The sequence below is a fragment of the Tiliqua scincoides genome, chromosome 8 (assembly GCF_035046505.1).
Source record: "Tiliqua scincoides isolate rTilSci1 chromosome 8, rTilSci1.hap2, whole genome shotgun sequence".
Classification (NCBI taxonomy): domain Eukaryota; kingdom Metazoa; phylum Chordata; class Lepidosauria; order Squamata; family Scincidae; genus Tiliqua; species Tiliqua scincoides.
This window is the reverse complement of record NC_089828.1, coordinates 58458585-58519344: the sequence shown is the minus strand read 5'-3', so window position 1 is coordinate 58519344 and position 60760 is coordinate 58458585. Positions and strand designations below refer to the sequence as shown.

General features: G+C 50.8%; 3 protein-coding genes and 2 pseudogenes across 3 annotated transcripts; 3 read left to right on the top strand and 2 right to left on the bottom strand.

Moving 5' to 3' along the window:
• Positions 1–7731: 7731 nt before the first annotated feature.
• RASL10B (RAS like family 10 member B) lies at positions 7732–15188 on the top strand. The gene is made up of 3 exons (XM_066636508.1): positions 7732–7947; positions 12952–13076; positions 14918–15188. The coding sequence occupies exons 1-3, from the start codon at positions 7732–7734 to the stop codon at positions 15186–15188; spliced, it is 612 nt and encodes a 203-aa protein (XP_066492605.1).
• Positions 9063–9179, top strand: LOC136659739 (5S ribosomal RNA; annotated as a pseudogene).
• Positions 15189–22633: 7445 nt separating the features above from the next.
• Positions 22634–30956, bottom strand: GAS2L2 (growth arrest specific 2 like 2). The gene is made up of 6 exons (XM_066636479.1): positions 30623–30956; positions 29737–29975; positions 28979–29086; positions 27950–28046; positions 25990–26290; positions 22634–24365 (listed from the first exon to the last, which is right to left on the bottom strand). Exons 1-6 carry the CDS (start codon positions 30954–30956, stop codon positions 22634–22636), a joined length of 2811 nt encoding a protein of 936 aa, XP_066492576.1.
• Positions 27373–27491, top strand: LOC136659572 (5S ribosomal RNA; annotated as a pseudogene).
• Positions 30957–35332: 4376 nt separating the features above from the next.
• On the bottom strand, positions 35333–54792 carry MMP28 (matrix metallopeptidase 28). Its single transcript, XM_066635917.1, has 8 exons — positions 54649–54792; positions 50155–50231; positions 48013–48200; positions 43870–44091; positions 43204–43449; positions 42545–42694; positions 41487–41654; positions 35333–39526 (listed from the first exon to the last, which is right to left on the bottom strand). Exons 1-8 carry the CDS (start codon positions 54760–54762, stop codon positions 39129–39131), a joined length of 1563 nt encoding a protein of 520 aa, XP_066492014.1. The 5' UTR covers positions 54763–54792; the 3' UTR covers positions 35333–39128.
• Positions 54793–60760: the final 5968 nt, after the last annotated feature.

Here is a 60760-nt window from a genome sequence, read left to right as displayed (position 1 = left end):
TACTAACAGATATAGGGCCAAATCCTATCCAACTTCCCAGCCCTGGTGTTGCTGTGCCAATGGGGTGCACACTGCATTCTGTGGTAGGAGGGTAGTTAGGGAGGCCTCCACAAGTTTGGGGAATGTTTGTTCCCTTGCCTCAGGGCTGCATGGCAGCTGCACTGGTGCTGGAAATTTGGATAGGATTGGGCCCATAGTGGGCAAGAATGTCAAGTTAATTTTATCCTCACAACAACCCTCGGAGGTAGGTGCAAATGGGTGACAGGCCCAAGGTCACCTGCTGACTTTTACAGCTAGGTGGGGATATGCCTCTAAGGCTGCAATCCTGTACACACTTAAGTGGGAGTAATCCCCACTGCATCCAGTGGGCCGTACCTCCAAGAAGATGTACATAGGAGTGCTCTATAAGTTGCCCCCGCTGTGCTGTCCAGCGCTTCAAGCTGTCTCTTTAAACAGACCAGCACTTTCAGCCTCTAAGCATCATTTTGACTCCAGGCAGCAGGAGGGAAAGAGCTCACTGAGCACCCTGCACATACCAGAACACCCGCAGCTGGTCTGGCAACATGAATGTGACACATTTTGGAGCATCTGCAGCTCATTCAAAAACACAGTGACACACCAGAGCACTCCGGGCTGGCCCAGCTCCATCCTGGGTCTTACTGTATCTCCAAGTTCCTGCAGCGATCAACAAACCCACCAAGATGGTGAACCTGCTGGTGCCCAGCTGCCTTCTCCCTCGAAAATGGAACATGGCAGGCTTTGTGACCCTGTGGCTCTCCTGCAATCAGTGGCAGGAGATTTCCTAACCCCCTCCCCTTTTTCTCCCTAACACACACACACACACACACACACATACACATGTCTCATCTTTCTGAGGGTGCCCACTTCTCTGCATTGCAAGAGGAAGACAAGAAAATACTGGGGGGGACAAGGCCAGAGAAAAGACAGTGGAATTATTTTAAGCATTCCAGAGGAGAGATGAGATGAAAGTCACATTATTTTAGCCTATTAAAGCATCCTCTTCTCTTCCCCCCCCCCCCCATTTCCCTTACCAGAAGCAGCTGCAGCTCCCAGGCTTTTTTTTTTTCTTTCTGCAAAAACACAGATTGGAGCTTCACCCCCCCCCCCATCTGGGTGGGATTGCTGAATGGAAGATCTCCCCCACTCTGCAACCAGCTGGCACCCCCATTGTTTCCAAGGATTTGGGGTCTGTTGCAGGAGACATTTTGCCTTGGGGAGAGACTGTCCTTGGCGTCATTGCAAGGTAAGGAAAGGGCTTTGGAGAGGGAGAGGGATTGCTTGGGGGTGACCTGGTAAGAGGTGTGGGGACTTGGTAGACCTTCTCACCTTCCAGTGCACACTGGCCAAGGGGTATGGGGGGCTAATAGGGGGTGCTGCACAGGGGAGCTGACCCGTCCTCTAACTGCCCCTTGGACTGTGTGCAATGAGGTGCGAAGGGGCATACGATTCCTGTTGTGGGTCCAAGTTAAATGTTGTGCAGCCGAGAGGACAAGATTGCAGGCCAAATGCATTTGGGAAAGGGGGGATCTGTGCAAGAATACCGGGGGGGGCTGTCCCTCCCCCCTCCTGTAAAAACAACTCAAATGGCCCTCTCTGCGGTTTGACAGCTGACTTGAGGCCCCAGGGAGAGAAGACAGGTGAGGTTTGGAAGCTGTGGATGAAGCAGGGAGGCCGTGTGGGTCCTGTGACAGGTGACGAGTCCAGGAGTAGTGTGGCAAACAGACCTGGAAGCTTGAGCTGCCCCTACAGATGTCCCCCCTTCCCTCTGAAATCTGCATGTTCCCCCATGCCTGGCCCCACTTTTGCCAGGGGACCCTCTATTTCCTGACCCTGCAATTGAGGCAGCCTGCAGATCTCAGCCGATTAGTGGCTTCAGGCCTTGGGGCTGACCCAGGCAGTGCAGAGAGGGGCATTTAGTCTCCCAACTCAGCTGAGGCCTCCTCTTGCTCATCTGTAAAGTCATAACCTTCTTCTCTCCAGGCCCCAGTGATGCACTGCAAAGCCACTCTGGAACCACCAACTGTGGGCAAGTTTGTCCTCACACAAGAGCCTCTGGGGGAGAGGTCCTGCCACACCAGGCCCTCTCTCCCACCTATGGCACTGTCTGCTGGAACAGCCCGCTCCCTTACAGTGCTACTGGGCAAGTCCACCTGCCCACAAGAAGATGATGTATGTGGAAGGTGCATTCTTCTGTGCATCAGTGTGTATCATCCCAATTTGACATGCACATCCCTATGCCTTAAGTGAGCATGGATGCAAATGTGGAGAGATGTTCACTGCCTGTATATTGGAGGACTAGATCCCTGATGCCACAAGAACATTACCAAATATGTCTTTGTTTATGTTTTGGGTTTGGCTTTGACTGTTTGGTGAGCCAAAGTTCTGCTTTGCTCACTGACCTGAGTAATCAGGAACTGTTTGTAATGCAGAAGTTTTTTCTTGGTGGTGTAGTTCTTTTCTGTCTGTGGCCCACTGCAGGTAGGTTAGCCTGTTTCTGAATACCAGTTGCAGGGGAGAGATGGCAGAAGAAGCCCACCACGAAGCATGATGGGTACAGACTTCCTGGAAGTCTTTGTGGGCACCGGGATGCTGGACCAGACAGGCTTTGGAGCCTGTCTTGATCCTATCCAGTTTATGGTGTTCAGGCCCCCAGGCTGCCATGTATGTATTTTCACATGTGCCTACACCTGCCATAGATCAGCAGCCTCCATTAGTGAACATTCATGTGCTCCTAGTGTACATGGATGGGCCAGTGTGTCAGCTGCCAGGCACGTGCTGATCTTGTGTGCGCACACAGAGGAATGGTGCTCTCACTACATTGCAACCTGTGGCGGTCAGGACATGGAGGAAGGGGAGTTATGACTGGCTCATACATGCATGCAATTGCTTGTTTCTTCACCCTGGATAACTCACAGCTGTCACAATGTGAACTGGCGCAGTTGGAAAGTATCAAAGAAAGCAGGAGCATTGTATCTGTGGTGTTACACTCCTGGGTGGCGCCTTCACACACGTGCAAGTGGTCATCAAATGCAGACCCACAAGTAGTAGTTGGCAACCTTCAGTCTCGAAAGACTATGGTATCGCGCTCTGAAAGGTGGCTCTGGAACAGCGTCTAGTGTGGCTGAAAAGGCCGATTCGGGAGTGACAATCCCTTCCACACTGGGAGCGAGTGCAGTCTGTCCCTGGTCTGTCTCCCTGGCTATGGGCCTTTCTTCTTTGCCTCTTTGCCTCAGACTGTTGGCCAAGTGTCTCTTCAAACTGGGAAAGGCCATGTTGCACAGCCTGCCTCCAAGCGGGCTGCTCAGAGGTTAGGGTTTCCCACTTGTTGAGGTCCACTCCTAAGGCCTTCAGATCCCTCTTGCACATGTCCCTCTTGCACAAGTAGGCCTTCAGATCCTACTTCTATTCTAAGGCCTTCAGATCCCTCTTGCACAAGTAGGCAAGACCCTCTTGCAGACCCACAAGTAGGCAACGTCGTGTGTGGTGGTTCTGGGAGTGGAGAGCCAGCCTCTATTCTTGCACTCTGAGGTCCAAGGCAACGTGTCTCCAGGTAGTTGAGATAACTGTGGCCACCTTCTGCTAATTCCCCAACTTCAAGAATACTCCAGCATTTTTAACTAGCTACCTCTTCCATCTATTTTTGTGTGTGCAAATTACACCTCTGTCTGGCCAGTGACTGAAGTCCCATTAACAGGGAACCTGCTGAAATATTTGGGTGGTGGAAAAGAGCACCCAAAATGTTCATAAGGCAAGCGCTTATTCCTTGGAGAACAGGGTGAGTGTGGGGAGCTTTATGGTCCAGGAACAAATGTGACGAAAGGAGACATGATAAGAGGTTTATGGCATTTATGCCCGGTGTGGAGAAAGTGGCCAGGGAGATGTTCTTCTCTCACCCAGTCAAGCCAATTGACAAAATTCCTCATTCAATTACTTGTGAAACTCACTGCCACGGGATGATGGTCATTGGCTTAGGTGACTTTCAAAGGGAATTAGACCAATTCACAGAGGTTGAGAGGACCGAGGCCTGATTGCCTAATGTAACCTCCAGTGTCAGAGGCAGTCTACCTCGTAACAGCAGTTGCTGGTGAGTGTCAAAGGGAGAGGGCTCTTGTCTTCATGCCCTGCCTGTGGTCTTCCTGACAACCTCTAAACAGTGGGTCTCATTTCCCACTGCCCGCCATCACCTTGAGCCTGTCATTTTCAGATGGCTCACTTGGTTTCCAGAACACTTGCCCTGGGCACAGCTTGGGTGGATCTGTCTCCGAGGTCCATGTGGGGCCTTGTTGTGCCCCGACTGCAGAAGAGCCCCAGGCAAGCTTTGCATTTTGTGACTTGCACGACCCCCACGCAAGACCACTTTCTTGGCTGGACTGTCTCAGCCTGACTGGCAGGCAGCCGCCCGGTTTCCTCCCCACTCTGCGACTCTGCCCCCTAAACAGGACTGAGGATGTGTGAAGACCTGTGTTGGACAACCGTCTCAGCAAATCGAATGCAGCTCAAGAAGGAGATGACACTACGTAGACCTCCCGAGATCAACTCCAAATCCTTGTCTTTGGGCAAGCAGCCTCTCTCTCTGCAATTCACCCTGAAATGGGCCTTTTTTCTGAGATAACACAAAGCCCTGCCCAGGCAGCAGAGGGCCAACCGCGGAGAAGCTGTAGAGACTTATTAACATGGTGGTGGTTTGACGGAAGGCAGGGGGTGGCACAGTTTTGTGGGGGCTCTGCCAAGGAGCTGCTCAGCGCCAGCATCTCTTGTGCAGAGCCTTCTTGCAAATGTGTGCTTCCCAGGGTTCCTTGGGCAGGGATGTGGGGGCAGGGGGAAGGAAGCTCCATTTATGGTTGCAGAATAGAAAGGACTTAAGATGCTGTGCAGGAAAAAGAGGGTATCGTGCATGCGTGGGCAGCTGTGTGTATAAAAACTGTGGCACCCTCAGTGTGGCTAGCACTTTGCAAAGTACATGAAGGCAGGTCTCTGCCCCGAGGGGCTTACAATCTCATATTCGACATGGTAAAAATAACAGAGGAAAAGAGGCTGGGAGATATGAGGGGAAGGATTTGACTCTGCTTCAGTACAAAAAGGACAGGTCTCTGCCCTGAGGGGCTTACAATCTAAATCTAGGAAGGAAGGCAGAGGAGGCAACGGGTGGGGGGGGGGGCAGAAGATGGAGGCAAGAATAGGTGAGGAAGTGCAGGTGTGCTTCTTTCAGTGACTTGCACTTAGGCTTAGTGAAAATCAAGGATAGGGCTTAAGGTGTACAACGTTAGGAATCGCAGGCGTTCTGGCTGGTCAGAGGTGGCCAGCCAGAGGCACATCTTCTCTCTGGTCAGCCGTTGCTTTTCAGGGAGAGGCTGTAGGGCCATGGAAGAGCCTCCAGATCTGCGGGGAGGGCTGGAAAAGACCCTTCTCTGTTGCTGCTAGTCAGTGCGGGCGATGCTGGCTTTGGGGGGGGGGACCAAGTGTCCCCCGCAAGGTGATGCAGGCCCAGATATTCCTGGAAGGCTGGCCTGGGTGTCAGAGGTGGCAGGCCAGCCTCGCTCCATCTCCCAGGCTTCTGCTACACCTGTTCTGTTCTTCATCCACACTGTGGTTGGCAGCTGCAGGGGCAAAGGGCTCTCCTTGGCGCAGGGGTGAGTGGATTTGGCCCCAGAGCCTTCAGTGGCTTGCCATTTTCCAAACCAGTGCCAATTAAAACAAAAAACAAAAAAAACCTTGTTCTGAAGCTGACGGTGAGAGTGTGGGTGTCGGGCCCAAGATCTCACCCAATGAGCTTCATGGCACAGCGAGGATTTGAAACTGGTTCCTCCTGGCCTGTCCTCTTAGCACTTCTTCCAGGTTCACTTTTGCTAAAAGTGCAAAGCAAGTCTGGAGCTAGGGGGGGGGAGGGAGAGTGTCTGCCCTGCTGGAAGATTTACACTCTCCTTGGAGGGGCTTCTGGCACCTGGCTGTGTCTCAGTGTCTAATATACACAATTTATCTCAATAACTGTGGTGGAGCTTGCCCCCCTGTTGAAGTGAGTAGCTGAGACTCCCTAGCAGTCCCTGGGAACTGGAATAGTGTCCCAGGGAACTGGAACTGGAGCAGTCCCTGGGAACTGGAATAGTATCACAGACTCCCTAGCAGTCCCTGGGAACTGGAATAGTGTGATGGGGGCCAGTGGTGGAGTTTGCTCAGAAAGAATTCGCACCTCCACTGAACTACAGTTCCCAACATCCTTTGAGGGCATCCAAAGTGGTACCAAACTGCCAAACATTTGTAGCCTGAGAGGTGGTGGGATTCGAACCTACAATCTCATGCTCACAGTTCAGTCTTTTAATCAGTTAGTACCCTTGTTTCATTCACAAGCACCCATTGTAAAGGGAAGGGCAAAGCAAGTGCCCCTCTTACCCTGAGAGGACGGCTAGTGGGATGGGAAAGGGTCTGGAAAGGGGTCCAGGATCTGCCTTGAGTGATCTGGCTTTGAGCTCTTTTGGGCGCTGCTGAGGTGAGGGAGTGCCGCAGATTTATGGCAAGGCAGGAGAGGTGAGACATTTCAGCCGCCTCCTAAATTAACGCATCACTGAGTTGATTACATTGGAAAGATCCACACAAGCCAATTGCATTAGACCTCTGCCACGGTGATCTAGCCAGCAGTTTAATTAAGTTCTGCCTGTCTTGTGTGTGTATTTAAAGTCGGCTGTCTCAAGGCGTAATAGAGTTGTGAGGAAGAGAGTCTGGGGGTTGCTTTCCCCCTGTGACTTTAATGCTTGCACTGTCAGGCAGATGTTCCACAGGTGATGCTTATCCTAGAGATGCAACCAAGGGGGTGTGACCAGCTAAATTTCTGCCTGTTCAGCTAAGGAACTGTACAAGAAAGAATCCTGGGAGGGTTGCTACGTTGGCTTCCTATAGAGTTTTGCATGAAACCTTTTTAAGAAGTAACAACCTGTTCCAACTGTTTTCAAAATACCGGTTTGGCCTGTGTGCCAGGCTGCCTGGCAGCTTGGGTTTAGCAAAGCACTATACACAGAGGTGATGGCAAAATATGCCCCTGCTTCATCTCATGTGTCAGTTGCCTTGTGGTTGAGGTTCAGCAAAGTTCTTGGCACTTGTCTAGTACAACTAGAATAGATCCATCTCCGTCTCGGAGAGGCCTTCAGAGCCCTGATGGATCAGACCATTTGGACCAGCATTTGACCTTCAGCAGAGGAACACCCCGATCCCTCCAAGAGGCCTGCAAGCAGGGTACAAAAGTTGCAGCCCCCCCTGTAATGACCCAAGCAACTGAGGCACAGTGTCTCTGAACATGGAAGTTCTATGCAGCTACTGTGACTACCAGCTGTTAACAAACCCATTCTCTCTATGAATGTGTGTTATCCCTTCTGACACATCTGTAAGCGTCCTCTCTGGGTCAAGCCACGGTGGATCTAGCACCCTGCCTCCCACAATGGCCCACCAGATGCCTGCCCCTGGGAAGCCCCCAAGCTTTGTCCTGCCTTTCCACTTCCTGGGAGCGCCAGGTGTTCTCACGTTCAGGCCTTGCGTATGACACGATTTCTCTTGGTCTCTCAGTGACAGGCCAAGCCGTCAAGGAAATGGTTCCTGATTGTGGCTGACACAGCAGCTGCTGGAATATGCAGCCCAGGGGCCTTCCTGGCAGCAGCGCAAAGGCAGCGGACTGCGCCCGGGAGCCGATCGCCGCGTTGCTCGGGGGGGCCACGGCCGGGAGGCATGGTGACAACGTTCAAGGTTGCCGTGCTGGGTGCTCAGGGAGTCGGGAAGAGCGCCATTGTCCGCCAATTCCTCTACAACGAGTTCAGCGAGGTCTGTGTGCCCACCAAGGCCCGCCGCATCTACCTGCCCGCCGTGGTCATGAATGGCCACGTTCACGACCTACAGATCATGGACTTCCCGCCCATCACCTCGTTCCCAGTAAACACCCTGCAGGTAGGTCCTCTTGTGTGTGCCGCTGATGACCAGAAAGGGCAATTCTGCTGGGTGGCAGCTGCGAACCACAGATTCTGGGGGCTCCCACATCCCTCCTGTTTGAAACGGGTCTATATGCTCCCTGCTCCTATTTAACCAGGGTCCAGCCCTGTCTTCTGGTTCCTGATAAATCACTGGGTCTGTTTTCTCACATCAGAAAGAGTTTCACAGGCTGGGTGCATTTCTTCCTGGTTCTAGATTTCACATGCAACATGTCCAAGCCAGGTGAACATTCTTCTCGAGACCTGGTGCACCGCACCACTGCCCCGTTCCCCGAAGGGCTTCTGCAGTCTCAGTCTGTGATAATAGTTTTAAGGAAACATGCCGTTGCCTTGCCTCTCCAATCAAAGAACAAGGTTGGTGGGTGAGCTGGTGCACAGGAACACTGCCTTTGCCCCCAGCCCAATAGTGTAGCTACAGGTGCCTCTGTGTGCCATGTAAGGCAGACCCTTCCGCTCACTATCAGAGCCACTCCAATGGTGAGTAGTTGAGGCTATTTACACGTTGCACTGCAGCACCTGCAAGACATACTGAGCCACCCCCCCCCCCCAGCCTCACTATCGCCTGGCCCACTTTTAGTAGATTCAGGACAGACTAAAGAAGGGACCTCTGCACACAAGCTCCTAACAAAGTCGTGGAACTCATTGCCACAAGATGGGGGGGGGGGATGATGGCTAACAGCCTTAGATGACTTTAGAGAGGTCAGACACATTTCTGGAAGAGACGTCTCCTGTTGGCTTTGGACTTTGAGAGCTGAATTGATCCTCTGTGTTAGGAGGCCTGGCAAATACAGGCACGAGAGCCTTTGCTTGTGCAGTCTACATGGGACCTTCCTGGAGGGCCTTGGCTCATTGGGTTGCTGGATTCAATGGGTCCACTTTGTTCTGATCCAGAAGGGCTCTTAGTATTTTTTTAAAAATGTGTATTTCATCTTTTCCTTGAAATGCATTTTTAAAAGCAGAATCCAGCTCGAAAAGGCTGATACTGTGAAAGGACAACCCCCTGCCCTGGGCTGCGGTGTATCAAGGGGCTGGGGGGGGCACAGAAGGGGAGCCGCCGCTTTCTCTCTCCAAACATCCTGGAACTGTCACCCTGCACATGCCCGATCTCGTCTGATCTCGGAAGCTAAGCAGGGTCAGGCCTGGTTAGTACTTGGATGGGAGACTGCCTGGGAATACTGGGTGCTGTAGGCTGATACCATAGCCTTTCGAGACTGAAGGTTGCCAACCATCCTGGAAGGAGAGAAGGAAGCCTTGCCTTCTGGAGTGCCAGAGGATGACAAGCTGAGCCTTGCATGCAGCAAAGAGAAAGGTCAGTGCATGAAGCAGGCGGAAATGGCAGGGGATAAATGATCAACAGAAGCAGAAGGCAGTGACATACTCAGCTGGGTACACGCCTTGAAACGCGGGGTGGGGGGAGGGAGCAGGAGCAGATGGAGGCTTCTGAAGAAGGGAGAAACATCCCTGGAGACGGGGAGGATCCTGAAGGCGCCCATCTTTCCCACCAGCAGGCTCCAGTGCTGTAGTGCACTCTGTGTGGCCAGTGGTGTAGCTAGAGGGAGTGTAAAGCACTCTGTTTGGTAGGGAGCCTCATTGCAGCCTGCAAGTGGCCCCTCCCCCTCTCCTTCAGAGCCTTTCCAGGAGGTGGGAGCAAAACAGAGGCAAATGCCTTCTGGGAGCATTTCAGGGGGGGCTTTTGGTCAAAAGCCCCCATTTTGCTCCCCCCCCCACACCTGTAATGGTTTCAAAGGGGAGGGGGATGAGTCGCTTGCATGCAAAACGTCATGCTGTGCACCCCCTTAGCTACACCACTGCTCCTGTCCTCTGACCAGGCGACTGCAAGGACTGCTTCTTGCCCAAGCAGCAAAACCCTCCATCTGCATCTGATGCAAGGGGCGAGGAGCGTGGGCCTTGTACAGGGTTGGGTCCTTGGTCCAGCTGGCCCAGTCTGGTCTACTCTAACTGGCAGGAGCTTGAGCACAGATAGCCTGGTCCATCAAAACATCCCCGGTTTCTAAAGCAATGAACACAAATTACTCTTCACCAGTCTTCTGGGAAATGGGCCAAGCTGGGAGAGCTGGAGCCTGCAAGGGTCAGTAGCAGGAATCACTCCAGACTAGTCACAGAAGTGAAGTCAGGGGCATAGAGTATTCTGTTTTTGTCTGTCTCTCATACTGGATCCAAAGGGATGCTGTCTTACTGGGGAGGAAGTGTGATGTTCTATGGTTCCCATTAACTTCTATAGCACAACTTTCACGTTAGGAAAACTGTTGGAGAAAGGGCAACAACCTTCCCATTCTACCCCCTCAAAACTGGGGTGAGATACTGGGGCAACTTCAGTTCCTTTCTGAATGCTGTCCCTCAGCGCATCTAGTTACTTTCTCCCATAGAAGTGAATGGGCTGTCTTTAACTCCACTGAGAAAATGGTCATGCTGTGCATTTGGGGATACTGTTGCAGAGGGGTTGAATCCTGCCCCCCCCCCTGCACTTTGCGGCCTGTCCTCCAGTGAGAGGGCCTCCATGCTGGGAGGAAAGAGTTTCTCTATGTGTGGAATACAGTCATCCCTGCAATGTAGAGGTGCTGATCCCCCCTTTACTAGTAATGATGGACATTTTGCTAGTGAAGCAATAATAGGAACTACTTCTGTGCATGTGCAGAGGGCATTTCCCTTACCAAGTAAACATGACTGATACAGATGAGGAGGAAGAATTGAGAGATAGCACCACCTGACAGCAGTTGACAGAGCTGGTTTGCTCTGATGTCACAGCAGTTCTGTGCAGGCACACAGTTTGCAAAAAAAGCAGGCAATATGATCAGGGGATCAGTGCACCTCCCTGAGGAAGAAGAGCAAAATATTTTGCGACTTTTCAGCTTAGAAAGATGGTAACTATTTATTTATTTTATTTTTCACATTTTTGTACCGCCCTTCCTCCAAAGAGCTCAGGGCGGTTTACAGAGCTGCTCCTCCCCTCTTTCTTGTCCTCACAACAACCCTGTGAGGTCGGTGGGGCTGAGAGAAAGTGACTGGCCCAAGGTCACCCAGGAAGCTTTGTGGCTGAGGGGGGATTTGAACCTGGATCATCCAGGTCTAAGTCCACTTCCCAAACCACTACACCACCCTGGCTCTCAAAGGGAGGGGTGGAGAGGTGGAGGCAGTGGTGTAGCTAGAGGGGGTGCAAAGCACTAAGTTCTGCGGGGAACCTCACCACAGCATGCAGGTGGCCCTTCCCCTCCCCTTCAGAGCCATTCTGGGAGATGGGAGCAAAACAGAGGCGAATGCCAGAGAAGACCCAGAGAAGAGGTGAATGCCTCTGTTTTGCTCCCCCCAACTGGAATGTCTCTGAGGGGAGGGGCCTCTTGCACACTGTGGTGAAGCTCGCTGCCAAACTTGGTGCTTTGCCCCCCCTCGAACTCCGCCACTGGATGGAGGTTTTGCATGGTGTAGGAATTGTGGCTGGAGAGACATTTTTCTCCGCCCCCTATGGGACAAATGGCACATTACGCTAAAAGTGTGACATGGCTCAATGGGACTTGGTTTCGTTTATAAATAGTACGTGGGGCGTTGGCTGTGATGCATGGTGAACCCGTGGTGGAGATTGCAGCCTTTAACGCTCTGAGCACACTGCAGCCTCGATCCATGACATGAATCTCCCTGCTAACTATTTTTAGGAAGGAAAAGCTTCAATGCAAAGTCTATGGATGTTTTTTCCGACTAAAAATAGAGCAGAAAGTGGGGCAAATCAGAATCAAAAGTGTGACAGGTGAAAATTACTAAAATCCCCTCCCCCTGCTGTGGTTGAACCACATTTCAACTCCTCCCCCAAGCAATTTATAAATAAAACCAGACCCCCCAAGTCTGGTCCCAACTGGCATTTAGTATAAGATGCAGTTTGATCCAGTGACTCTCAAGTGTCGCTCCTTCAGGACCATGGACAGGTCGCGATCGCTCCTCTCTCTGAAATTGGTGCCTCAAACACAGGAAAGGACCTTATATGGCCACGAATGGGATTTTTCGCCAGGAGAATCTGGGTTCTGCAGCCTGCATAAGTTCTGCACACCTGCACGGCTCATCAGTTCTGCAGTGTCCTTTGTGTGTCATCATTGAATCTGCCCTAATCAGAGCAGAACTTAAGAAGGGACCTGTTGGATCAGACCAAAGACTTATTTAGTCCAGCAGCCAGTTTCTCACAGTGGTCCGGGCCAGTTTGTTAGGGACCTTGAGACAAAGGTCTGTATTGGGTCCACCATGGAATCTCCCACCTGCTTCCTGTGCCTCTGGTTCTGGCAGGTCAGCCTGGACAAGTAGACCTTCTTAGAGTCTGGCCTGACCAACTCTGCCCTTTATAGTGGCCAACCGGATGCATGTGGGAAGCCCCAACCAGAAGCTGACAGTCACAGCTCTCTCCCTGCGGGTTATTCCCCTGAAACTGGTATTCTGAGGCAGACTGCCCCTGAGACTGGAGGTACTGCATAGCCCTCATGAGTAGCAGCTTTTGATAAGGTGCTCCTCCGGGACTTTGCCCAATGTGCTCTGAGAGCCATCTAGGCCACTGCCACATCTTGGGGAAGTGAATTTCACTGGTTAATTGTGTCCTGCCTGCAGAAGTCCCTCCTTGCTTCCCTCCTCAGCCTCCCACCAATTAGCATCATTGATGTCTCCTGGTCTAGTATGGCGGGAGAGGGAGGAAAATGGCTCTGCCTCCACTGTTTCCCTGAGGGTCCCTCCATCTGCTGAGCCCACCCCATAATTCCACCTGGTTGAAAATTCTAATGGAAAAGGGGGCACTTCATCCTGTTGTGAGCACCCAAATGCTTACTTGTGCAATCAAACCTACGGAACGGGTGTGGACCTCTTTCTTTGGGCCAAGCTGTTGACGGGTGGGTGGTACCGCCTTAGAGCCGCTCTGTGTTCCCTGATCCATCCCTCCCTCACTCTCTCCCCCCCGTCCCTCCCTGTCTTGCAGGAGTGGGCGGACGTCTGCTGCCGAGGCCTCCGGAGCGTTCATGCCTACATCTTGGTCTATGACATCTGTTGCTTCGACAGCTTTGAGTATGTCAAAACCATAAGGCAGCAGATTCTAGAAACCAGGTAAAAATGTGACTCTTCCCTGGATCCTATCACTGGTTCTGGCAGGAGAAAGGGAGCAGACAAGGGGTCCAGTTGTCCACTGCAAGCATTCTTGTGAACAGCACAGGAATCCTGTGGGTAGAGCACACAGTCTGGGTGTATTTTTAAGAATTATTATTATTTGATATGGTGGAAGAGGGAGCAATGCCTAGTGCTTAGTGCCAGAAGCTCACCTTTGCTTCATGTTCCCCACAAGCTGCCCACCATAACCTGCAGAATTCTTTCCCAGTTTGTCACTGACAGCTCAGTTCCCATCAGTGAATTCATGAAGCTAGGATTTTTTTTTTTTTTTGCCCCAGTCTCCATTGCTTTCCGCTTGTTGACACTGAGCCACATTTGCTGTTTCACTGTTTGCTCACTCAGTTTGGAGAGGTCCTTTTGGGCCTCCTGGCTACCCACTTTAGTCTTCATCACCTGGAATACTTTGGCGCCCTCTGCAAACCCAACTACTTTGCTGTTTACCCCCCAACTCCAGATCATAGATGAACAAATGAAGTAAAACCAAACATAAGAAGAGCCTTGCTAGATCTAGTCCAGCTTGCTGTATCTCACCAGTGGCCAACCAGAGAAGCCTGTAACCCAGCCCATAACCCAGCCATTTTCCTCCACTGTGCTGTTGCACACTGGTGTGCCACAGATGGTCTGCAGGTGTGCCCTGTGAGTTTGGAGGAGAATCATTTGTTAGTAGGGCCACTGGGGGATGTGAGCCTCTGCTGTCAGTGCAGTGTGCCTTGTCAATTGTCAAAAAAAACAGATGGTGTGCCTTGACAATTGTTGTGCCTTGTCACTGTGCCATGAGATGAAAAAGATTGAAAATCGCTGCTGTAACCTGTGGCCACTCCCTGGCACCTGGCATGTTGGAAATTGCCCACTTCTAGAACCAGGACGCTGCATATACCCATCAAGGCTTGTAAGGCATGATGAACTTTTCCTCCTTCAATCCCATCTTGAAGGCATCTAGGCCATACGCCATCACCACATCTGGTGGCAAGGAGTTCAACAGATTAATCACATGCTAATCCTTGAGAGAACGCTTTCCACATGCGCTGCCTCTGATGCATTCTTGGCATCACCTGGCAGGACAAAGTTGCAAACAACACAGTCCTGGAACGTGTTGGAATCCCTAGCATGTATGCACTGCTGAAACAGAGACACCTGTGTTGGCTCGGTCATGTCGTGAGAATGGATGATGGCCGGATCCCAGAGGATCTCCTCTGTGGGTGCAAGGAAAGCGCCCTACAGGTAGACCACAGCTGCAATACAAGGACATCTGCAAGAGGGATCTGAAGGCCTTAGGAGTGGACCTCAACAAGTGGGAAACCCTGGCCTCTGAGCAGCCCGCTTGGAGGCAGGCTGTGCAGCATGGCCTTTCCCAGTTTGAGGAGACACTTGGCCAACAGTCTGAGGCAAAGAGGCAAAGAAGGAAGGCCCATAACCAGGGGGACAGACCAGGGACAGACTGCACTTGTTCATGGTGTGGAAGGGATTGTCACTCCCGAATCAGCCTTTTCAGCCACACTAGAGGCCTTTCCAGAATCACCACTCAGAGCGCGATACCAGTCTTTCGAGACTGAAGGTTGCCAACAAACAAATCCTTGAGAGACACCACTTCTCACTTCCCTCCGCTAGACAGACTGAGATTGGTCTGATCCAGGCAGGCTTTCAGGGTTTCTTATTGATGGAGTCAACAGGGCTATCATCTTGAAAGGGTAAACTAACACCTTGGTCCTTTCCTCTTTAATTTCTCCCCCCCCCCCCACCAGAAAAATGCGTTACTTACTCCCCTCTGCTTCTCTGCGCAGGGTCATTGGCACCTCGGACACACCCATCATTATTGTGGGGAACAAGCGGGACCTCCAGAGAGGCCGGGTCATCCCTCGCTGGAATGTCTCCAACCTGGTGAAGAAGACCTGGAAGTGTGGCTACATTGAATGCTCGGCCAAGTACAACTGGCACATCCTCCTGCTTTTCAGTGAACTCCTCAAGAGTGTGGGTTGTGCGCGTTGCAAGCATGTCCACACCACCATCCGCTTCCAGGGGGCTTTGCGAAGGAACCGCTGCACCATTATGTGAGACTCTGCAGGACAGCCCATATGGCCCTGTCCGGCTCCTAAAGGGACCTCCCCCCCCCCCCAACATTCATAGGAACGCTCTTTCCTTGTGGAGGGGCAGGAGATGGAGCTTGCAAATAACTTGGTTCCCAAATGAAGCCGCTGCCTGTTCCAGAGAAGGTCCAGAGCGGCAGCCGAGGTTTTCATTTTTGCTTCTTGTTTGGTCTCCAAGGGGGTCTCTTCCTGAATCCTTGGAACCAGCAATTCCAAGAGGAGATTTTGTGTCCAACACAATAGGCCTTCCCTGGGCTTGGATTGTGAACCAGAAGGCGCCATTTGCTGATGGAGCAGAGGCTTCTGGGAGTTCTCCAAGATGGAAGCGGCAAGAGGCGGTTAGTTGCCTCTCATGTGGCTGGGTCACAAACCTGGCAATTGTGGAATTAGCAAATAAGAGAAAGGTTGGATGAAGGGAGGCCCTTGACACGCTGGAGGGAAATCTTGCTGGATCAGGGCATCCCTGCGGAAGGCAGTGGTTTGTGTCTTGCATTCCCTGGCTCAAGGTCATCTCATGGGTGTCGGAGAGGGAGAAAAAATATAGCAAGAGATGGGATGGAAATGAGAGGAGCTAAGAGGTAAAATGAAGATGACCGTGGAGGAGTTTGGCCGGAGCCAGAAAGTCAAGGATATGGTGGAGGGGGAAGAGCTCACGAGGGCAATTGGGAAGAGTGATACCTCAGGTCACAAGAGCACAGAGGTGGTGAGAGATTCTGAACCTGCTTTGCTGTACTTTCCAATACATACGCATGGAGGCTTGGCACCAGTTCACACATTACGTGTAGAAAACCCAGGTTTGCTTCTTGGCCTAAACGCGACAGGGAAGCCTGGTCCAACAGGACTCCGTGTTTCGTCTATTTGTGTGAGATATGTTGGCTGCCTAGGCATGCATCAGTGGCATAGCTAGAGGGGGTGCAAAGCACTAAGTTTTGCAGGGAGCTGCACCCCAGCAAGCAAGCGACCCCTCCCCCTCCCCTCCGGAGCCATTTCAGACAGTGAGAGCAAAGTGGAGGTGAATGCAGGGAGGCAAATGCCTCCGTTTTGCTCTCGCAGCCCAGAATGGCTCTGAAGGGGAGGGGCTGCCACAGTGGGCTCCCTACAAGACTTAGTGCTTTGCACCCCCTCTACCTACGCTGCTGACGCATGCTGCATTTTTGGGTATATGCAACACCCCTTTGGTGTATACTTCAAAACGGTTGTGTGCAAAGTAATCTCAGTGCTAGGATACCACCCAGCTTGACCCTCCAAACCAGGGAATCAGTGCTATGTAGCTTACATGACCACGTCTTGCCCAGAGGGGACAAGAAGGCCGATGCATGCCGTTTGTTCCAGTGGCTTCTTGCTCAGCCTCCATTCAGCGGCTGACTTGGGTGGCTGTCACGTAATGTGTGAAAGGAACGCCTTCTCCACTGTCATTGAACACCCATAAATACACACAAAGAGAGAACGCTTCTAGCCTTAACTTGAAGAAGTATTAATGTAATCCAGTGGAACCTCAGTCTATAGGGGGAACCAGTCAGGGCTGTCAAAGCTTCAGGCCGGGCGGGGGGGGCAGAACTACCATAAGCCCCTCTTTGCAATTAGCAGGCAATTAAAGCAAACTTATGCAAAATAGACACGTGTACGCTCTGTCCACAGTGTAGCATTGTGTGGTGGAAAATTCTGATTGTTACACTGGGGCAGAGTATTCACAGTACTGGTGATAACTGGGTCAGGATAGGGTCCTGCCCTTTGAGGTCCTGAAGCCCCTCCTGCACTCCAGAGATCCATGATATCTATGTTCCATATCCTCCTTTTTTCCTTTGAGGAGCTCAGAATGGCTGATTTTGTAGCCTCAACCAGTCTCTATGGACTTTTTTTGGTCCAAAGCAGGGATCGGGACCATATTTTTGATGGGTCACGAAACTGACAAGCTGATCGCTGACAAGGAAAGTGTGTTGCGCCCTATGGAAAAGTGAAATACATGCATATTTACTCATGAGTAAGCGACAGCGCCTTGCTCCACTACCAAGGGGAAGGCAAGGCCACCAAAATGGTCCCGATCCACTGAATGTGGAATTCAGCAAACTCACCAGGAGGCTGCGCGCCTCCCCCCCCCCTGCCAACAGTAAAAAGGATAAAAATAGAAGCTTTTGTGACAGGTAAAGTGAAATTTTATTTTTTTAGTCTAGTAAAGCCAGGTGGGTCCCAACAGAGTGTTATTTTAATAAGTGGGTCCTGGTGCTAAAACGTTGGGGAACCACTGGGTTAAGGTTTTCCAGAAGAAATGAAACCCGTATACCTTGAGGCAGAGAACAATCAAGGCCAGAACATCACAGGTTCTCTTGGTTGTCTCCCACAAGGGTAAAGCCACAAATGATACTGAGAGGTAACGCTTCAATATTGACTCGGATAGATGCAGCCATGAGCTCTACTCTGAGTAGAGCCTGCACGTGTAGGCTCTCCACAAGGGGAATGTCTCTGCTGGGTCTGGAGTTGAGCAGGCCACAGGAGGCCATCTTGGCTCTTGCAAATGCGGCCTGACAGGCGGGATGGAGAATTCTAAGTAGCTGATTGAGCTCCCCACTGCCAGCTCCCCCCCCCAATCTCAGAGAGCCGTGTCTGTGCGAGGAAAGCGCCTGTGCGCTATGGTAGACGCAGCCTTATTGAGCCATCCTTGCAATTTGTTTTTCCTTACTTTCACTCTGAACCCAAAACTCCTGAGACGTTGTGCTTGGAATGTCACCTCCTCAGAAATGCAAATTGCGATGTGGGTTCATCTCTGCCTCTTGGAGTGACAGTTGGGCTTTTCGGTCTGGCTCCTAGCTCGGCAATGTGCAGAGAAAGGTGCGCTGGGTTTTGCGAGATGGGATTCGCTCAATCTTTCCTACATTGAAGACAGCGTTAGCTCTCAGCCCCTGCCTCGCTCAGAAGAAGCCAAAGCGTATGGGTGTACAAGTGCTTCCACATTCTCAGCGCACAGGACATACAGCATACTATGATTATGGATCACAGTAGAACCCATGAAGCTATTCCATGTCCCAGTGTATTCTTGGATCACTTGGAGTTCCCAGGATATGGTCAGTTAGTGGTCTCTGAGCAGACTAAGCGCCTAGACCAGTGGGTCCCAAACTTTTTAACAGTCTAGCTGAATTCATTCTTGCAAACACGACCACACCTGCCCTTTCCTATTTTCTGGCAATGCTTTGGGTACAAGGAGGCCCTACCCATGTGTGGGTGGAGGTGGGAGCAACTGGACCAGAAGGAGCACACCATCTGGAGGCGTGTTCTGTCTGAATGGGAAGGAGAAGGGAGGCCGGATTCCAGCCTGGATCGTCTCCACACACACTCCCGGTCCTGTATTTTCTTAGGAGAGAAAAGAGATGGGGAGGGTCTGCTGGGCGCTCCTTCCTACAATTCATGAATTCCAACACTGCCCTCCTTGCATGAGCAAAACAAAGTCCTGGCTCACCTCTGTGCCATAGCTATCCTTTTTCAGGGAACGTGCAGGAAGATGTGGCAAGGAATTTATGGAAGGGAGGAGTCTCAGAAGCACATTTTTATTTGGGTTTTCCAAGAACCTTCGGCTTTGGAAAGGGACTTCATTTTATAGACTGATGTTTTTCTGTTTCTTTCTGGATTTTTTTTTGTTGGGAGATTTTGGAAGCCTGTGCGAAATGCCTTGTAAACACTCCAGATGCACTCTTGTTATGACGAGATGGAGATTAAATTAAAAGAAAAATCAGGTCTGCTTCCCCTGTTCTGTAACTTTGTCTCTGTGTACTTAATTTTTGTCCCAGTCTGGAGGGCTCTTGTGGGCCAGACCAAGCCCTGGGTGCCACATCTGGGGTTGGGCCTGTTGCTCAGGGCAGAGCAGGCAGGAGCAGCGAGGTTCAACCCCTGGCAACATCTCTGGGTACAGCTGGGAAAGACCAGGTGGGGCACCAGGTGTAGTGCTAGGTTTCTGCCCATCAGAGGACACTCCAGCGCCTGAACCTTGGTCACAGGTGGCTGTGAACGAGGGAATACTTTCTAGGGCCTTGGCAGAATGCCACACTGCCAAGGGGAAGGAGGTAGGAAGGGGAAGGCAGAAGAGGAGTGCAGCCCTTCTCGGTTGGGTGCGCTTGGAAGAGGTAATTTACTGATCGTTCCCCAGGTGGGAAGAGATGGAACTGCCAAAAGAAGCCATTGGTAGAAGTAGCAGAAAACAGTTTTATTTTTTCACTTTTAAGTGTTTTTCAAAGTTATTGCTTTCTGCGCTTCTGTGTTTTTATTCAAAATTTACACATTATAATCACTTTAAGAGTGTATTAGGTAGGTGATATAGATAGCCTTGTGTCTTCAGATGCAGCTACAGTCATTACCCATCCTCCACCCCCCATTAAATAATAAATAAAAACCAAATAAAACAGTTTTATTTTTTTGCAGATTTCAGGGTTTCTTAGCTTTTTTCACAACAGTGAGAAGTGCAGAAAGTGGTGTTATGTATTTTTAGTTTGTTATCACCATTTTCTCCTACCTTTAGCCATTGGTCGTTGCCTCTGCAATGGTGCAGGTTGCATCAGGGGTTGATTGTGAGGGGTCCCAGGGGGTGGCAAATCTGCCACCGATGCAAGCCACGTTGGTCTGCGTCCCACCCACGGAAGCAAGAAGCAGTCAGTTCCCTGTGCATCTGCATTGTCCCTGTCAATGAAACCAGAGGTTTCACAGCACTGTACAAGGAGCACAGTAAATGTCTGAGGGTGAGTTTTTTGGGTAGCATAGAGACAGTGGACCTGGTGGCATCCCAGATCATAGAGAGCATCAGGCTGTTCCGGAACACAACACCTCCCCATTACTTATTGTCATTTTGGGTGCCACTCTGGCAATACCGGGGATCCTGCCCTCTAATCCCAGTCCCCCCAAATTTCAGCTGATGTTGGTTGGGGTGAATCCCTGCTCCTGCCTTCAGCAGGTCCCGCTCTCCCTGTTCAGTGCAGCTCCATCTCTTCCCACCTGGGGAACGATCAGTAAATTACCTCTTCCAAGCGCACCCAACCGAGAAGGGCTGCTCTCCTCTTTCTGGAGGAGGCCGCACGGCAGCTGTGTAGGAGAATCTGCCGTGACTCATGCAGAATTGCTGCTTTCAAAAACTGCTGCCACTTTCAAGACACATCCCAGCAGAGCCGAGAGAAAGACGAGCGAGAAGCCAGAACAACTGTTGCTGAAGCCGATGGCTGGAATTTCCTGCACAGAGCTGAAGGGTCTAGGCTCCTATCCAAACAGAGGGGTCTCTTCTTCCCTTGCTGACCCCTTGCAGCTCAGAAGGGGAGGGACACTTGTATGGCACATTCAGGCACCTGCAAACTTAGTACTTTGCACCCTCTCTACCTATGCCACTGGTTTACACACATTCCAGGCAGAATCCGATCAGATTCTTTAGAATTGCATTGCAAAACACACACACAGTGCTATCTACGAAACTTGGGAAAAAAAAAAAGAATATTTATTATGGCTGATGGTTTTTAAATGGCTGATTTTTAAAAAAAAGATTTTTAGAGGCAAAACACAGAATTTTTAAAAACAGGAAAATCAAATGCGAGTCACACAGTTGGATTACTGAGTTGCACTTTGAACTGGTTATGGCTTTCTTGGGCTTAGTGGCTCAGTACTGACTGCAGGTAACCAGGAGATTCTGGGCTGAATAGTCCCTATTCAATGGGGGGGGGGGGAATCTGCCCAATCTAGTTTTTGGTTCTGAGTTTGGTTCAGCACCTGTTCTTCCCAGAAAGTCTGTTTTGTCCAAATATGGCCCAAGGCAAAGGCCAAGAAACTCAAGTCTTCCTGCTTGGAAAGTTTTTGTATGGACAAGTGATTGGGATCAGTGGAGGCACATGTAGAGAGGAGATATGGTCACTTCCATGGAATCCTGAGAATCCTGTGAGATCCAGGAAGCTGGACTAGATGGGCCTGATCCTGCGGGAATCTTCTTATGTTGAGCTTTCATTTTTGAAACAGCCTGCAAGCCTATAGTCCTCATGGCTAGAAGCAAAAAGCCAGCCCGGATTGGCTTTTGCTTACTATTTAGAAACTCAGGGGAGCAGAAAAGACTGTTTTTTATCTTTCAGAATATAATACAGCATATCAACACAGACCTCATTAATTGGTCCCACAGTCGGGTTTTGAGGCCATTGGTGGCAAAGGCTGGAGAAAGGGGCTCAGTACATGGCGATCTTTTTTCCTTCAGGCCTGGTGACTTATGAGATTTGCTGGATTCCAGAAGTGCTGCAACACCAGAAAAGTGTTGTCTGAGCCCAGCAGGATCACTTCCTCTAGTTTAGCCTCCTATCCGCCACAATCACCAACCAAGAAACTCACAAGCTGCGCATAAAGGCAACAGCAGCCCTCGCTAGTTATAAGCTTCCAGAATTTGGATTGGAGAGGTAGACTGCTTCTGGACATGAGGGTTCCATTCCTAATGATCATGGTTCATAATAATAACATTCAAAGAGCTTTGTTGGATCAGGCCAAAGGCCTATCTAGCCCAGCATCCTGTTTCCCCACAGGGGCCCACCGGGAAGCCAACAAGCAGGAGGATAATAGCCCTCACCTGCCGTTGATCTGCACGACAGTGGCATGCTATTTCCGTACAAGGATATTTGATACAGCCGCCACAACAAGTTTCCTGGGAAAGACATGGGTCCTATGCTGTGGCGTAGCTAGAGGGGGTGAAAAGCACTAAATTCTGCAGATGCCTGAACCCCCCCTCCCCTTCAGAGCCATTCTGGGCAGGAGGAGTTAAACGGAGGCGTTCCAGAATGGTTCTGAAGGGCAGGGGAGGGGCGGTTGCACGGTGCATTCAGGTACCTGCAAAATTTAGTGCTTTGCACCCCCTCTAGCTACACCACTGGTCCTATGTCAGGTTCTCAGATTTCCCCTACAATTGTACGAGAGATGACATTTTGCAAGTCTTCCTGAATATGTCAAAGTGGAATGAAACAAACAAGTTAACTCATTGAAGCTACAGGGTCCCTCGGCAGACACAGACCTCTGAGGAAGACACCCGACAAAGGCACAACAAAGCATTAAAATCAGAACTTTCCAAACAGAGTCTTAAGAGAAAAGTTCAGCAGCAGAAAGTCAAGTTCAAGCTAACTAAGTTTGACACCACCACGGCGAGAAACAGTTGCCTTTAAAAGAGAAAACTGTTAATTAATTGGGTATAAAATGTTTGGTAGACCTTATGCAAATGAGTTGCTTGCTTGATCACTGGATCTCTGGATTTAAGAGTCTGCTAAGTGAATCCCAAAATGCTTCCATAATATTCTTTGGAATCCCTGATCATTTCCCTTCCAAAACCGAGCAGAGAATCCGAGTGAATGATCAAGTTCTTCAGAGAGCCTTTTGCATAGCATGGCTGTTGTAGAGGAAGAAGGAAGCCATCATTTGAATACGTCATACCCAGGCTTCCTCATCATCTATAAGCTCCGTCTTGCCCTCTGCGGTAGCCGTTTTCTCCCCAGAATTCCCGCCTTGCGTGGAGGACGTGCTACACTCAGAAACCGTCACCTCTTCCTCACCCCCCACATGCCCGGTTTTGTTTTGTCGCAAACCCGCGGTACAGCTCTGAGCCCGGCGTTTGGAGTTGTGGGCCTTGGCTTGACCTTTGCCACCAGATGCTCTTTGGGCAAGTCTGTAGGACACCGGCGTGGGGATCTTGGAAGGCCTTTTCTCAGGCCTGTTGTCTCTACGCGGCCGGATCTTGGGGCGCAGTTTCAGCTTGTAGATTGACGGCACGCGCTCCGGCTTCTTCAGAGATCTCCTTGGTTTACTCAGGGGTGGTTTTGCATCTTCTTGAATGCTGGCACTCTCTGGAGAATTAGCAGCTGTGCTTGGCGTCTTCTGAGGAGCAACCCCATAGCTGTGGATTTCCATGTGTCCTCCTTGGTTTGGGTGTGAAGACGCAGCTCCTTCTGATTTGGTGCTGACACACTCCTCCTCCAAACCTTCTCTCTCCAGAACCTTCTTTTCAGCCTGGTTTCCATTCACCAGAGCTGAACTCGGTGGTGTCCAGTGTCTCTCCATCCCCCCACATTCCTGATGGAGGGTTTGGGAGAGCTCTTGGATGACGCTGTCGTAGTGCAGTCCTGCAGACGGCCACCTCACCACACTCTCTGGTACGTAGACTCCACTCCGAGGCACTCTGTCACCATAAACAGCCTTTTGGTGGCTACTCTGAAGAGAAGACAGGCCAGGGATCAATAGTCTCAGACCATTACAACCAATGGAAGCAGCACCCTTCTCAGTTTCCAGATCTCCCGCCTGGTTCTCTGTGCTGGGAAGATGATTGTTGTCAGCCTCCAGCTCCTTGATATTGGACAAAATCTCGTCTTCCAGACTTTGATACAGAGCTTGTTCCTCAGCTGGGTTAATCGGCAGTGGGGTGTAAACACGCTCCTTATGCACGGTGGGTTTGCCATGACCCTCTTTGCCTCTTAAGACCTCACAAGGACTGTTCCGCTCCTCACAAGGGCCCATCTCACCTTGGAGCACTCGCCCTCTTGGCAAGGAAGCCAGGTCTTTGGCCAAATGAAAACTGCCATTGCTCAGATGGACTTCTCCTTGGTCTACCCTCTGACAAGGGGTCTGGGGCCTGCAAGACGTTGGGTCAACTTTGCCCAGGATCTGAGCACTGTGGTTCTCTCTGTGGCCCTGATGAGTGTGTTTCACTGAGGACGACAGCTTAGCTAGGGGGTCCCCCCTCCTCCAAGCTCGCTCAGTAACCCCCCTTTCCTGTGGCATTGTTGAGCTGCCAACTGGAGCCTTGGCAGCCTTCTGGGAGCCAGGTGGCCCAAAGTGCTGGGCCGGGCTGGATGAGCGGGTGGGCTGGGAGCTCCTCCCTTCTTTCTGGGTGCTTCTGGGCAGCTGATGGGCTCCGCCCTTTTGGAGTGCCAGCCTCACTGTCTGTTCTTTTGAAGGAGTCACCACTGCCTGAATTGTGACCGTCGTCCTTCCATGCTGGGGAACTGGAAGAGCTTTCAAGTCACACGGACCATTCTCCACATTTCCGTTATGCTGGGAGGAGCAGGTCTCTCGTCTGCCCTGCATGGAGTTGGTTGCCTGGGGTCCAGACCTTTCTTCAGCAGCTGGCGCCCACCGGGAAGGAGTGACTGGGCGTTCTCTTACCCTGCATGAGAAAAGACACCAAAAGTGGGAAAGACTCGTTAGGTACACAGCAGAGAACTCACAAACAGGGCCAGCCCAGAATAAAACAGAAGTGTGGAGAAGCAGACAGTCAGAGATACTCCCCTCCCCTCCCTCTTCTGTCCTGTTCCCCCTTCTTTACAAATCCAGCAGGTGGTGGAGGAGGGGGATCAGTGGAGGTGAGTGGGCAGGTGGGCCTTAGTTGGTCTGCCCAGAAAATGGCCTTTGACGGAATCAGTCCATTCAGCTCTTGACTGGCAGCTGTTCTCTTGCAGCTCACCAGCCACTCAGGCCTTTCCAGTTCTGCTACCTGAGACCCTTTGACTTGGAAATAGCACAAGCATTTGAGTTCCAAGCAAGAGTGCTGCCACAGAGCCATGGATCTTTCCTCAAAGGCGCAGCCTCCCTCATCACCAACCTCCTGCAGAGTTTGCTGCACAATCTGAACCTTGACACAGAGTGCAACAAACGGTGGACTACTGAGGCAACTTCAGTTAAGGTTGCTTTCTGGAAAGATGTTCAGAAGAACCCTGCTAGGTCAGACCAAGTGGCCATCCAGTCCAATGTCTTGTTTCCAACAGTGGACAGTCAAGGTAGATCTAGGAAGCTCGCAAGCAGGGTATAAAGGGGACAGAGCATCTTTGTTATAAGAACTTAAGAACAGTCCCACTGGAGCAGGCCATAGGCCCATCTAGTCCAGCTTCCTGTATCTCACAGCGGCCCACCAAATGCCACAAGGAACACACAAGACAGCAAAGGATCTGCATTCTGGTGCCCTCCCTTGCATCTGGCATTCTGACACAGCCCATTTCTAAAATCAGGAGGTTGCACATACACATCATGGCCTGTAACCTGTAATGGATTTTTCCTCCAGAAACTTGTCCAATCCCCTTTTAAAGGCGTCCAGGCCAGTCGCCATCACCACATCCTGTGGCAAGGAGTTCCACAGACCAATCACACGCTGAGTAAAGAAATGTTTTCTTTTGTCTGTCCTAACTCTCCCAACATTCAATTTTAGTGGATGCCCCCAACATCTTGTAATGAGATAAGTGCACTGCTCCTGAACATGGAAGCTCCATTTCTAACTCTAATTGTTAACAGCTACTATGTGCCATGAATTCACCCAACTTATTGTGTCCTGTGGTCCTGTGACCAACACTTGACCAAGCAGATGCCTCCAGGAAGCCCCAAAGTGGAGTGGGAAGGCAAAACAGTCCTCACTTGTGTGTTTCCAGCATTAGATAGAGACTTGCCGCCCTGAACATGGAGACTCTGTTTACTTTAAATGGTCTATCAGGGCTGACAGAACCAGCCAGAATGAATTTATCTGAATCCCAGTTCCACAGAACCCAGCCTCGAAACTTCCACCAGTGCCTGGTTAAGCCCTCATTCTAATGTACCTGCTGTGAAACCACATGGCTTTGAACTCCTGTACCAAGGGGAAAAGTGGAAATCTAGCTCACAGCTCAGGCACGTACCTATTCTATCATACCAGCTTCCCCTGAGACCCAAGCTTAATTTAGCCAGGAGTGAGACAAATAGGCTATAAAACAAGCTTTTTGGGAACCACACCTGGCCCATCTCCAAACTGGTTACTCTTCTATTACCTGCTTGAAGGAGTCCTTCGGGGATCCTGGGAGCTCTGAAGACCCGAACATCTCCGACTGCTGCCACCTCCAGTCCTGCCATCACTTGGGGGCAAAGATGTTGGAACTGTCCTACCAGGTCCCAGACTGAGGGGCGTGTAGGACTTCCACTCCACTGGGGGTGGCGGGCTTTGGGACCTGCTCACGATCAAGGCAGGCTGGGGCTTGTTGGAGTTGTCGATCCTGGGGGTTAAGCAAGCCGTGATCTCGTGCTGAACTGGCGTCCTCTGAGAACTGGCCAGCTTCGAGGCCTGTTTGTGAGCTGCAGAAACGAAGGAGAAGGAACTCTGTTGGTGCCATACACACAGCTGGGAGAAGATTGCAACCCAGCTGCTCGAATCCACTTCTGTCCATGCCAAAACAAATGCACACAGGAATTAAGGGGATGAACGCTAATGGAACACTAGGGCATTCGTATCCTGGACAATTGTACCCAAGTCGAATGCATCCCGGTCATGCGGACATCCACATCTGGGTTTTTTGTGCCCCGGCCATTTGCAATCCACTATAACTGGGCAACAAACCCCATGTTATATATCTTAAGCCTCTTATCCCAGCCCTAATCCTACGTTAACGTTTTAAAAATAAAAAATACATCTAATGTAAATATATACATATTGGGACAGAAATGTCCAGGATGCAGAAAGGACAGATGAAAAAGTCCAATATATTTCCATTTCGAATACAATGTCCAACACATTTGACCAAGACACAGTTGTCCGGGGTGCAATGGTCCTGTCACCAACAGAGAGGAATTTGGAGCTTGGTTTTCTGAACTCCCCATCTGTCACCATTCATCTTTGTTTCTTAACCTCCCCCCCCCCCCCAAATGAAGTGCAGTCTTGCTTGGAACAGTGGTCGCTGGCAAGGGGCTCGTCTCCTTATGGCAGGACATTTTTGTTTACCTCCCTGCCTCCGCTTCTGTTTTGCTCCCCTGTCCGGAATGGCTCCGAAGGGGAGGGGGAGAGGCCCCTTTCACACTGCGGTGAGGCTCCCTTCAAGACTTAGTGCTTTGCACCCCCTCTAGCTATAGCACTGCTCTGAAGTACAGTATACAGACAAACTGAGTTAAACTGTACTCAAAGGGTGACTTTTGGAATCTTCTGTGGAACTGGCCTGACCTCTACTGGATATCAGCGGCTCTGCAACAGCTACACAAGAGACTTGACTGAACCTTCAAGCGTGTTTTTCTGCAATGTTTCATCAATGCGCTTTAGTAAGATGTACACAGTATATGGGGGGGGGAAGAGACATGAAAGAAGTGAAACATTCAGTTCAGCAAGCTGAACTGCAAGCTGCCCCTGCCCAAATTTTGGAATTAGGTATGTGGAGGAGGACAATTTCAGAAGCGTCCATGTTACCCTGCACATGCCCAATCTCGTCTGATCTTGGAAGCTAAGCAGGGTCAGGCCTGGTTAGTACTTGGATGGGAGACCGCCTGGGAATACCAGGTGCTGTAGGCTTATACCAGGGTCTTTCAAGACTGAAGGTTGCCAACCAACCATAACAGGAAGCACGAACTGCCCTTGGAGGTGCTCACCTCTTGTACTCCTTCATGCATCACAGTTCTAGACATGACTCCTGAACAGGGCCAGTACTCACACAGAGATGCAGCAGCAAACTTCCTCAGAGGGCAGGCAATGGCCAATACAGTGGGGCCCTGGCAACCCCATCACACCTGTTGCAGAGCACCAGAAGAATCACCCACCCCAAAGAGCGGTCGGGTGGGTGGCCAGGCCAGAGCAGAGACACAGAAGTCATCCTCTTTTGCAGCCTGGGCAGGAGTGCAACCTGGCACCCCACTGGAGGAAAGGCAGGTTAAATGAGTTTAATGCAAGGGATCTTGGAAGAGATTTGGGAAGCTAATAGCAAAAGGTGTGGATTCGGCCTGACGTTAATGAACAGGCACAAGGAGACTTACACAGCGAGGTACAGCGGCAGGGGTCATGCTTGTCCAGGTAGTGCTGCAGGGTGTCCCAACCGCCGCCGACACGCACCATCACGTGCTTCCTCAGGATCTGGAGCAAGTAAGACACGCGTGTGTGAAAGACACGCTTTTCCGACCACCGGCTTAAAACGAGTTGAAATGGGATACGGCCTCTTTCTATGACCGAAGTTCTAGATCATTCCCTGCCACAGCCTGTGGCGCTGGATGCTGGCTTGGCTGGTTTCAAAAGGGCATTGGCAGGGAGTGAGGTCTATTCAGGGCTGGTCCATCCAGGAAGCCAACTGAAGCAGCTGCCTCAGGCAGCAGCAGACTGGTGGGGGGGCACTCATCTCTGTCTGCCTACTTGTCCCCACTGACCCTTCTTCGTTGTTCACTCCCTGGATTGGAAGAGGGGCAGAGATGAAGAGGAAAAATGGTGGGGGAAAGTGCTGAGCTGGAACACGGGGGAGTGGGAGGGGCAGAGGCTGGCACATCATCGGGGAAGGGTGCAGCCTTTGACATGTCACCTCCGTCAGGAAGTCTTGGGCTGCCCTTGGGTCCACCACTGAGTATTGAGCATGATCACAAGGTAGAACCTCCATGTTCGGGGCAATTGGAGGAAAAACATCCAAGAGGGGCTGTCGCCTTCATGCTCCGCTGGTGTGCCCTGGTGGAATCTGAACGTGGCTCTCAAGACCTCTGCCCTGATCCTGCTGGAGTCTTCTCAAGTGTACACAATAGTTTTATTCACAGAGACATTTATGGTGTGCCGTTCACTCAACACTGGATTAACGCTTCACACAGTAATTCCGTCTACTGAAAGCTGTTGGCGCAAATGGCTGATGCAACTCTCAGAGCTGCAGAAAGGTGGTATTTGAAGAAGGGGGGAGGGGAGAGAGCCTCTGTGGGGCTCTGTGCATCCGAGATAATGTGCTGCTGCCTGGGACACCCCAAAGGAGGCTGGCGCTCAGCCAAGGCCAACGCTGCACGCGCAGGAGCGACACTTGTCTCTCGCACACTCACCCGGACAAAAATGAGGGTGCTGGAGTCGCCCACACGGTACTTCCCCTCCGAGACTTTGACCATGGAGAACTGGACGGGGCAGGTGCAGCGGCTGACCAAGCACTGGACCTGCGTGGGGAGCAAGCAGAGCTTTCCTAGACAGTTCAAGGGGCATTCATGGAATGCAAGTGCAGGGCAGCCTGCTCAGAATTCAGCCCCACTGAACTCCACAAGGCTCACTCCCTCCCAGGTATGTGGATTAATGAGACAATTAAACGTGCCTCAACGTACAACGTTCTGGGGCCAAAGAGCAGGCTTATTGCAACCAGCCATAGACAGGAAGTCATAGAGCAATACTTGGATCGGGCCCCAAGTCCATCTGGTGCCACAACCTGGAGCCCACTGTGGCTGATTAGATGTGTCTGGGAAATAGACAGGCAGACTCTGCCCTGCTTTGCCTCCTGCCACCAACTTGTATTCACAGATATACTTCCTTTGAACATGGAGGCCCAATTTTTTAGCTATCAAGCTGGTTGATAAATACCCTTTTCTCTACTTCCAAGTTATCTAAGCCTCTTTTAAAGCCAACTAAGAGAGCAATCATCAGAGCCCCCCCCCCCAGCACCATGTTCGAGTTCTGTCAATGAATGATGTGTGAAGGAGGACCGTCACCTCTACAAGACCTCCCTGTCTGGTGACCTTGCACGCAGTGTGCAACTAACATGCAACCCCACCTTCAAAGCGAACCCTTAATAAGCCAACCCAGAGGGCTCCTTTACCATCTGGTCCAGGTTCTTGAAGCTGCAAGGCTTCCTCTGGGGTTTACGGAGCGGCGTTTCCTTGGGAGGCAGATTTAGTTCCTCGCGGATCTCGTCCTCGATTTCCTCTTCCATTTGGATCAAAGTGGGGGCACTCATGCCAAAGCGGGAGGCTCGCCGCGCCACCTCCAGGAGGCACAAGACAAAGTTTTTCTCATTCTTGCGCAAGACCAGGTCCTCCGTCTCAAACATCAGAACTTCTGGAACAGACCAGAGAGTTTGAGTCTCTCTCTCTCTCTCTCTCTCTCTGAGAGAGCTGGCTAGAAAGATAGCCAGAAGAGCATCAGTAATGTATTTTGACAATATAAGGAACCGATGGCAAGAACCCTGCAGTGAACATCAGGAATCAGAAGATGTGGCATTCACTCATCAGATAGGACACACAGTTGGAGAATCCCACAACCTCTCATTTCAACCAACACTAATCTGTCTTTACAGCTATAGATAGACAAATGCCATCTGTTATAGAGTTCTCTCTATAACAGACAAGAGTTGTGACCCAACCACCCCTTCCTGGGATACCACCTTCAACTGTCTGGAGGAAAAAAAAAAGAATAGAATTGAAGATTGGCTGCTAAACCCACAAGCCTCCTGGGTGGGGTTCGTCACACATTAAAATAAAGTCAACAGCCAGTGGGGAAGGACTTGTTGACCAAATTCACTCCCAAAAGTTTCAGGACAATGGGGAAAACTGATCAGAATTTCAGCAGGTAGAGAAAGCAAGACATAAAGAATTTGGCAAGAGAGCAAAAGAAGATTCAGGCCTTGCTCAATCAATCAATCAATCAATCAATCAATCACATCTGGCAATTCTGCCTCACCACAGACCCACTTCCCAGGTTCGTACCTTGAATATCCATCTCCTTCCGGCACCACTGAATGAAATTGGAGACATTATCGCGGGCTTGGAAGGTTCCTGGCTGAGCCAACTCGTTCCATGTCGTCCCACAGGTGGGCAGCTGGAGCTTGTGGACCAAACTTGGGTACCGCTGCCTGAATTCCCTGGCCAGCTGAGTGATGTTATTGGCATGGCGACAGAGCCAGATGCCAGTCTCCAGCACCTCTAAGAAGGACCCCACGTCCACTTCCAAGTCATAGAGCTCCTTGAGCCACTCTGCCAAGTCCTCCTTCATCGCGTAGAGGTACTGCTCGCTTGACTTGTACGGACGGATGCTTTTCATGGTTGCCCCCTGGATCCCTGACATTTTCCTGGAGGAGAACCCCTTTTGCAGGAGAGGAAGAAAGAGCGTACCCAGTCTCAGACTGAGCCACAGAATGATTGAGTTGTCTTCTAAATTCCAGCTGGAAACAGATCAACCCATCCCTTGAGCAGCTCCCAACTATCTACGATACCAAAAGGTTCACACTTGAGTTAAACATGGAATGAAAAACTTCACTTTCTCATCCTTCCATGGTCCATCAGCCCCTGCATGATTGGAGAAGACCTGGAGGTGTTTGGCCCCATGGCTGGCATGTCGTGCTGGGATCCTCCAACAGGATGACAGAGAGACTGAAGCTTCTTCTGAGAGACCCTCTCAAGGGCAGCCTCATCTCAGGATGACCTGTTTTGCCCTCAGCTTTCACCCAGGCTGGCAGCTATTTGACAGGGCCTGGCCTTTTCGCCTGCTGAAATTCCTGCAAGGGGTTGGAACCTCTGTCTTGCCTGCCTGCACTCCATGCGTCATCAGGGAACTTTAACATTCCCATAAGCCATGCACTTCAGATCTCCTTCCATTTTTCTGCACGCACAATCCGAGGATTTTCTGAGGTTCTCGTGCAAAACCCGGGAAAACGAGGACATCTCCTTGCAGGCCTGTTTGATGGTTTGTTGTGTTTCCTCTTTCAACTCCAGCTCTCTTCTCCTTGGCGACAGGAGCTCTCTACAAAACACTCCCCATTAAGCTGCTAGATCAGATATCAGTTCTCCCTTCTCTGGAGGGAGCGACACTTGTTCCTCTGCTCAACATTGAGCAGTGCAAGAAAGTGAGTGGGAAGCTTCTTAAGCCATTTCTGTCCATCACTGCATAGATGCAACAGAGATCAGATGTGTACACCTGGGGGCTGGACAAAAACAGAACATTCTAGTTGTTGGAAATTCCTGAGAAAGAACACCTTAACTGGCAAACACCCTTGTTTTGGACTTTACTCAAAAGATACAACAGGCTTAGGTTTACCTCTCAGTAGGTTCATTCTCAATATTATAAATCAATGCTACTAACAAGAGGTTACACCTAATTTTTTTTTGGGGGGGGGTGCAGTTTAGCACAATAGCAAAACCACATTTATCCATTTAACCTGCAAAAAGCAATAAACATATATCTGAGGACAAAGTCTGGTCTGAGTTTCTGTCTGTTAGCTATTCGCTCAGTGCTACGCGGTGACCCTCATCACATCCCTTGGCAACCAAATCCATTAGGTAGGGAGCAGACCTACATTCATCAAGACTTCTCTTCACACAAGTCTCCAGGGCTAAGATTAGGTCCTATTTTTAAGGGCAAGATCCAGAATGTATTTTGCAACAATCAAGAACAGCTCTGAGCATGCGCAAAGTGCAATTCATCCGTCAATGATGTCAACCAGCTCCTTGACCGCAGGGCGAAGGGCAGGCTTAAATGACTCTGACCTGTTTGCTTTCAGAAATGACAAACTCTGCGCCAGCTGACGGTTGGCACTGCTTCTGTCTGAAGAATCCATTTGATGTCACAGTGGCCTGGGTCGGTTTGCCGCCACTTACCCAGACAAAGCAGAGCATTCTGGGAGATTGTCCTGTGAAGTCTAGTCAAAGAGTCCACCCCAATTCATTTCTCATGTCTCAGAGCAGAAAAGAACAGGAAGCGGGAAAAGTGGAGGAGAAACCATCTCAGGAGCCAGAAGCAGCAGAGAACGAGCTGGAGCCCACTGCAGAGGACCCCAGCATCTCCTCTTCACTCTGCCCTCGGACCTCGAGCATGGAGCAAACACAGAAGCCGGACAACTGGCTGTGGGGGTGGCTGCCGTTCCCCCTCCTCTCTGGCCTGACCTGGCTAGGAGAAAGGTAGCAGCCAAGATTAAAACCAAGCATACCCCTTTTGGGGCGGGGAGGGTGGGAAAGTTCACTCTGCGCTTCCCATTTTACAGACGGAAAACTGAGGTTGAGAGTAGAATGAGCATGACATTTTGCATTAACTGGATATGCGGCTGGAAGACTTCAGAATTTCCACTGGAATTTCACTTTGCCTAATTGTCTTGCCCATTTAGTTTTGGTTGTGAGCCACCTTGAATTCCCAAAGCAAGGGGGAGTATAAATCCGTTTCAAAAAATGTACTAATAGTTCATTGGTTGTTTTCTATCAGGTTCGATTTATTTATGAGGGAGACATACGACTCAAAGGTCAACGAGTACATAGAATCACATAAGGCAAAAATTTCAGAAAACAAACCAAAAACATCTATCAAAGCAGGATCTGAAAGCTCAAAAAGTACTGCACTTAAAAAAAATAAAATCACTAAATCCTACAATTGGGAATTATGAACTGTCAATTCCTGAACCTCCTGCAAAACAACACTTATGATTGATGACAATGTTCACAGTGCTGGTAACACGAGAGAAGAAGGAAAATAGTTGCCACTTTTTTTTCATTGCTCAGCATTCCAGAAAGCCCCAGTTCCACCCCATCTTTTCTTCCTCTAACCTAAGTAGTGGTGAGCAATCTCTCTTTGGCTCAGCTTGTGCCTGTTCTCCAAGTGTCCTTTCCTGGTTCTCACTGGTTGCACATAACCACTGATTGCACCCCACAAAGTGGAGTGTCCACCATCAGCCGTGGCATGGAACTGCTTGGATTTCAAACTCCCCCCCCTTTCCCCAAAACAATCATCCCTGGAAATAAAGGCCAGGCTTAGATGTGGATGTGGAACATGACACATGACAAGTTTTCCAGGAACTATTGGAAGAAGATGGAGGGAAAAATTTGGAAGAAAAAAGTGGATTCCATTCGGAATCCAAACTGAGCCGGACGTATCACCAGCTGGCAATTTGTATTCTGTGCCCGCAAGTTAATTACTCATGTTGGTGACTAAAAGCAGCCCATGCTACACCCTTTCCAGTCCTTCCTCATTCTCACAGCACACCTTCCTTTCCCCCCCAAGGAACAGGTCTCTGCAGGAGCCGGTTTGTTGCCGCTTGGAGAGAAAAAAATCATCCGGCAAAATGTGTCCAGAATGCGAGATCATGTTTTGCAAAAAGTGTGAGAAGCTGCACTATAGCCGGGCCTTCATCGAGCATGGCCTCCTGGGTCACCACACAGAAACTGCGCCAGGGATCCCCAGCCCAGCCCTGAGCACAGGCAAGATCATGAGGACTAGTGTGCTGGGGGGGGGATGGGACACAACGACGATGATGTTGTCTTTGCTTAACCAGTGAACTAGAGATGGTCACCTTTTCACAGACACCGGCTCTCTGCTTCACACAGCTGCGCACTGGGCGGGGGTATAAGTGCAACTCCTCTCCACACTGCACCTCTTGGTGGGGAAAAGCTTCTGTCCCTCAATTTCAGCCTGCGCACAAGGACTAATAGTGCACCGCAAGCAATTGCCACATCTTGCAAGAGCAGGGCAGGCTTCCCCCAGGCTGGCTTTCAAATGACCTCACCTAAAGTGACCTGATCCAGGCTCAATTTGGATGGGATCAGGAGCGGCTCATTTTAAGCTGTGGCCAGCCAGATGCTTCCAGAGAGCCCACAAGCAGGCCAAGGAGGCCACAATCCTCTCCCTTGCCGTTGGCTCTCAGCATCTGATTTCCAGAGAGAGACTGCCTCTGGACATGGAGGTTTCATTTAGCCATTGTAACTAATAAGAATACATTGATGCACCTTCCTGAATTGGGCAGATCTCTCTTAAAACGTAAGTCACGTAACACTCAGGACCACAAATGGTTGCAGACACGTCTGTCCTTCCTCCTGCCTGTCCTGGGTCTCCAGCTCATCAATTGCACTTGGTGACCACTGAGTACTAGAACTCCTTTGAGCCTTTTCTCAACTCAGCAGTCACTTGCCCTTCTGCTTTATTTCAGGCTCCATAGACCAGGCGGCTGTTCCAGAGGAAATGGAAGACGGGGAACTGAAGAGGCTGTAAGTGGAGAAAGGCCCACCAAACAACAGGAAGCCTTTTGCACAGCTATGGACTTCAGAGGTTCTTCCTTCAGGGCCAAAGCCTAGCCAGGTTTACCTGCACCACTGACTGGATGTTGTGGGTGCATTTTAAAGCGTGAGTTTTGCTGGACTGTGGGTAAATGGAGAAAAGGAATCCAAGGCGCCCCTTGAACGCTTGGGAATAAAGTTTGTGAAAGTCGGCCTCGCTCCTTCTAAGCGTCGCTTCTGCGTTGGTGCATTTGGGGGCAGATTTATGGGAAAGGGGGAATAAGGAAGACATTAGTGAGAGTCAATAAGAACCCCTGACATTTGTACAAGCACACTCGTATGGTGCTTTTTCTGAGTGTGCAAAGCACGTATGCATTATCTTGACATATGCCTTACAATAAGTTTGCAAAGTGAGGATCATTATCCTCATATTACAGGAGAGAGAGAGTGCAATCCCAATTCTCCATTGGGCTGGCACGAGCCCCTTTAGCTGGCCCAGGAGCGTCACACGTGTGCCATGTTCAGCCTCTGTGCCACCCAGACCCAGTGAGTTCATGCCAGCCAAGAGCAGAGGGCATGGGGTGTTTGAGAGGGCAGAATGGGGGCATTTCAAGGCGGAGGAGGGCAGGTGGTGAGCAGGCCGGGTCCAGGAGGGGGGTGAGACAGCCCTTCAGCACTTTTGCCAAATCCTAAGCCCCTCCAGAGCAGCCTGGTACTACTTTGATCTGCACCAGTGATTTTGCTGGCACAGATTTCACACCAGTGGTTTCACTGCTACAGATTCAAGTAGCCCCACTGAGGTGACTGGGGCATTACTCAGGGGAAGGGGACAAGAGTCCGCTTTCTCTGAGTTGCACTCCTTTCACTTCCTGCCCTGTGCTGGATATGGCCCAGGCCCTTTGGCCTGCCTATTCCAGTACAGGTTAGGACTGGGCTATGAGTCTGGGAGGGAGGGGTTTGCCTGTGGCTGCCGAGTTCCTGATTCACAGCTCCATCTCTCAGCCACTGAATGATACCAGATCTCAGAGATTAGGTGAACCACAAGGCTGGAAGGGCACCCGTTTTGTGCTGTAAATTTTCTCCTCTATGGCTAACAGCAAATTTGTAGGACTCAAATCAGGGCTGTCACCTGGTGGGGGGAAGGGCTAGATGCCCCCCTCCATGCAACAGCCCTGATCCACACTAGCCCCTCCCCACAATCCCCTGCATTTAAGAAAAATACAATGCGAGTTCCAAACACCGCACTCTTGGGCCACATCTCACAAGGTCCTTATTTCAGTACAGAAACACTGTTTTCTGCCAAGAGAGAAACAGCAAACAAATGCCCTGGCCTCTCTGCCTATTGCAAAATCACTGGCAGAAAGCAGCCGCAGACCAGCGCAGAAATTTCCAGCCCCGGCCCACAGGCTGCCACCCAGTAAGTAGTTTGTCAATACAAAGCCGATGTGGGTCAGCGTTGGCAAGATGCAGCATGAAGAGGACAAATCTTAAGAGTGAGAAAGGGAAGATTGGCAGCTTTGTGGTCAGGACTCAACATTCCTGGGCCCAGAACAAATACTTAAGAAGCTGCCAACCACTGAGTCAAACACTTGCTCCATCCAACCATCACTTTAGGTCAGTGATTTTCAACCTTTTTCATCTCATGGCACACTGACAAGGCACTAAAATGCTCAAGGCACACCACCAGGTTTTTGACAATTGACAAGGCACACCATGCTGCCAGTGGGGGCTCACATCTCTCATTAGCCCTATTAATAAATGACCTTTCCCCAAATTCCTATGCCACACCTGTGGACCGCTCACAGCACACCAGTGTGCCATGGCACAGTGGTTGAAAATGGCTGCTTTACCTATTTTTAACTGATGTGCCACAGCCCATTGGTGAGCTGTGACAGGTCCACAGGTGAGCCGTGGGAGTTTGGAGCACAGTGGTGAAAATCACTAAAAAAAAAACACTTCCGAATTCTGTGGCTGTTTCTAGGGCAAGTGTCTATATAGTAACAAACTGCTGGTCTCAGTTCCTCCATCTGCGCAGCCGGCGGAGGAAGAAGGACACACATTTCATTACGACAGACAGTTGCCCGAGAAACAGAGCTGCAGACCCTGGAAGAGTCTCCACTGGATCATGAGCGGTGAAGACCATAGAGGTCAGTGGGAAGAAAAACCACTGAAAATCACTGGTCTACACCAGCAGCTCTCCTGACTGGGGGGGGCATCTTTTGCAGCCCTTCGGGAGGGGAGCAACTGCCAGCCCTGAACTGCTGTACAGACTCTCTCAGACAGAGCCAGACCACTGATTCACCTAACTCAGTCTTGTTCACTCTGAGCAATTGCAGACTGGGGGGGAAGAGGAAGGTATTTATACCTATTTAACTATGGCTAAAGTCGGAGGCATAAAACTTGTGCCACAGCCTCCGTTTATCCCTCAGAAATTATGTAGCTGTGGTGTAGCTAGTGGGGGGGGCGGTGCGGCCAGTCCAGTGGGGAGGCTCAGTGGGGCGGGCAAGCGGGCCCTCCCTTCGCAGCCATTCCCGGCGGGGGGAGCAAAATGGAGCCGTACAGCTACATCACTGTCATGCAGTTATCATTAACTTGGTCTTTCCTGGCCACCACCTCAGGTCCTCAAGAGAATTAGCAAGATTCTTAGGCTCATTTCTTGATACAAATGATTTTACATTTTTCCAAGACATTACATTGTACACAGCAAGATGGAGGAAAAAAGAAAAAAAAAGTATAACCAGCAGTCTTAAGGAGGGCCAGTCACTCAAACCTAGTATTTCCCAAGTAGAAAACCTAAGTGGTTGAATATTCCTCCATATTAACTGTATTTTTTAAAAATCCCCGCATGCTGAAATTCAGCAGATCAGGAATAGAGGTTCTCATCTAATTTATTCTCTGCCATGTTATATATCTACTTGGCAGATTTCATTTTCAGAGGGAGCAATATTCAATCCTAACAGCCCCCCATTCTGCAGTAGTACAATCCAGGCAAAGGACGACAACCTCAGGAAAAATGAGCTTCCCATAGTTAATCCAATGAGTTAGTGCCCATGATTACTCAGCATCAGTAGTGCTCCAGGTGAGCTCTGTCCTCCTGAGCAGTGGAGTTCTATGGTACAGAACGGTTCACTGGAACACAAATTTTCTTGAGTAGGTTTGCAGTGATGTGCTTTCCAGTTCTAGGGTAACCCTCTGGCAAGTTGTCCGTTTCATCCCAGTCTGTGGATGTAAGTGTGGAAGCAATGACAGGCTAATCCTTTCACTGGAATATCCTAGAGTGCGTTCAAGTGACAGCAGACACACCCACAGCACCTGTCAGGTGTGTGAACTACAAAAGGCTGAGACTATGGGGCCAAGAGCTGCAGGGGAGCCAACAGCCTTGGGGCAGTGCATTGAAGTGCACCAAGCATGACTTCCTATGGAGGCGCCTTGGGTTCAACTCTCCATTCAGCTCCCAGGCTTGCTTGGGGTCCTCACCCAACACGTCTCTGTCCCTCCCGTTTATCCTTGCACAACTGCAGTATGCAAGGAGGTCACAACACACTTGACATGTGGGGTCAAGTTAGGAGTAATAAACAAAAATCTCAGCATCCTACAAAAATGGCCGTCCACGTCTTTGTGGACAAGAGAGGGGAGACACCGTCAGCAAAAGGTGGTGGCGATGGATGTCACTGACAACTGTAACACAAGACCCCACAACAGATGTTCAAGTGGACAATGAGTTAGAGTGTACAGCATACAGTAGGCCCTTCTAAGATAACCGCTGAGAAGCAGGTCCTCCATTTTATCCTCATGATAAAATGAGGATGGCAACCAGGTTTGGGACAAAGATGGAAGACAGGAGAAGGTATTAAGCTCAGCAAGTGGTTCTTAGGGCATGCATGACCTCCACAGAGAGGTGCCACCAATTGCCCAGCCCTTCTTCTGCTTGGCCTTTCTTCTGCTTGGCCAACTTCTTCTGAACAGGGCCCTGCAAAATGCTGTGTGCTGGTCCATCCCGTTCTTTCATATTTTGTCTTTGGGCCAACAGGTAAACCTTCATCCATTCACACCCCATTCTGTTTCTCAGGGTTTCTTTTGCAGTGATCTCAAGGCTAACTTGGGTCTTGCTGGTTCCTTTTAGTTTTCAATCTGCTTGCATCCAAGCCAAGGGCAAAGGTGAACGCTGTCCAGCAGGCAGTCCCACACGTTCTAACAGTTGGAGATCTGCTACGACCAAACACGACTCCCCCCAGGGAAATCAGAGCACCGCCTGACTCAAGTCTGCCTCCCGACAGCCGAGCCACGGCAGCCACGAGGCCCACTTCCCAGTTTCCACCACCTTCAGCTTGTCCGTGTCAAACTTCCAGAACTGCTCGTTTCGAAAGAAGTACACAAAGCCGTCTGGATGGGTGAGCGCCCCGTTCGCCATGGCTGGGACCCCACCCCAGTCTTTCAGGCTGCGGGGGTAGTACGGCTCCACCTTGAGGGCCTCCTCATTCACCACAAAGTACTTGGGACCCTTGAAAAGAACCAAGCGGTGCAGAGGCCTGAAATAGAGAGCTGCGTCCGGGTGGCGGGGGAGATCACCGGCACTGCTGCACTTGCGGGGGAAGCCGCCTTCCAGGGAAGAGCCGCTGTAGCGCCAGCACCGGCCACCTGCAGAGGGTGACAGACAGAGAGAGAGGAGGCGTTTGTAGGCAGTGTTGCGTAGTGGTGAGAGTGTCAGACTACAAATGAAGAGGGACCAAGGTCTAAATCCTCAGCCGTGCTGCTTTCTGGGTGACCTGGAGCCAATCACCATCCGACTGACTAGCCTCACAGGGTGCTTGCAATTATAAAGTGGGAGGACAGCCAGACAGCTACTTGGAGGAAGGCTAGGATTAGAATATCTCCACAGAGAACGGGGGGGGGGGGGGATCCAGCCCATTGCATCATCACATCTCTTCACCTTGGAGAAAGCCCAGAAGTGCAGGGAACAGAAACACACACCACTCCTGCTCTGTTCCTTTTAGTGGGTGGAGAAGCTGCTGCCCCTTTTGCTCCCAGCTCCTGGCCATAGAGGTGTGAACTGCAATGGATGGTTAAAATGGTTGGCAACCTTCAGTTGCGAAAGACTATGGTAGAAGCCTACAGCACCCGGTATTCCCAGGCGGTCTCCCATCCAAGTACTAACCAGGCCTGACCCTGCTTAGCTTCTGAGATCATGGTATAAGCCTACAGCACCCGGTATTCCCAGGCGGTCTCCCATCCAAGTACCAACCAGGCCTGACCCTGCTTAGCTTCCGAGATCATGGTATAAGCCTACAGCACCCGGTATTCCCAGGCGGTCTCCCATCCAAGTACTAACCAGGCCTGACCCTGCTTAGCTTCTGAGATCATGGTAGAAGCCTACAGCAGCCGGTATTCCCAGGCGGTCTCCCATCCAAGTACCAACCAGGCCTGACCCTGCTTAGCTTCTGAGATCATGGTAGAAGCCTACAGCAGCCGGTATTCCCAGGCGGTCTCCCATCCAAGTACCAACCAGGCCTGACCCTGCTTAGCTTCCGAGATCATGGTAGAAGCCTACAGCACCCGGTATTCCCAGGCGGTCTCCCATCCAAGTACTAACCAAGCCTGACCCTGCTTAGCTTCCGAGATCATGGTATAAGCCCACAGCACCCAGTATTCCCAGGTGGTCTCCCATCCAAGTACTAACCAGGCCTGACCCTGCTTAGCTTCCGAGATCAGACAAGATCGGGCATGTGCATTGGGTTAAAGCAATTTTTTTTAATCAGCCAGGGTCCTTGTTGCTTGTTGTTAGGTTTACATCATTACTGCTGGACAACAAGGACAATTTGATCAGTGGCTGTGGGGACTCCCGACGAACCCTCAATCTGGAAAATGAGGGCCAGGACTAAGCTTGACCTTAGAATAAATCAGGTTGGATGCTAACAGAAGCAAGTTAAGCCGGTCTGTACATGCACAAAGGCAAAGGAGCTGATATCCTGTTCCCAACCAGTAGGAGGCAGCAGTGTTTACCTCCTGATTGTGCAACCACACACATGTATAAGCCGGGCTGATTCTCGAAATGCAGCTGAACTTGTAAATGTGTGTGTGAGAGGAGGAAAAGGTTGGGTTTTTTTTAGATGACTCACAACAGCGACACTTATTTATCTAGCACTTCTGAAGCGCATTTGCGCCGTCCCTGTAAACGAATCTGGAAGTCCAGCGCTTCTGGGTTTCACAGCAGGATGTGAGGATCATGGAAAGAGGTTCTTTTCAGGTGGCCGCATGGACAGGCCAGCAGTGCAGTAACTCTTAATAACTTGTTTGATTTTCTCTGTAAACCGCCCTGGGAACTTTTCACTGAAAAGCAGTATATAAATATTGTTAATAATAACAACAGTCTTCCAGGTGAGGTCAAACCGATCCCACCCAGCAGAGCATATATTTATGGAGCTCTGTCCACAAACATGGGGCTTCACAAGTAATGAGAGGATAGGCCCCCTGCCCCGAGGTGTTTGCAATTGAGAAACAGATTCAAGCGGGAGCTCAGGGGAGGGGCAGGACAGAAGGCCCTGCATAAGGTTTCCAAAGGCAGAGAGGAGGATTCAAATGGACAATCAACTGTTACTACCTTTGAAGAAATAAAATTTTTCATCTTCCTCCGAGAAGGCAGCAGCGTCAATGGTGGGGGGCAGCCTTGGCCACTTGGTGCGGAGCGGTTCTGGGCCCTCCGTGTGGCCTCCTCTGGACACGGTCCAATAGTAGCCCCCTTTGAAGATATAGACCTGGCCTGCCAAATCTGCACAGAATCAGAGAGGTGGCTGTTAGATGGTCACTGGCCAGCGAGTTTGTTCCAGGCTTTGTCGGGAGCCAAGCCAAACCAGGACTCCAAACTTAGGCCTGGTTCAGTAGCTGGAATCAAATCCAAAGCTTAGATCTCCTGCTTGCTTTGAATCAGAACCAAACCCCTAATCACAAGAAGCGGCAACTGGCTTATTTATTCTTCACGCTTTTGTACCTCCCTTCCTCCAAGCAGTTCAGGGTGGTGTATGTGCTTCCTCCTCTCCTTCTGTCCTCACAACAGCCCTGTGAGATAGGTGAGGCTTAGAGATCGTGGTCCAAGGTCAGCCAGGAAGCTTCGTGGTTGAGGGGAGATTTGAATCCAGATCTTCCAGGTCTGGGTCCAGCACTTGAACCACTGCACCATCCTGGCTCTCAGTTGAGGAGAAGCGATTCAATCATCAACAGGGCTGGCCCATCCACGAGGCCAACTGAGGGCAGTTGCCTCAGGCAGCAGATTGGTGAGAGAGCACCCATATCAGCAGCCATTACCTTGCCTTCGTTTTGCTACTCTACCTTCTAAAGAGCAGCATGATTTTTTTGCAGGTTAAGGTATTAGCTGGGAGGTTTGCCAGAACCTTCATGGTCAGAAGCAGTCTACCTCTGAATACTAGTTGATGGGAAGCAACAGCTGTCACACCCTGTTTGGGGGCTTCCTTTTGGCTACTTTGAGAAAGAGGCTGGGCTAAATGGACCTTCCACGAGACCCAGAAGGAGATTTCTTATTCAATACTGCCATGGGATAATGGAGTTGCCCCCCCTCCCCAGTGAAATCTGAACCTGGGACTTGCAAATTCACAGTTAGGTGGCTTAGTTCCAAGGTGGCAGTACTTCTCTATCAGTTCTTACCGACAGTTATGGCGTCAAAGAATGACCAGCAGTAATGGGGACTGAGGTGGCCCTCCTGCCGATTTCTGTCTTTGAGATCCTGGCTCCAGTCCTGGAAATGGGTAAACAATTTTCCCGGAAGCTGGACTGCTGGACCCCGGAGAGGTTTCCCTGCAAAAAAGAAATCACAAAGCCCAATCAACAGGCCACATTTCCGGGCTTGCATATTGAAGATGGACCCATCAGTGGCTACAGGGAATGATAACTACATGGAACCTCCATGGGTGAACAGTCCACCGTTCTGCTTAAACAACAATCAGAATTCTGTGTCCTGAAGAACTCAGTTCTGCAACCTGAAGTTGTAAATATATTTATGTAGCTTTGAAGCCCAGCCTACCCTGAAGGTTCACCATGAGTAACATGCATAACTCCTATGGCAGCAAAATAAAATGTATTGAATCACATAATCCTTCCTTTGTCTGTCCAACTCCTGTACCCAAATGTTTTCCTACCTGCGCAATGAGCCCAGAGATAGAGTGGGTGTTTCCACTTGAAGCTGTACTGCATGGCTGATCAACAGTGGCCCTTGTCTGATAATGTGGGTCTCTGAGTGTGCGCCCCCCGATCATACTTGAGAAATTAAGCATTGAGAGGGTGGAATACAAGAAAGCTAGAGTTACCGTATAAATTCTGGATAGCCAGGATGTCATCCCAGCTGAGGACAAAATCCTTGCCCAGCTTCTTGTAATAGGGGGACATCAGAGCATTGCGCACCGGGGAATGCTCCAGGCCCAGTGTGTGCCCAATTTCATGCGCCACCACCACAAAGAGGTTGCGGCCTTTGCCGCTGTCCAGCGACCACCGTTCATCGTTGTCGAAATGCGCCTCGCCCCGGCGTGGGAAGAACGCATGAGCCAAGGCACCCCCTGGAAACAGAGAGGAAATATAATTAAACCTAGACTTGCAAGTTCCAGGCTCAAATCCCTGCTCAGTCATGCATCTCCCAGGGTGATCTTGGACCAGTCAATCTCTCTCAGCCTGACCCACCTCACAGGGTTGTTGCATGGGCAAAAAGAGAGAAGGAGATATGTCCACTGCCCTAAGCTCTTTGGAGGAAGGAGGGATAAAAGTGTGAAAAATAAAAACAAAAAAGCAGCCATGCTGGTGCTACTCCAGATTTTAGAAGGCATGCGCTGCTCAGTCTAGTGTTTCTATGGCAATTTTGGAAAGCGCCTTGGACACCCCTGATCTTTTGTCACCCTTATAGCAAACCTCCTTGCTCCTTAATCTGGAGGGGCCCCCCCCCATCAAAAAGAAGCATTCTGCGGAAGGAGCAGCCTGCACACCTGGTCCGTCAAAGGCGTTGTCAACTCCATCATTGTGGTCCCCATGGAAGAAAGTCAGGCGGATGTCCGCAGAGTCCCCTGTTGCCTCCCAGAACACCAAAGAGGAGACGTTGCTCCAGAGCTCGAAGGCCGCTGTCACCGCGAGGCGGACCTGCTGCTGCGGCAAATAGGAGGGCCAATTCACCACCCGGAAAGTCAGGTGCCGCTGGTACCATTTGCCGCCTGCAAAACAGAGGGAGTTCTGCAGCAGGGGCTGGAGAGGGCGCTTTGAGAGCCTTGCGGGCTGAGGTCAAAACAGCTCCAGCTCATCTCAGCACCCCACTTCCCACCACGGCCAGTCAGACGCCGGTGGGAAGAAAGACAAGATGGCAGGAACCTTTGAGTGAAAAAGGACTTTAGTGAGTAGAGATTGGATTCCGGTACTAAGAACTAGAACCTTGATCTTAAAAAAAATAATTTTTATGACATGACTTACAACCTGACCCCAGAACTCAGCTTCCTTAACACACCCTTGGCGACGGCTCTAGGCCTGACTGCAAAACAAAGACAAAAATCATTTTCCTGAGCTTGCAAATCTCCAGCAAGGGTTTCCTTTTTGAAGGGAGACGCAGGCTGGGGCTCTGACTGGGCTGCTTCCTGCGAGAAGGCAAGATAAACAGTGAGCTCACCAGCAGGACTGGTCGAGGGAGACACTGAGGGAGCCTAAAATACCAGCGATAGGGGGCCCACAGTTGCTGCTTTGGGTTTCTTCCAAGGAGGGGGGCAAGATTTCCACTGTCCTGCTTAAATCACTCTCCTACTTCAGACACTCCTACAGCAAGCCACTGGAGGGGGGGGGGTTAATACTCTGTGGCTAGGATGCAGATGTAAGGCTTGCTGGACAAGAAAATACGCACAAGAAAGATGATTGACAGTGAGCACCAAAAGTGGGGTTAGCACCATTCTGATTGACCAACAGGGACAACAACACGCAACCTGACTTCACCTCTCGTGTAGAAGGCCCCAGATTCATTGCCTGTTACCCCCAGTTAGGGTTTTAGGGACCAGGTGATGGGAAACATGGTCTTCTGCCCAGGATGCCAGAGGGTTCTGTCATCCGAGCAGAGCAGGCAGTCATCCCAGGGTGGAGAGTCCAACAATCTGACTCAGGAGAAAGGCGCTTCAGGTATAAAGGGGAAGAGCCCACAGCTCGGTGGTGGCGCCTGAGTTGTCTGAAGAAGGAGCTGGGTTCCATCTCCAGTAAAGAAGAGCTTCAGGGCGGGGGTGTCAGGGATTCCAACTGGGCTCTTCTGCACATGAGCAGATGGTCTTCCACCAAACGACAGCCCCTCCCCACGAGACACCTCGCTTTTGGATACACATCTCACAGTGAAGCCCAGCTTGGCCTCCTCTGCCTCTCTCCCACCGACAGGGGAGACCACACCAGACACTGGGTGTGGTGCAGATCTACTCGACTCCCGAGGGCAACAGCCACAAAATGACTAAAGCTATTAAAATTCTGAGCTTGAAACGTGACACCGGCACTGTGGCAGCTGTTTGCAAGGATCCCCGGAGGCTTCAAGTCCCAGGCAGAGGAAGAAAGCAGCAGCTACAATCAAAGCAACACACTGGCTGCCAAGTGTGCGCTTCTCTCCTGGGCTGAATTGCGAGGAGGTGGAATTGTTACCGCTCACAATCTGGACTCCGTAAGAACATAAGAACAGCCCCGCTGGATCAGGCCAGAGGCCCATCTAGTCCAGCTTCCTGTATCTCACAGCGGCCCACCAAATGCCCCAGGGAGCACACCAGAAAACAAGAGACCTGCATCCTGGTGCCCTCCCTTGTCAGATGAACATAAGAACAGCCCCACTGGATCAGGCCATAGGCCCATCGAGTCCAGCTTCCTGTATCTCACAGCGGCCCACCAAATGCCCCAGGGAGCACACCAGATAACAAGAGACCTGCATCCTGGTGCCCTCCCCTGCATCTGGCATTCTGACATAACCCATTTCTAAAATCAGAAGGTTGCACATGCTTCTGTTTAAATCCACACCAGCAGTGCACTGGCCACTGACTCAACCTGTGGTTCACCAGGACACCAGAAGTCTTTCTTACACGTGCTGCTGCCAAACCAGGTTTTCATCCATCCTGCACTTGTACCCCTGATTTTTTGGTTCCTATACCTTTACATTTACCCCCTTTGAACTTGATCTTGGGCCCGGTGACTGTCAAGATTGAGCCTGATTCCCCCACAGCTTTGGGTCCTCTACAAATCTCAAATGATTTCTGTCTGTTGGTGAGGAAACTGCCGGAGCTCTCAAAAGAAAGAGCTCTTGCCTGATCTGTGTAGCATGTAGTCAGACTCTCAATCTGCAAGGTTTGCATTGTTGTATGGCAGAGGCCTTCCAGAGCCCCATTTCATATTTTTAAAGGCAGGCGTGCTAAAAGCAGTGCATGGAACATCAGGGCCACTCCATCTCTGGTGCTGCGATCCAGCCGTCCAGAACAGATGCTGCCTTGTCAGGCACAGTTTGACATCTCGCAAAGCGATTACCTAATCTCCCCATTAACATTTCCCATGGCTGAAGTACAGCTGTGGCTGTCTAGGAACAAGCTGGCAAAGAGGGAGAATTCAGTTCCAGCACCCAAAACTTCACTATGTACATTATGCTGATTTCATCTGGGCAAGAGATTCTCTTTGACTCCCAGTTTGTTTCTGGGCGCAGCTTAGGCTGCAATCCTAACCACACTTTCCTGAGAGTAAGACCTATTGAACAAAACAGGTCTTACTTCTGAGTAGACCTGGTTAGGATTGTGCCCTTTGAGAGCTAATTTTAACCCTACAATCCCTTAATTTGCAGGCAGGGGACTTGGGAGTTCTACAGCTCCTCCCCTTATCGATCCTCTTTCTTCCGCCCCGCATTCCACTAGTCCTGGATTCTGGTTTAACTAGAATTCCTAAAATTCATTCAAGAACTGAAGCCTGTGATGCTTATCACAACTTTTTCTTTCCATTCATTTGCATATTCTTCCCCTTTTATGTCGACAACATCAATTAAAAAAATTGCAAACTTGATGCAGTTGTACATCAAGAACCTTTTTGTGTAAAGTTTTACCAGATGTGCTCTTGTGCAGCCACAACACAGCACAGAAAAGGAAATTTGATTCTGTAATTCCTACATTGTTGGCAACCTTCAGTCTCAAAAGACTCTGGTATCGCGCTCTGAATGGTGGTTCTGGAACAGCGTCTAGTGTGGCTGAAAAGGCCGATTTGGGAGTGACAATCCCTTCCACACTGGGAGCAAGTGCAGCCTGTCCCTGGTCTGTCTCCCTGGCTATGGGCCTTCCTTCCTTGCCTCTTAGCCTCAGACTGTTGGCCAAGTGTCTCTTCAAACTGGGAAAGGCCATGCTGCACAGCCTGCCTCCAAGCGGGCCGCTCAGAGGCCAGGGTTTCCCACTTGTTGAGGTCCGCTCCTAAGGCCTTCAGATCCCTCTCGCAGATGTCCCTGTATCGCAGCTGTGGTCTACCTGTAGGGCGCTTTCCTGCATGAGTTCTCCAGAGAGGAGCTACTTTGGGATCCGGCCATCATCCATTCTCACGACATGACCGAGCCAACGCAGGCGTCTCTGTTTCAGCAGTGCATACATGCTAGGGATTCCAGCACGTTTCAGGACTGTAATTCCTATGATCACTTAAAGATCGCTTCCCTCCCCCCCCTTGACAGTATCTTATCAACACACACCCATTTTCAGGTCCATCCCCCCCCCCAAGCTGACCAGGTGGGTGGCAACTGTGGTCAGGGCCTTTCTGGTAACGAAGACCCAATTGTAGAATAATTTATCCCAGAAATATCACATCTATCCCATGCTTTAGGTACTCAGTTTAGCAAGAAGTTAACCAAAAGGCTTAGTGCAGGCAGCTGACCAGGTAAGGTGGTGGTGAGGCTCTTGGAGCTTCCTGCTAGCCCTGCAGCCTAACGCAGCAAAGTACATTCAGCTGCTAGAAAAGAGCCACCTTCTGAGAGACTGAGCAAGAGCAGTCAACAAGTTGCTTGCACAAAGGCTTGGAGCAGGAGCAGTCTATCTGAGCAGTGGGAACTTGGCAGTGTGGAGGTCCTGAACGCCCAGGGAAGAAACACTTCTGCAAACCCCCAAAGGACTTACTCTGATGCAAGTACCGCCTCCTGCGCTTCCTCCCAGCCCTCGGTCCCGGGAACAGAGTGCCCACACGCTCCTCCCAGACAGCGCGGCTCTCAGCATCCTTCACTCCACATCGGGGAAGTCCCATGCGCCGCACTGTGGAGGCATCCAAGGTGCCACTGAGGGGCAGGCGGGACACCCACTGAAATTCCCTGGAGGAGAAAAAGAAAGGAAGCTGATTTGTGCACAAGACTTCTGGTTCGAAGGGAACTTCATTTTGGATTCGGAAGGGTCTGGGTTCAACTCCTGGACAAGGCCAGGCCCCAAAGAGGGCTCTGCTAATGCGGAAGGGCTTGCAAGTCAGTAGCAGAGCCCCCGATTTGCATGCCGAAGAACCCAGGTTCAATCCCTATTGAAAGGAGCTCAGCACATGTTGCGTGGCAGCAGCTCTTGAGTTCCTGGGTAGACAGGGGTCCTTTGGGAAATGCCTGGCATCTCTTGCAAGCACAGCAAAGGGTCAACCACTGAGCTGTGGTCCCTCCAAGCAACAAGCAAGACAGGAGGGCTCTTGGATTCTGGAGGTGGCAGCAAAGGAGGGGAGCCCAGGCAGCAAGTGTCCCACAGGAGCGCTTGAAGATGGCCTGAGGCCAAGTCACAGCAATGGCATTCTTGGAATCTCCCAGCTGGCTCGGAACCGCTGCACGAGCAGAGATCTCGCCCGCAACAGGAGGCTAATCCAGGCCTTACAAGGAAAGTGACAGAGAGAACACAGGGCAGCCAGCTCTGTGCTCCTAGGTCAGTCCTTAGGCTGAACCAGTCTGTGGAGAGAGGAGAGGGAAATCCAGGAGGCTGATCCAAAAATCAACAGGGAGCAAGAAGCCTGGGGAGGGGGGGGGGAGGCATCTTTAACTCTTCCCCTGCAGCAGCTTTCTCTCCTGCACTTCCCTTCCCAGCTGTGGCAAACATGTGCCTGGGCACTTTGGCTGGCAAAAAGTAGCTGTGACAGGCAGGGAAGAGTTAAGCACCCCTCTGCACTCTTCCCTTTCCCTTTTAGGGCTGCTGCCATTTAGGATGGACAATGTTGGGCTAAAATGAACCAGAAGTGGATTAGACAGTTTCATGGCGGCAGGGGGTCTATTGTTAGGTATTTCCCATGGTGGCTCAGTGGAACCATCTAATCTAAATATGACTAAATACAACAGTCCAATTTGTCTGAAATAACGTTATTTAATTGCACTGGGGAAAAAATAATTGCCAATCATCTCAGTGCCTTAACTCAGGGGTGTCCAAAGTTTTTGGCAGGAGGGCCATATCATCTCTCTGACACTGTGTCGGGGGCAGGGGGGAAAAAGAATTAATTTACATTTAAAATTTGAATAAATTTACATAAGTTTACATAAATGAATATATTAAAGATGAACTTATATGAATGAACGAAGGTCTTGCAATAGCTCAAGGCCTATAAAAGGCCTTGCACAAAGCAAGGCTGGCCTTTCCTTTGCTGCAGCTACTGCATCGCAGATGTGAAACAGCAAGCAGTGGAGGAAGCCCTCATCCCACAGGTCATGCGAGAGATCAAACAGTCGCCCTCAGACTGAGAGCAGTTGCTTTGGGCCAGTGTGGGCTCCAACAAATCTCCAGAGGGCCAGAGGCTCATTTTAGATGGGGGGCTCCCTGAGGGCTGCATTGAGAGGCCTCAAGGGCCGCAGGTGGCCCCAGGGCTGGGGTTTGGGCACCCCTGCCTTAACTAGACAGAACAATGAAAAGCAGGAGTGGACAGTGGGGTAGCTAGTAGAGGTAAAAACCACTAAGTTTCGCTGGCGCCTGGACATGCTGTGTAAGTGCCTCTGTTTTGCTCCCCCCTGCCCAGATTGGCTCCGAAGGGGAGGGGCTGCTATCACGGCAAGTTCAGACTCCTGCAAAACTTAGTACTTTGCACCCCCTCTAGCTATGCTACTGAGAGCAGGTTGACTCCATACTGGCTAGAATTGCCTGGCTGTCCCAACATCACTGCAGAGCATGCAGACATCAATTCTTTGTTAACGAAGACTGAAAATTCAGAGAAAAGTCCTGGATGTGGCGAGAGGCCTGAGCAGTCTGTGTGGCGAGAGCCCTAAGCAGAAGTTCAAAGACGCCCCTGATCCCCTTGATGGTCACTGCACTTACCTAATAGCTTCTGATAACTGTGTTGGTCCCAGGTCTTGATGGGTGCGATCTAAGTAGCCATATTTCTCAAGAAACCTCTAAAACCAAAAAGAAAATATACTTTTTTTTTTACAACATGAAAAGTTTAACGATCAACTTTATGTGGTGGTGGGGGGAAGCTCTTGGGTTGACTTTAGTGATTGGTCAGGATCAGGTTCTCTTCTGAATGCAACATCAAACAAAATTTGGACTGAGCACCCTTCTTGTACATGATGCTTTACAAAGTGTGAAAGGATGGGTCTCTGCCCTGAAGGGCTTACAATCTAAAAATTTAACACAAGGGCAAAAACAGAAGAGGACTTCAGATCCCTTTCACTCCACACCAAACACCAAGGAACTGTTTCCCTTCTGAGCCGCAAACAAGCTTTTCTTTGCAATTAATTCCGCCACAAGCCAAACCCCCTCATTCCCCAGCAAGTGTCTGTACCAGCTCTGTTCTCCCAGGCACTCCCTTGCCCTTATCAGGACTCCAGCTCAGATTCCTGAAATAAATACAGCTTGGAAGGAGCCAAAGAACACAGAGAGACCACATCGCGCTCCCAGCCACTCTCAGCAGTTCTGAGGCCAGTCTGCTGCTTGGACACCAGGCTCTGCTGCTCAACACGACATGCAACACACCTGGAAAAACTTCATGGGAGGGGGACAGTCTGGGTTGTGTTATTAATGTGTTCCGTGTGGAAGAACTGAACATGTGTCCAGTTGTAGGGGAGGAAGAGACCACAGAGAAGTAAAATCCAGGCCGCAGGATGGCTGGTGCAAGGATCAACTGTTGCTGTTTACCAAAGGGTTAAACTCATCTGGAATCCGGGCAGGGGGGAGGAAATTTGAGGAGAAAAATGGTGGGGGGGGGGAGGTGGGAATGTTGATGCCCCCACTGCCCAGCCATGCAATCCTTCCACCCCCAAAGCTGCCATCCATCCATTCTGAGCTTCCTTGGGTTGTTTTTGCACTCTTGCCCCCTAGAGAGCTTCTCAGCTCCTCTCCTGCTACTGGCACCCCTGCGTAAAAGAGAAATATGCACTTTGAAATGGGCTCAGTGTGTCAGGCTTTGGAAGAGACTCAATTAAGGGGCGTGCGGGATGTGAGGCGGATGATGGCATCATTGTGGCCCTGCCAGCCGTGAACAGATGCTGGCTGCCTTCTCAAGCACATTATCCTCCAGGCATCATTTTTCCTCCAGCAATGAGAAAACACGCAGGAGTAGCCTCTTCTGTTCTTTTCTGCACCTCAAATTCTTCTCCCTGAAGTGTCTTTCTGGTCACTGACAGAAGGTGCAACTCTCTAATCCGCTTCTGCCTCCTTCTCCACGACTGGGGACACCTGCAATATGGCCATTTCCATCACCGTCAACCCCTTCCCTGCTCCAGCCTACACAGATGGAAAGGCTGTGGAACTCCCTGACTCAGGAAAGCCAACCAGCTCCCGCCCTTTCTGTGCGCTTACTCCTCAGTTTAAAATTTAACATATAGATGAGCGTATTGATTGGTCACTTTCACAGGACCTACAGTATCAGACTAGGACAAGGGGAGGCCAGGCTTCCAGTCACAAAGCTTTCTGGGTGATCTTGGATCAGTCACTACCTTTCTCACCCTAACCTACCTCACAAGGTTGTTGTGCGGATAAATAAAGGCAGGGTGATGCTGGAAAGATCCTTGAAGAAGGGTGAAATTATTTTAAAAAGGTAAAGTAACATAACAATTTTTGCTGTTTGAGCAAACGGGTTAAAAGCTTCTAGAGAGGTAGTAGAGCCTCTGCTTGCAGCAAACACACAAAGAATCTCCTTGTAGTACCTTAGAGACTGACCCATGGTTGTCGACACAGATCTCTGGGGACTGCATCCTGAGCCTCAAGCCATAATAACCAGCTGCTTTTCAAGTTTCGAGAATCCCCCTCCCCCCCAGTCAGTCTCTTTCAGGGTATGCCATTTTCTATAGAATATTCCAGGACAGCAGGAAACAAGCAGCAGAGCATTATGGAAAAATGTGCTGGGGGGGAGAAGTTGTTCTCTCTGGAGAAGTTGTTCGCTCTGCGCAGCCTCCCTGCCCTGAATAATGAAGTGGGGGGAGAGGGGAACAGCAGCCAGAGCAGGAATGCCAGCGGCTCCTTCATGGCCAAGATCCTTGAAGAAGGATGAAATTATTTTAAAAAGGTTCAGGCTACATACTTGCAAGAGCCACAAACCCCTGCAGCCAATGCTGTCCACAAACACTTATATGCAACGATCAATCCCTTTTGGGAAATTAACCTTTACTAAACCATCAAAACAGCCTGCTAGCAGCAACACTGACTGCAGGGCCACAGAACAAGTTTCATCCTTCAAATTCTGCTCCTGATATTTTTATCATTCAGTGCTGCTTTTTCAGGCCGGTCCATCCATAAGGCCAACTGAGGTGGTTGCCTTAGGCTAGATCAGGGGTGTCCAAACTTTTTGGCAGAAGGGCCACACCATCTCTGTGTGGTGGAATTAATTAATTCATCATCTCATTAATGAATTCATCATCTCTGTGTGGTGGAATTTAATTAATTAATTAAAAAAAGAATTAATTTACATTTCAAATTTGAAGACATTTACATAAATAAATATATTAGAGATGGAACTTGTATGAATGAATGCAGGTCTTGTAGTAGCTCAAAGCCCATAAAAGGCCTTGCACAAAGCAAGGCTGGCCTTTTCTTCACTGCCACTGCTGCATCACAGACATGGAACAGCAAGCAGTGGAGGGAGCCCTCATCCTACAGTTTATGCAAGAGGTCAAACTGTCACCCTCACACTGTGAGCAGTTGCATCGGGCCAGCATGGGCTTCAGCAAGTCTCCAGAGGGACAGAGGCTCATTGGAGACTAGGGGTTCACCACAGGCCTGATTGGGAGTCCCTGAGGGCCCCTGGGCTGGGGTTTGAGCACCCCTGGGCTAGATCATGGCCCCATCTTTTCATTCCAGGATCACTCTGCTTCCCCTTTCCCTATAAGTCAGAGAAACAGGCCTTCTTTACAGGACTTCTCAACAATCCTCCCTTCCCTGCACACAATATGTTTTAGCCTGACAGTTCATTTCTTCCCCAGCGTCCTCGGCTGCTTCCAACATTGTGCAACCTGCTGCAGCTCTTCAGGGGAACATGAAGCTGTTGTGTTTTCCGCACACCCCCAAAACGCACTCGCCTTTTCAGACTCTCTCTGGCTGTTCCTGAAGCAGAAACACTTGGAAGCTGTGGCTGCAGAAATGCAGCTGCTTAAGGCAGGGGCTGCCCCCAGCTTGACAGCCACAGGTAGCAGCATGTCCAGAGACGCCTCTCAGGCTGACGGGTGTCAGGCAAGGATCGACTTGGGTGTGTGCGTGTACAGTGGCATAACTAGAGGGGGTGCAAATCACTAAGTCTTGCACCCCCTCTAGAGCCATTCCAGGCAGGGGGAGCAAAATGGAGGTGGAATGGCTCCAAAGGAGAGGCCCCCCTGTGGTGAGGCTTCCTGCAAGACTTAGTGCTTTGCACCCCCTCTAGCTATGCTACTCTGTGTGTGTGTGTGTGTGTGTGTGTGTGTGTGTTGGGGAAATCCACACATTTCTCACTCTTGTGCATCTGAGACAACTTTCCTCAATAGCAATGTCAAGAATGGGAAGGGGGGGGAACTTTCATCAAGACTGTAGCAGGAGAGGAAGAGTTAACCCCTCCACTCCCACATGCAGCACAGTCCCAGTCCTAATCACTCTGGCTACTAGTATGTTCACAATTCTCTCTCTCACTCACATACACAAACACACACCAGACAAACTACTATAGCACATATGTTGACCTAATGGCATTAAAACTAGGGTGGGTTGGACAGATTAGCAGAGAAGAGGTCTCTGCAGTGGTGTAGCTAGAGGGGGTGCAAAGCACTAAGTTTTGTAGGGAGTTACACCTCCATGCTGCTCCCCCCCCAAGGTATGGCTCTGAAGGTAAGGGTGAGGAGCCCCTTGCACACTGTGGTGAGGCTCCCTGCAAAACTTTACGCTTTGCACCCCCTCCAGCTACACCACTGGGTCTCTGAGTTCAACCATGATAACTAGGTAAAGCCTCTGTGGCTGGAGGCAGTCTATCTGCCAACAGCAGACACTACAGATCAATAAGAGAAAAGGGCTGCTGGTCTCATGCCTCGTTTGGGGGCTTCTGGCTGGAAACAAAAAGACTGTCGGGGGCCTGATCCAGCAGCAGGAGCCTCCATGAACCTGTGACTCTTTCGGGGGCTGTGGAAATCCCAGGCAAAAATCATCACCGTTTCCCCAGGACAACAAAGGACACTTCTGTGAGTGTGCAGAGGTCTCTTGAGCACGTGCAGAGTGCCGGAACATCCCCCCCCCCAGCACATGCAAAAGGGTGTCTCCAGCAGGCTCCCTGGCGTGGCCAGAAGGGCCCCCCCTCGACTTTGAGCCGAGGAACTCCCCGCCACCCCACCCGCGCGCCTCGCCTCTGAGCCTCACCTGCGCCGCCGCCGCCCGGCTCCCGGGGCCCACCTGGCTGCCCAGGCTGGCTCCGGAGCAGAGCAGGAGGAGAAGCAGCCACGGGAGACCCGCGCTTGGGGCGGCCGCAGCCATCGCCCGCCGATCTCCGGAGCCCAGCCAGGCGCCGTCCTCCACCCGGCTGAGCACGCCCAGAGGGGGAACAGCAGGCGGGCAGGCAGCTGCCTGGACGGGACCGCCCTCTGGAGCTCCGAAGCAGCACCCACTTGCCCTTCTCCCCCCAGGGCTGCGTGGCAGGCAGGCAGGCATCCAACAGGGACAGCGCTCCAGGCACCTTGAGCCTTCTCTTGGTCTCTTAAGTGTCCCCTTTTCTCCCTCCCTCCCCCCCCACTGGGGCAGCTGCGCCTTTAAGAGCTGCGTGGCAGGCAGGCATCCAACAGGGACAGCGCTCCAGGCACCTTGAGCCTTCTCTTGGTCTCTTAAGTGTCCCCTTTTCTCCCTCCCTCCCCCCCCCACTGGGGCAGCTGCGCCTTTAAGAGCTGCGTGGCAGGCAGGCATCCAACAGGGACAGCGCTCCAGGCACCTTGAGCCTTCTCTTGGTCTCTTAAGTATTCCCTTTTCTCCCTCCCTCCCCCCCCCCACTGGGGCAGCTGCGCCTTTAAGAGCTGCGTGGCAGGCAGGCATCCAACAGGGAACAGCACTCTAGAGTAAACACCTTGAGGCTGCCACCTTTGTTCTCACCAGGGACTGTTGCCCCTGGGAACCCCCCTCCCCAGTCTCCTCCCCTGCTCCAGTCACTCCCCAGCACCTTCCTGCTGCGCCTTGAAAAGTCTCCCGGGTGTCATTCAACAGGGCAAGCTGCTGCTCAGGATAACAAGAAAAGTCTTCTGCCTAACCCTGACTCCTGGTCTCCTAAGTGTCCCCCTTTTCTCTCCCCCCCACCCCACCGAGGCCACTGGGTAGGCAGAAATTTCCAAAGGGAAGCTCAGGGAGTCCCTTCCCTTTTCAGCCAGGGGCCCTGCAGCTGTCCTCATAAAAAGCATTAAACTCTCATGAAAAAATGGCATAAAATAACATGACCCCCGGGCGTCATCAAAACAGCAGGGTCAAAAACAGATCAGAACACATGGAAAACCAAGATAAAGAGGCAACCAGAGGCAGGATATGAGTGTCTGAGGGTGGTCCTTGCTGGATCAGGCCAGGTTCCCTTTCCAATAGTGGTCAGCCAGGAAGCCCACCAGCAGGATGCAAAGGCAGTAGCTCTGTGGCCCCTCAGCAAATGGTAGTCAGAGGGCCTGCTCCTGAACATGGAAGCTTCATTTTGCTATCATGGCAGAGGTGTGGCTGTCTGTCAATGTCTTTGAGAGGCCTCTGCCCCCTTCACCACCATGTCACTAGTCCTCTTTTAAGGTCAGTCATTTAATGTATAAGAGGTTAGGTCTTTGAGCAGGTTTCATAGAGGACATTGCCATCATTGGGGCTTTGGTTCCTTATCTTTGGGTCAGTAGCATAGAGCAAAACAGAGGGGATGCTCTAGTGGCCTGGAATGGCTCTGAAGGGGAGGGGTTGCTTGTATGCCATGGTGAGGCACAGAGCAAAACTTAGTGCTTTGCCCCCCCTCTAGCTACGCTATAAGAAGTCTAGAAGCACCTTGAGGGAGGCACTTGCCTGCTTTCACTTCTGTAACTTTCCAAGGCACCAGCTCACTGATTGCACGCCGTCCAATACAGAATAACTAAAATAAATCAGAATAAAAATTGTAGAAGTGGGAATGCACCCCCAGCCTGGTGCTCAGCATGCGTTCCTTTCGAGTTGCAGCTGTTTGATTGTGAAACGCAACTGTCTATAAAACACTTTTAAGCTGCTGGACTTGTAAACAGCAGTGGTCATGGTCAGTGTTTTTGTGCCACACCCTGTGTCAAAAATCCCTGCTGGACAAGACTGGGGCAGAAGTAATAAACTGGAGGCAGGAAGGAGATGTCAGCCATTCAGTGCAGAGAAAAGGGAAACACAGGTAGTGGGCTTTGCTGTGAAAATAGGGATTACACACAAAAAATGTATTTTCTACCCATGAGAGGCCTCAGGCAACAGTGCTGGGAAGCAAGAAACCAAGCCCAAGTTTATGTTTCTGACTTCACGGTTGGTGGGCACCACCAACCAGAGGTTAAAGTGGGAACAGGCAGCGGCTGCTCAGTGGTGCAGAAAAGGTACTCTGTGCATGCTTTGGGGGTTGCCTTGATTTTAATGTCTACAAAGATAGATGGGGTGGTGCAAATGGACCGGACACGGGGCCAAAGCAGCCCTGTGGGCCAGGAGTCGAATTCCTGCATTGCATGTCAAAGGTCCTGGCTTTAATTTCTGGTACTTCTGGGCTGGGCTCGGCTGGGCAAGCTCTTTCCTGAAATATTGGAAAGCTGCTGCTGCAACAGGGAGTCCTGTAGATCAAGATCCTGGCTCTGCAGAAGGCAGCCCCCAAGCGCCTCTGTCCCCACAAGATGTTGCATTTCCGTCTACTTATACCTCTGTATCTCCGAGAACAATGGGCCCTCCTGGTGCATCCGTGTTGCGAGGAGTATCTAGGAAGCAACCACCACTCATTGTTCTTCCACTTAAGAGGACAGACCACTTGGAACCAGCCAGGGTGAGCCCAGATGGGAGGGAAAGAGGGAGAGTTTGCGCCAAGAACTAGGGAGACAAGCAGTCCCTGCTTATTTGCACAGCCCAGACTCAGGGCTCAAGAACACGCTTCCTGGAAGGGAGGCAGCCACCCAGGGACCCAGTTCAGCAACGGGAGGGCAAGGATTCTAAACACCACTGTTAACCCAGCAGCAGTAGCAAGATGGATGCCTTACCAGCAGAAGGGCCCAAGTTCTATCCCCATCAGTCACTTCAGGCAGGCTTTGGAAACGCCACTCCCCCAAACCCTTAGATCACTGCTGCCAGTCCATAAACTGGACCAAGGCCCTGATCCAGCCTGCCAGCTGCTTCTTCAATCTTCCCACTGCCTCCAACTACCCAGAAGGCACAAAGACCACCTGTCTGCCAGACCAAGAGCTGTGCACGGCAGCTGAGCAGAGTGGGGACCCACTAGGCAGGAGGGCTGTGTCCTGCTTGGGGGCTTCCAAGAAGCCTGCCTGGCTGTTTACTGGTTAGAAACAGGTTGTTAAGTGAGATGAGTCCAGTACAGCAAGGATCTTTTGATATACTTGAGCCTGGTCATTTTCGACCGCACACAAATGGTGTGGGGTGTGAAGTCCGCTGTAGCAGGGAGTGGCAACTTGGCAGTGCCAGGCTGCAGATGACGTGCTGTCTGGGCCCAGTTTAAGACAGCTCAGTTGGTGGTTTCTGAGCTCGAAGTGTGAATCATTCCACCAACACCCATAAGGTGCAATTTGAATCAAGTGTGGTTGTGCAGGCTGAATTTGCGCACGTGGGAGCAGCTGTGTCTATGTGTCTGAGGACGACAACAAAGCTTTGGTGGCTTCTGGCTGGCCCCCAAAGGTAACAGAAGCGGTCACTGCAGCTTCCCTTTTCAGCACCGTACCTGTGCTTTTGGTTGGGGGTTGCACAGCATATATTTTGCTGCCGCTGCCGCCAGACTCCAGAGCTGGTATAGTTCCCCCTTTCTGGACCAGTTCATTGATCCCAAACACAGCAACCACAGAAAGCTCACAGCCTTGCTGGATCAGTCTAGCCCCCCACCCCCCAAACTTCCTACACATTGTTTCAGGAAGCTTACAAACAGAGTATGAAAGCAACAGCCCTCTCCCATCAAGTGGAATTTAAATACGCTGAACATTGAGGCTCACTACAGCTCACATGGCCAATAGCCATTGATAGATGTATTTTTCATGCATTGGTCAGTCACCTAAGCCAGCAGCCAATATCAAATCAGGGATCAGCAAGTTCCATAGTTTTTTCCCCCCCTTTTTTGCCTGTCCCAAATCTCCTCCTTGACCCTATCAGCTAGCATTACAACAAAGACTCCTCCTCAGCCACTATCCCCACACCACAAATCATGTTATGAACCTCAACTTCTGTCCTCAAATTAGTTGCCTATGCACCCCCCCCCCCCTTAAAAGCCCCAGAAGTTTTAGTCTTTCCACCCAGAGAAGTCCCTGACAGTTTTGGGGCTGTCCTCTTCTACATCCGCTACAATATACACTGCTCAAAACAATAAAGGGGTGTCACTTAAACAACACAATGTCACTCCAAGTCAATCACACTTCTGTGAAATCAAACTGTCCACCTAGGAAGCCACACCGATTGACAATCAAGTTCACATGCTGTTGCACAAATGGAGTAGACAACAGGTGGAAATCATAGGCAGGACACCCCCAATAAAGGAGTGGTTCTGCAGGTGGTGACCACAGACCACTTCGCAGTCCCTATGCTTTCTGGCTGATGTTTGGGTGACCTTTGAATGCTGGCGGTGCTGTCACTCTAGTGGTAGCATGAGGTGGAGTCTGCAACCCACACAAGTGGCTCAGGTAGTGCAGCTCATCCAGGATGGCACATCAATGTGAGCTGTGGCAAGAAGGTTTGCTGTGTCTGTCAGTGTAGTGTCCAGAGCATGGAGGCGCTACCAGGAGACAGGCCAGTACACCAGGAGACGTGGAGGAGGCCGTAGGAGGGCAACAACCCAGCATCAGGACCGCTACCTCCGCCTTCGTGCCAGGAGGAACAGGAGGAGCACTGCCAGAGCCCTGCAAAATGACCTCCAGCAGGCCACAAATGTGCCCCCCAAAGAAATGCCACCCCACACCATTACTGACCCATTGCCAAACCGGCCATGCTGGAGGATGTTGCAGGCAGCAGAACGTTCTCCCTGCCGTCTCCAGACTCTGTCACGTCTGTCACATGTGCTCAGTGTGAACCTGCTTTCATCTGTGAAGAGCACAGGGTGCCAGGGGCGAGGTTGCCAATCTTGGTGTTCTCTGGCAAATGCCAAAAGTCCTGCACGGTGTCGGGCTGTCAGCACAACCCTCACCTGTGGACGTCAGGCCCTCATACCACCCTCATGGAGTGTTTCTGCAAACAGTCAGTTGCAAACCAGTGCCACGTTGCACCAGACTGTCCAGGAGTTGGCAGATGCTTTAGTCCAGGTCTGGGAGGCGATCCCTCAGGAGACTATCCGCCACCTCATCAGGAGCATGCCCAGGCATTGTAGGGAGGTCATACAGGCACGTGGAGGCCACACACACTACTGAGTCTCATTTTGACTTGCTGTATGGACATTACATCAAAGTTGGATCAGCCTGTAGTGTGCTTTTCCACTTCAATTTTGAGTATGACACCAAACCCAGACCTCCATGGGTTAATAAATGTGATTTCCACCGATGATTGTTGGTTGATTTTGTTGTCAGCACATTCAACTATGTCAGGAACAAAGTATTTTTCTTTGGGGACCAGGGGACATCCACTAAAATTGAGTGTTGGGCGGGTTAGGACAGACAAAAGAAAATATTTCTTTACTCAGCGCGTGGTCGGTCTGTGGAACTCCTTGCCACAGGATGTGGTGCTGGCGTCTAGCCTAGACGCCTTTAAAAGGGGATTGGACGAGTTTCTGGAGGAAAAATCCATTATGGGGTACAAGCCATGATGTGTATGCGCAACCTCCTGATTTTAGGAATGGGTTAAGTCAGAATGCCAGATGTAGGGGAGAGCACCAGGACGAGGTCTCTTGTTATCTGGTGTGCTCCCTGGGGCATTTGGTGGGCCGCTGTGAGATACAGGAAGCTGGACTAGATGGGCCTATGGCCTGATCCAGTGGGGCTGTTCTTATGTTCTTATGTTTATTTAATAGGAATATTTCGTTCCTTCAGATCTCGGATGTGTTGTTTAAGTGATCCCTTTATTGTTTTGAGCAGTTTATATTTTTTGAGATGGGGAAATCAGAGCCACTCAAGGCATCCCAGGAGCAACTGTGCTGCCGCCATGGTGCAGCAAAAAGACAATCGTGGCAGTTTCACTTTCAGCCCCGGCACAGAACTTGCCTTTGTCACCAGAAAGGCTGGGGAAGACTTGGCCAAAACCAGACAGATCACAAAGGGCACACAAAGGGCTTTCCCTGTACCCAGTCAGTCTGTTCACAGGCCTCTACTAGCCAAACAGCGCCACCTGCTGCCCTGTT

Coding starts and splice junctions, on each gene's coding strand:
- RASL10B (XM_066636508.1), top strand. CDS start 7,732: ATGGTGACAACGTTCAAGGTTGCCGTGCTGGGTGCTCAGGGAGTCGGG. Junction 7,948..12,951: donor TCCCAGTAAACACCCTGCAG/GTAGGTCCTCTT, acceptor CCTGTCTTGCAG/GAGTGGGCGGACGTCTGCTG. Junction 13,077..14,917: donor CAGCAGATTCTAGAAACCAG/GTAAAAATGTGA, acceptor TTCTCTGCGCAG/GGTCATTGGCACCTCGGACA.
- GAS2L2 (XM_066636479.1), bottom strand. CDS start 30,956: ATGAAAAGCATCCGTCCGTACAAGTCAAGCGAGCAGTACCTCTACGCG. Junction 29,087..29,736: donor TCAAGAACCTGGACCAGATG/GTAAAGGAGCCC, acceptor CTCCCCACGCAG/GTCCAGTGCTTGGTCAGCCG. Junction 28,047..28,978: donor GCACCCTCATTTTTGTCCGG/GTGAGTGTGCGA, acceptor TACTTGCTCCAG/ATCCTGAGGAAGCACGTGAT.
- MMP28 (XM_066635917.1), bottom strand. CDS start 54,762: ATGGCTGCGGCCGCCCCAAGCGCGGGTCTCCCGTGGCTGCTTCTCCTC. Junction 42,695..43,203: donor GGCTATCCAGAATTTATACG/GTAACTCTAGCT, acceptor TCTTTTTTGCAG/GGAAACCTCTCCGGGGTCCA. Junction 39,527..41,486: donor AAAATTTTATTTCTTCAAAG/GTAGTAACAGTT, acceptor CACCCTCTGCAG/GTGGCCGGTGCTGGCGCTAC.